We start from the raw sequence: 72,089 nt of genomic DNA, 5'->3' as shown, positions 1-72,089 counted from the left end.
TGCACAAAGGATAACAAGATGAATCCAGAGGGGAGTGCAGTTCCCATGATTCTCTTAGTTACTGCCTGCACCAAAGCATCAGCAGTTGTGTGCGTGTGTGCAAACGTGTGTGTTTATATGCATGAGTGTGCATGTGTGTGTGTGCGTGTGTGTGTGTGTGTGTGCATATGTGTGTATTCGTGGGCTCCCCACTTCAGCTTTCAGGAAAGCCTGATACTCGTGGGCTGGAGAACAACAGGACCATAGGAGCTGTCCTTGTGGAACCAGAGCGCCAGCCACATGTCATTTAAATATTTTGATGTTTAAAATAAAAGAGGAAAAAATGACCTTGGTGAAATAATTTGATGACCTGTTTGATTTAACCCAATGTATCCAAAACACTCCAACATGTCATAAATGTAAGAACCATCAGAGACAGCTGACATCTTGTTGAATAGTGAGTCTTCAGAACCGTGTGCCAAAGCGCACGGTAGGATTCAGACCTGCCGTGTTACAGTCAGCAGCCTTGGGGCCGGGCCCCGTTCTGTGTGGTGTGGGATGCTGACAGCCAATTCTGTGCATTGCCAGGAGCCCCTGGGGCCACCAGCATGTGAGGGGAATCGCATTCCTTTCCTGTTTGGATTTGCATCTGTGTCCTCCCAAGATGGGCTTTCTCGTGGCTCTGGCGTCCTTTCTTTTTAGCTGTGTGTTAGGAACAGAGAATCCCAGCCTGGATCAAAGCTGTCTTGCTAACCTGTTTCTTTTCTTCAGTTGAAATGACGCAGGATCTGAATTTCAGCCAGTGGATGTCACTGTTCACTCACGGAGGTCCTAGAGGAGCATCTAGTTTGGGGACAATGCAGAAAAATGGCAGTCAGTGCTCCGCTTCCCCACTTACCTGTGGGAGTGGATGATTTTCCCTGCCGGCTGGGAGGAGTGTCCGATTTTTACACTAGGAGCTAAAGTGCCAGCTCACCGATGCCTCTAGCGCGCTTGCTGGCCTTAGGAGGCTAAGGTCTGTTTACTAAAAGGCGTCGTACAGAATTAGGCCAAGTGCAGTAAAGAATAAAATCCCTGAGCTGCCTCTTTTGAAAGAGGAAGCTGGGCACGGCCCTGTAGCACAGGGGCGGAGCGCTTGCTGGTGTGCCTTCACCAACACTTGCACAAGAGGGATAGACAAAAGGAGAAAGCTCTTTATTTTATAAAGCAGAGGTGACAGCCTGCAGCTGCATGTGGCCCACCGCTGGGTGACACACACATAAATTTTTATAGTGCACGATGACTTTGATGATTGCTATGAAATCCCTGGGAGCAGCGGGCTCCGTGAGTCTCCTCCTTTCCACGGAGCTTTAGCAAGAGGCCTCTCCGATAACATGCTTCTGTCTCCTGGGTGATTCTGTGGAAATTCGATGCTGCGTGGTCACTATGGGTCACACTGCTGCCCCTTACTCAGGGTGACCCTCTGCAGAGCTGTGCTCTGCCTCCTCCATTTTTCCCTAATTTCATCTGAAGCAAAGGAGGCCTCCGCCTTTTCCTCCTCCTCTCCAGGATCTCCTGCTGTTGGGAGATGATCTCCCATCCTCTTGGAGAGAGAGGACCGCTGGCTCTGCTCTGGCCATGTGATGTTCAGAATCACAGGCCACTCCTACTGCAAGGCACCGGGCACCCATCGGGTTAACGGGTGTTACAAATGTTTCCCCATCATGTGGAACACGGGCGCAAGCTCCTTGCACCCAAGGATTTGCTATTTTTATGTTTTCTCATGAACTCAGCGTTATAAAGATGGACCCAAAAAACATGAAAACATTTGGGAAAGAGTTATAATATAAAACCAAAGGACCAACTGAACATTTTATATCCAAATAGATGTAAAAAAAACTCAAATAGTGGTGAATGATAAATATTGTTATGCACTGAGTCAGTCTTATATAAAATATATAACCCAGTTTGGATTCCATGATATGAAGGCAAAAATAACAATCACTCAATACAGAAGGTCATTTATTTCATGTAAAGCAATTGGCCATCATTTTTATTAACAAAATTAAAAAGAAATTATATGGAGCAGCAGCACAGAGGGGAGATACAAAAGTTCCAACAATCTTTTCTGAAGGTTGGGAGGGGAATAGAAATTATAAGTAGCATAAATTTCTTATATATATATATATTTAAAAATTTAATTAAGCTTCTTGGTACAAGCCAGGTATATGCAATGATCGCATGCGTCGTAGGGAATTTGCACCTGCACCTGATAGAGTTCAATTTGTCTCTCTTGGCCCTCCGTCCCTTCAACCTCTCTTTTTCTCCTAATTTATAAAGCTTTATTTTTGTTTTTCCTTCTATTCTCTTTTTTCCTTTTTCTTTCTTCCTTTCCCCTTCCCTCTCACTATTTCTTCCCATGTGAACATTTTCTCTCCATTTAACAATATCTCTTGTACAACCTTGTCCTTATGTACACTTTTGACTTTTCACACCAGAGAGACCATGAGATATTTACACATGCGTCTGATTTATTTTACTTAAGAGTGTGGTCTCAAGGTGCATCCATTTCTGTAGAAATGTCTCAGTTTATTCTTCTTAATGACTAGGACACCACTGTGTGAAAGAATCACATCTTTATCCCTTCTTTAGATGACGGGCATCTGGGCTGCTCCTGAGATTTGGCTATTACAAAATGTGCCACTATAACATGAGTGTGCATATACGCTGTGTTATGATGCTTTTTATTTTAGGGTGAAGGTATCAGGAAGGGGAGCAGCTGGGTCAAGATGGAACTTCTAGTTTTAGTTTTTTGAGGAACTTCTACACTGATTCCCCAGTGGTTGCACCAGTCTACACTCCACCAACCGTGGAGAAGGGATCCTTTTCCTCCACAGCCCCTCCAGCATTTGTCATTGGTTGATTTCTTGATGACAGCCATTCTTTCCAGGGGAGGCAGATTTCAGCAATGATTTAATTTGCATCTCTTGATGTTGATGCAAATGATGTTGAACGTTGTTTCATGTTTTTATTTGCAATTTGTATTGCTTCATCTGAGAAGTGTGTGTTCATCTCACATGCCCATCTTTGGATTGAGCCTTTGAATTTAGGAGATCTGATTTTTTCCTGTTCTTTATATGTTCTAGATAGAAGCCTGTAGTTTAAGAAGCAACTGGCTAAAGCTTTTCCCCTCTCTGAGGGCAAGTTTCATTCTCTTGGTGATTTCTTTTGATGAGACCCAGTTGGTTGTAGCATTTCGCATGTGATATGCTTTTGTTCATAAAGCATTTGTTTATACCCATGCATCCAGAGCTCTACCTACTCTATTTTACAGCAGACTTAGTGTGTCTGCTTTAATATGTCGGTTTTTGATCTATTTTGATTTTAGTTTAGTGCATGGTGATAGAGATGGGTCTAGTTTTAGTCTTTGGCAGTTGGAGAGTCAGTCTTTCCAACACCATTCATTAAAGAGTCTGTCTTTCTTCTAGTGAACATGTCTGGCCCCTTTGTCAAAGATAAAGTAACTGGGGCCATGGATTTAGCTCATCTGCATAAGCACCTGCCTGGCAAGTGTGAGGTCATGAGTTTGATCCCCTATACAAAGAACAACCAAAAAAAAGATAAAGTAACTGAGTGTGTCTGGAATTGTTTCTGCATGTTTTATTCTGTTCCGTTGATCCTCTGGTCTTTTTTCCATACCATGCTGATTTTAATATAGTAGGCCTGTAGTATAATTTCAAGTCTGGGATTATGATGTCCCCTGTCTTGCCTTTATTTCTCATAGTTGCTTTCGTTATTCTAGGTCTTTTCTTTTCCACAAGAATTTTAGGATTGTTTTCTGTGACTCTGTGAGGTATGTGGAATGCATTTTGATCAGGATTGCATTAAATTTGTATAACAGTTTTGAGAGTATGGCCATTTTCACTATGTTGCTTCTTCCTACTCAAGATCAAGGGTTACCTTTCCACCTTCTGATTCCCTCTTTGGTCTCCTTTTTCAAGTACTGCAGTCTTCAATGCAGAAGACTTTTACTTTCTTTTACTTTCTTTGTTAGGTTGATTTCTAAGCATTTCATTTTTCCAGTGCTATCGTGAAAGGACACATACCACTTCTGATAAACAGTTGAGCTAATATTTACTTTGCGGAAGGTTTCATGCAAACATTTAGATTTCTGGTTTTACCTGAAATGTGAACATCTGGAGACATTGGCTCGCACCTTGCAGAGCCACAGCCTGATGTCCCCCAGTTGTGTGATGTAAGTTGTTTCATCTTTTCTCCCTGCAGGCTCTCCACTCTCCCCTCCTCTCCGAGCCAGGTCACTCATCCACTGATGTGGCCGCTGAGCTCTGTTGGCAATACATTTGCAGTTTTGATCTCTGTGTCTTGGAGAAAAAACACATAAACAAGCATGAACCACTGTGCAGAGATCTGAAGGATGAGATGATTTGGAAACAAAGACCACGAGAGATTGCTTTGATGAGCTGTAGTTTCAACTTTAGTTTTGAGGCCTGAGTACCTTGGCTCAAGGTGGCTTGTTTCTCGGGTTTATCTCCAGTTATAGATGTCCCTGGCGGTCAGAAGCTCTCCAAATACCCAAGACATGGCAGGTGGGGAGAAAAAGAGTTAGAAAGTCAGATCTTTGACATCATTCAGCTGATCAGGCCCACAATCTCCTACAGGAGTGAACAGTGACTGCCTTAAATAAAAGAGACCCTCTGGGGACTGAGCTTCTCTGGCAGTTAAGACAAAGCTTCTCTGGGCAGCCTGTATATATTTGGTTTTCAAACGAAGGGATGCTGAGACGCAGTGGGAACTTAGCAGGACCTCGAGAAGTCTTCTCCAAGTAGTAAACTTTGCCTGTTAAGAGAACCATCTTATCCCTAAGGTTGGCAGCTTTGTTGCTGAGGAATGGGGGTGTCAGCAGCCCGTGTCCTCGGCCGCCACAGCTGCAGTGTCACCTTGACTTTAGAGCACCGGGCACATGCTCTTCCTGACACAGCTGCAGCTTCCTGTGCTCAGCAGCTGAACCCGCACAGCCTGGTCTCCAGCAGCCGCGGTGGCACATGGAGAAAATCAGGCCTAGTGACTTCTGCTGACTTTCCCTCTGGTGAGCGGCGGCTGAGGCACCTTTCTTTTGATGTGAGGTGGTTTGTCTCACCCAGGCATGAGCCAGAGAAGCAGAGCAGTGGGAGAGCTTGTAAGCAGCAAGCTGGGGTGACTCCCAGAATTCCTGGTTCCATAGGTCTGGGGCTGGGGTTGGGGGCTCAGGTCCTGATAGACCCTCCAGGGACTCTGCGCATGACCCTGTGACCTCACTGTGAAATCCTGATCTTGGTTTCAAGGCCAAAATAATATTGTTTCAAAAGAAAGGAGATGTATGCTTGCGTGCATGAGCAGAGGTGTGCAGTGTGTGTGTGTGTGTGTGTGTGTGTGTGTGTGTGAGTACGTGTGTGAACATGCTCACAAGTTCTGCTCCACAGTCACCTAGTGGCACAAGGGTCAAGACACAACCAAAGGCCAAAAAGAATAATTTCACACACAAGTAGGCTGTGGGAGGCTCTGCTTGTCTCCTCACCAAGGTGTAAGAGACACTTCTCAAGAGAAAAGGCCGAACACCACCAGGTGGCCCTAACTGGGGCCGTCCCCTGACAGCACATGCCTGACAGTTTTCTTAGAAGGAAACCAAGACGGCTACCATGGACTGCCCTCTGCTACCGTGGACAGCAGTGCCCAGGGGACAGCTGACACTTACTGAGCACTGGCTGTCTCCCAGGGCTTATAGGCTTACTTACCCTCCCTCATTTAACCTTCTGATCGCTTTGGGAGGCCTGTGCCGTACACATCTGTGTTCTACACTTAAGGGTCCCCCCTCGGGTTCGGTAACTTCCCTACAAACCCAAGCTGGCGAGTAGTGGCCAGAATCTGAGCTGGACCTGTCTGACTCTGTATTGGAGTAACCACTGCTTCTCAAGTCAAGGGGGTTTCAAGTGTGGGAATGTCCCTGGAAAGCTACAGCAAAGGAGAAATATTTGTTTGTCTGGAGATTCCATTGCAAAATGAAAACAAGGGCACCATTCCACCAAGTGTGGGGTGCATGTCTGTAATGCCAGCACTCAGGAGGCTGAGGCAGAAGGACTGCTATGAGTTCGAGCCCATTCTGGCCTACAAAGTGAGTTCAAGGCCAGCCTGGACTATCTCAAAAAGACTTTAAAAATTTTCATGGATTCTTGCAAAACTTAAATGAGGTCTGTGCCTCCTTGGAAGCACCGTTGTCTCAAGATTATGTTAACATACTTCTTCTTCTCACCCAGTGTGTCTCCTGTTCTCTGTCTTATACCTCAAAGCCCACACTCCTTGGCTGTCTTTTGGGTACGTGTATGGTACAGCGTGAACGAGCCAGATGTGGCCCTCGTAGCGTGGTTGCAGGAGGGATCTGCAGAGCGGTGAACCAGCCCCCGAGTCCACATCTCCAGACCATGTCTCCTGTCTCTGCAGATGTAGCTTCTCTGGTGTTTTATCCAATGTCACCCACCATCCTTGTGTCACGTGGCTCCTCTTTGGAGCCAACAGCCTGCCTGTCCTTCTGCATACTGTCTTTCAGATGTCGCCGTCCTTGGTTAAGCAAATCCTGTGTTCCCAGAGTTCCGCCTGCAGGGTCTTTGCACCCTCCTGACTCTGGTCTAACTCAGGCTGTCACTTTTCCCTGACTCGCAGCCTTGCAGGGTCCACAGTCTCAGCCCTTTCAATACGTTCTCCAGATGGAGACCTCCAGATGCCACCCTAGCTCAGGGTCAGCAGCCCCAGGTTCTGCACGGCTCCCCTGTCTTCAGGCTCGGGCTTTGTCTCCAAGGTGGCTGCCCAGGTGCTGTGCTGTCTGGTGTCATCTTCTCAGGCTCTGCAAACCTGCCCCTCATGGCCCCTGTCTGCTCACTCTCAGGCCAGGCCTCCGTGACTTTGCTCAGGACACACACAGCTCAGCTGAGCTTGCTGTGGGCCTCCTCCTTCCCCACCCAGCTCAGGCAGCTGCTCTTGCCTGAGGCTTTTCTGCTCCCTAGAATGGGAGCAGCGGGTCTCCTGTGCTCCACTGCAACTTGAAAGTAACCAGCCCTGGCCAGCGAACCTAAAAGCCGGAAGCCAGGAGGTGGGCTAGGCAGCTGTGTGGGGCAGGTGGTGGTCTCGGGTGTGGGAGGGGTTCGGTCATCCCCTCCCTACCCGAGAACACAGGGCTCGGCAGGCAGGGCCTCCGGGTGGCCTTTGGGGCTGCAGGGCTCAGCGTTTAAATAGCTGCAGAGGCAGTCAGCATCTTTATTTCAAGACCTTTCTCTCTGACATTTCTCCTCTGAAATGCCACTTCCACTGAGCCATATGGAGACACACGTCCAGGGGGCCTGACCCATTCAGAGGCCTGATGATCCATCAGCAGAACTCAAGCTGATCTTGATCCCCAGCCAGGGGCCTCGGGACAGGCAGCAGCAGACACATGTGGAGCAGGTGCCACCCTGCCTTTCTGGCCTGCTTGTTGGCCTTCTTCTTTCTCAGCTTCCTCCGCTGTGCAGAAATATGTCGTTAATTAAATCAGGCTCTGAGCTTCCTGAGCCCCCCTGTCTAACACTTTCTTCTCCACCAGGTATCGAAAGTGTCCCTTTGTGTCTCAAAGGTGACAGCACAGGAAGAGGGTATAATGTGATCCACCGCGGGGGCTTCTGATCTCTCATCTCCGTGGCTGGTTCCAGGAGCTCTGAGAAAAGGCTGGTGGGTGTCCAAGTTTCAGAGGTCACGGGAAATGCTGGTGTACTCATCTGATGGGCATTTCAGACTCACAGGCCTGGCAACAATGGCCCCAGGGTTCCTGGGAGGGAGCCAGGAAAGGTCAGGGGAAACAGCTCTCTCTTTCTATAAAGGACATTTTATTTCTTCCTCCTGAAAGTAGCTGTTGCTGATTTATGCCATGTTAACAGACCCGAGGACAATGCCTATTGTAGTGAATCGGCTCCCAGACTCACTCTCCAATCTCTCATTAATTTGGCATTTTGGTTGACACCGTGATATATGGAGCAATGATGGGCAATGCATTCCTTTCTTACGGAAGAAGAAACTGAGGCACAGAGTGGGTGGAGTGCCATTTAGGAGATAATCGTCTTTTATATTTTCCAATCACTTGTGTTTCGGTGGTTGCATTTGATTCTTCTAACGTGACTGACAGGCACATAATGGCAGGTGCAAATGACAATGTCCTCAAACAAAATTATTATTTGACTGTGTATGATGGGCTGTATTCTTTGTGATAATGAAATTTCACTGGATGATAACTCCGTGGCAGGTGATAGGCTCCCAGTTTGTTGTGGATTTAACGGAGTCACAGGCAACCGAAATAAACACTCTCTGAAACCCAGAGTCGATGCTGCAAGTGAGACAAAAACTTTGACTTCTAGGTCTTTATCATAAATCCCTCTCTGCTACTGGCCTAAGTTCACACCCTGTCCCTTTGAAACACTCTCTGGCATGGGCTTAGTCTTTGCTCACGGGCAGGGCCTCCAGCTGTTGCAGGAGGAAGAGCCCCATTTCTGCAGGCTCGCTGGGGATGCCGATTGCTGACCAGGGCAGGAGACTTTGTGTGTGAAAGGAAATAGAGTATCCACATGTGAAGAGCATAAAGTCTGGACAGGCTCCCCATGGTGTAGCATGGTGTTCCCACTGGGGAGATCTGTCTGCCCCAGAAAATGCTTCGGTTTCCTCCCAGGTTTGTTCCTCTCTCATTTGTTTCCTGGAATTAACAATTTGTGAAGCACCTGGGCCAACTGCATTACACTGACAATTTCCTTTTTAACTCAGATGTCTAGGTGTCTGGTGAGACGCGGGAATGTTGGTGCAATATTATCCTAACATTATAAATGAGGATTCTGAGATGAGGAGAAGCTAAAGATCTCCCTCCAGCCACCCAGCATGTCAAGTCTGTGAGCGGCATAGCAGGCACTCGAGTCTCAGCCTGGCTGACCCAGAAGTCCTTCAATCCATCTACTGGAATGTGCCGTGGAGAAGGTGACTAGCCCAAAGGCTATGCTGTACACTTCCTTCGAATGAACAGGGAAAGAGAGCCTTCCTTGTGCATAAGAAATTAGAAAAAGGCACGGTTTCAGGCACAATCCCGGGAGCACGTGACTGAGTAAAGCCCATCCCGAACCAGGACACAAAGCAGCAGGAGAAGAGAGGGGATCCCCTTGGGCCCAAGGACCTCCCACTCGGTGACACTTATGAATGAACCACAGCACCTGCCAATGGTGCCACACTGGCACCAGGCCTGTGACACACGTGCATTTGGGAAAGACTCCTGCAAACCGTAGTACCGCCCAACGCTTTGTGCCTCAGTTTCTCTCCAAAGATGGTTATGAGGATTCAGTGAGATATCACAGGTGTGCGCAGTGCGGCCCCTCCACTCAGCATTGCCTGGGGACTCCTGTCACATCGATGCCTGCCTCCTGGACTCTGTTTGTCGGCTGCTTCCGTGTGCTTGTCAGAGCCCACAAGGGTCTAATTAGAGACGGACAACACACCTGGAAAAGAACAAGGCACTCGGTTCTGGCCAGAGCACCGAAGGTACAATTATCATGAATCTCCCTTGCAGGTACAAAGCCGAGGTATAAGTGTCCAAGAAGTGAGCTTTTCTGCTTCTTCCCCAGGTGGAAACTCCTATGCATCCTTCCAAGCCCCCGTTTAGATGTCGTATCCTCCATGGAGTGTTCCCTGATCCCTTAGATACACTAAATTTCTGACTCTACTTTGGGCCATTTTGCACATATAACAGACACCTCCTTTCTTCTTGTTTAGTTCACTAACTGTTTATGCAGGCAGCACTCAAAGATGAGCACCTACCCCGTGGCTCAGGTGAGGGACGGTCATGGATGAGGGCTTTGGAGCCACTGTGCCCTCAGAAACTTTGGTCCCCGGCTGTCTCGGGCAGGAAGATCATTGTGTTTCCCTCTACTCAGCCCTGATCCTGGCCCTGGCTGCCTCCTACCCTGCCTCCTTCCCCTACATAATTCCCTCATCTAACCTCCACCGGAGAAAGACCCCAGGAGCTGTGCCCTTGGGAGTGGCCACATTCGTGGACTGGAAGGGGCAGACATGTGCAGAGCCACATAGGGACGGCAGGGGCGGGACAGGGCACCCTGGGCTGGTGAGCTTGTGCTGGGGCACAGAGGACAATTCACCACTGCCTCCACTGTGTCCTGGCTGCAGGGGCTTGCACGCGGCTGCTCACATCACTTTGCCCATGGGTGTTTGTACAGTGAGGAAATAAATGCAGGTGGAGAACAGAAACAGCGGGCAAAGGATCCAACTCAGCAGTCAGGGCCTCGAGGAAGCATTGATATAGCCTTGGCCTCCCGGGAATGTAAACCATCTTGACAGTGACTGCTTTGTGTTGTGAAGTACAGAGGGACCCTGGAGAAAAGCCTGAGCCAGGAGAGGCTTGGAGATTGGTGGGCAAGGGGTTCCCGAGCACATCAGGATTTTTATTAGCAATCATCTTGCAGGGCAGAGGACCAAGGATGGAGGCAGATGAAGAAAGACCGTGTGGGAAAGCTGGGCAGATGGCAACAGGAGGTGGCAATAACCAGCCTTGGAGGACGTCTCGTCCAGTGGTGTGGACAGGTTTCTGAGGAACTGAGCTCTTTGTGGTCCTAGCTTCATTCCTGTTCACAGTAGAACATACTTGGTTTGAATTTCATCTCTGGACTCACTATCAGCAGGATCCTGAGTCAGTTAGTTGCCCTGGTAATGGAGGGGATTGGTTCCAAGATCCTAGTGGATACCCAAGACCGTCAATGCTCAGACCCCTCAAATGGTGTAGATTTGCATGTAACCTCTGCACACCCTCCTGTGGAGTCTACATTGACTGTATGTGACCTCGAGTCCCCAATATAATCTCAAGGTTAGTGGGAGGTTGTAACACTATAGAAGTTAGGGAATAATGGCAAGGAAAAGAGTCTTTGCATATTCAATAGAGATAAATTACAAAAATACTTTCAGCATGGCTTGTTGTATTTGTGGTTGGCTGAATTTAAGAAGGTGCAAATCATGATATGGAAGGTTGACTTAATCTGATCTCTCTGGGACTCTGGTGTTTGACCACTGACGTGAGGCTCATGATAACCATGGGAGCTTAGAGATAATGCAAACAAAATATTTTGCAAAAGTGGCTCACCTGGCAAGGAGCAACCATGACTAAGTGAAACATAGCTACTCTAATGTTGGGTAGCGATATTAGGCAGCATACCATCAGTTGCTAGAACAAAGAAATCTCAGTTTCAGTTGCAAAAAAACATTCGAAATCTGTCTCTTGCTCTTCCAACTGTCCGATGCGGGATGGAAGGTCTCGGGGTGGGTTTTGCCATATGCTGACTTAGAGACCCATGCTCTTCCCATCTGTTCCACCGTTGTTGGGATCTCAGAGTCCACAGCCAGGGAAAACAGTGGAGGTTTCAGCACTTCCAAAAAGTCCTGGCCTGGCTATGATCTGTGGTGTTTCTGTCCAACAGATGGAGGGCTGTGTGTGACCACAACTGGGAGATGAATCCAGAGGTGGCAGGGTGGGAACGTGCGGTGATGACTGAGTGCATGCTCCCTTCCAGGAATGTCCGCACACACGGTTACAGCAGGGGCACACGCTGTGGTGGGCAGCTAGCTGGCTCTGCTCTGGCGTGTTGGGTGAGTGACAGCTTGATTTGGAACAGATGCTTTGGAACACAGCTAATTCTGGCCAGGCTGTTTCTCGGAGTGGGTGGGTGAGGTAATTGATCACTAATCAATTACATAAAGCCTGGCTGCTCAGGGGTGCTCTGTGACCTGACAGCAGCCACAGCGCTCAGGCCCTCGTTGCTGTGTCTCATCCTGGGCCCTGCCTCTGGGATTCTGCACCAGTTCTGACAACCTTTCACAGGGCTTGGATGCCTCACATCACACTCTGAGTAGCAGGCATGTGGAGAATACTGATGACAGAGACCTCGCCTCTCCCTGGAAGAAAGGACATGCCCCGGGGACTCTGGGGAGGAGGACATGGTTTCTCTTCTCCCCCAGGAACTCATAGTTTTCTGCTTTGTGGAGGTGGGTACATTTCAGACCAAAGAGAAGCAGGTTTCTGAGCTCTTATTGGGTGGGAGGAAAGAAGAGACCCAGAGACCCCCCCCCCGGGAGTTCCCTGCCGTGTGTTTACTGACAGCAGGTGGTGGAGCAGAAATACACCCGTGCTTTTCAGATGTGTAGTGAGCTTCCACCCCCAGGGGGCACACATCTCTGTCCAGCTGAGACCTGTGAGTGTCTGCAGCCAGTGGAATTAAAGATGTCCGTGGTAGAGTCTCTCAAGCACTCCGCTTCTTTTTATGGACTCATGGATGCAACAACTGAATGTGACTTAGGAGTGGGACCTGGTCTCAAGAGACCCAGAAAGGTCTGTCTGTCTGTCTCCCTCTCTGGCTCCTGCCTTGCCTCTTTGCTTCCTGGTGGCCATGGTGTGGGCAGTTTTTCTCCTCACCACGCTGTTCTCCCATGCCACTTCAGCCAACCAACCATGGACTAAATCCTCCAAGCCAACATTAAACTTCTCCTCCTTCGGGCTGTGACAGAAAGGTGGCTCACACAGCAGCCTCTTGGGGACTTCTGACTCTGTTTGCATTGTCTAGGCAGATTGAGCTAGGCGTCTCTTTGTATCCATCTGTCTCTTGTTTCTTTAGAGATAATTGCTGTTATTTTTCATTAAAGAAGAATTTTCTTGGAGAAAGTTACTGTCTCAACCCTTTGCCATTTTCATGTCCTGAAAGTTACAGAGACATTGTGGAGTCAGGGCCTTGTCTTTCTGTTTTAGGGTCTGAGGGGAGAGACCCAGAGGATGAACAAGGACGGCAGGCTAGAATCTGCGAAGCCCAGGGCTCACTGACTTAGGATCCTCTTCTACGATCATGTGGCCAGTCCTGGGGTTGCTATTTCCTTCTGTATCTACTAGGATATATTAACATGGTCAAAGCACTTCAGAACCCTGCTACAAGAGCACATTGCAATCTCCTAAGCTTCTAAAGTGTCTCTGTTTAGACTCAGCACCGTAATAAAGAGCTTGGAGTTGGATTTCTAAATTGTACCTTTCTTTTTTTTTTTTTTTTTTTGATACTGGGAATTGAACTCAGGACCTTGCACTTGCCAGGAAAGTGCTATATCTCCTGGAAAATTGAACCTTTCACCAACTCTGTGACATTTAGTAAGCATTCTGTCCTCCTCATGTCTCATTTTTCTCATTTGTAACATGAGGATCTATTGGGTCTGTGGTAAGTGATAATCATGTCAATTCAGTGACAAGATGTGCTAAAGACACAACTCTTTCTGCCCTGAGGTAAGTTCTCCGCCACCATTTAGCTCCTATCAATCCTGTTGGGAACATTGTAAGTCCAGCTCTGAGGAGTTTGTATTTTTGATGAAAAATTGTTCGATACACTACTGAGTTGCACTTCTGAGGCTTTGGATAAGAGAGGGTGCCACCACCCTGTCCCCTCAGCCCTGTGAAAGCCACAGCCTTGTTTTCCCTACCTGTGTGGCTTTGGCTGCAAAAGCCAAGCTCAGTTACAGTGACCCAGTTAGTACACACAGCCAGTGCTTTGCCCTTTCCCCCACCTGGGTGTTCCCGGTTTATTTTCCATTAACCTTTGTTTAGGAGAAGCACACAGACCTGTAGCTAACATTTACCGAGCAGTTGCTGTGAATCAGCCTTGGGCTAGGTGTGCTCTGGGCTGTATCTCATTTCATTATCGCCAGAGCACTGTAAGACAGGAATCAGGATCACCCTGCTTTCCAAACACAGAAGCTGAAGCTTGGAGAAATTAGGTATCTGACTATCTGCATCTTGGTCCAAGGCAAAACTCACGTTTTGGTTTCGTTCCGTGTTCCCACGTGAAGGTGTGCATCTGTCTTCTGTGTACATTCCACCCCTTTGCACCCACGTAGCTAAGCTCGGTCATTTGATTCTATCGCCCTGTTCTACTCCCCATGTGTTTTACTTCTTTGTCTGCCGCTCATCTTTATCCACCTTTTCTCCTGCTCTCTGTCCCTTGGAGAAAGGTCTCCACTGCCGCCCAGTCCAGCTGGGCTGGAGCACGCTCGCACACTTCTCCTTCCCTTCTGTCCCAGGCAGTGCCCAACCTCCTGGGAACACAGCCATGTCCTCCTCCCTCCTGCTTTCTACAGAATGCTCAGCCAGTGTCTAGGAACTGTCCTAGTCGTCCAGGAGATCCAGGAAATTTATTTTTATTTATTTAGTCTTTTTCCTTTTTTTTTTTTTTTTTTTGTCTTCTTCCTTTTTATTGGTACTGGGGATCGAACTCATGACTGCCTGCTTCCAAGGCAGGCGCTTATGCCGCTGAGCTAAACCTCCAGCCCCGATCCAGGAAATTTATAAGGGAGAGCGTGGGAAGAGCCAAAGACCACAGAGAGCTGTGAAAGTGGAATTATAGTTTTGCAGAGTTGGGATCTCAGCTGGCAGTCACAGGGGCCAAAGCTGAGACCATCCCTTTTCCAGTGCCCAGGTCTGTACCCAGAGTCTTCATGTGAGCAATGGGGATGACCGTGACTTCGAGAGATGCCAGTGAGATGATGACCCAAAGAGCCTGACACCTGGCCTAGCATTTGTAACGTGAATAACATACGTTATTCCCTCTACAACCTTACCTCGCTGGGAGCATATTCTGGGAGCAGCAAACTCCATTTTCCTTTTTATGATGAAGATATTAACCAAGTGGCCGGACTAAGCACATACTGGCATTGCAGTTGTATGAGCCTGGTCAGAGGCTCATGTACTGAGCTTTTGCTTCTTCATCTGTGGATATCTAAAATAAAACAAACACTGCACCACAGACGTGCGTGAGGGATTCTGAGAGCCCTTTGGATGTGGTGTACAAAGCGTTTGTCTAACCCTACCTGCCCCCACCCTTTCTCTCAGATCCCTGACTGTGTGTGTGCCAGGCAGACGGGTGGCTTGTCTAAGTCACTGCCTACAAGGGAAGGCTCCGGAATGGGGAGAAGATCTCTGTCTTCACATAACTTGAGCATGAAACAAACTTTTGTTGTGCAGAAGCTTTTCAGCTTGATGTAGTCGCTCTTGTTTATTTTTGCTTTGGTTGCTTGTGCTTTTAGTGTCATTGCCAAGAAATCATTGCCAAAGACCAATGCAAAGAAAACCATCAACAGAGTGAAAAGGAGGCCCACACCGTTGGAGGAAGTAGTTCATGCCATATGTCTGATGTGCAAACTACACAGTGAATGAACTCCTGTAAGTCCAAACAACCTCATTTAAAAATGGGCCAGGAAATTGAATAGCCAGTTCTCCAAAGATACACAAATGGCTGGTATGCATATTTAAAGGCTCTGAGCATCACCAATCAGCAGAAAATGTAAAATTAAAACCGCAGCGAGATGTCACCTCAGCCACCTTTACTTGTTTGGGTGGCGTGTATTATCTCCAGGCAAGGGTGTGGGGAAAGTGAAAGCTTTGTGTACAACTGCATTGAAACTATTGGGAGGTTCCTCAAAAAACAAAAAAATTAGAACTGCTGTATGACTCAGAAATCACACTTCTGTGTACTTATACGAAGGAAATAGAACCAGGTCTTGGAGAGGTGTTTGTACTTCTACGGTACTGCGACATTACTCATAATAGCTGAGGAATAAGAGCAAACTAAATGTCCAAGGTGGATGGAAAATACAATCATGTATCAATATACAATGGATTTCACTCAGCCTTAAAAAAGAAGGAAGCTCTGTCACTGGTAAGAACGCGGATAATCTGCGGGCACAGCACCGAGTGAGGTGAGATGCACTCGGAGCCACCCCACATCGGTCCACTTACGGGAGGACTCTGCGGTCCTTAAGCTCATAGAGACACAGGAAAATAGTGGTTTCCAGCGCTGAGGGAAGAGAAATGGAGTCGCTCAGTGACTGTTAAGTTTAGCGATGAAGGATGAATAAGCACCAGTGTCTGTTCGTACAATGTGGTGTCTACACTAACAATGCTGTATTACACACTTAGGAATTTGCTAACGAGGAAGGATTTCATGTTATGTGAAATTCTCACCACAATGAAAAGAGAAAAAAGCTTAAAGTAATATTGATTTATCTCCAATGCATTTAAACATGTATTTCATAAAATCGCAGCATCCCAGAGAGTGCACCGAAGTGAGCTTCATAAAAAGCGTGTCCATGCATCCACGCTATATGATGAGGTATAGAGCTAAAGCAAGGCCACTTACAGGGCAAAGTTTTGCCTAAGATCTTGCTGCAAGTCAGCTAATTATGACTTTGCTTGAAAATTATGTCCTTTGAGATCTCATGAAAACTCCTAACCAGTCCGGGGTGGCTGGTAGATTGTACAGGCGGCATGGCAGTGCCTGGGGGACTGAGTAGAGGGTGCACCTCTCAGCCACAGCTGGGGGGAGGTCCTGACCCAGCTCTCCTAGGAGGTGATCTGTGTGACCCTCAGGGCCAAGCGCGTGGAGAGCTCTCAGGACCAGCGGTGGGACCCTGCAGTCACTAGCAGGGCCCTGGTACGCCATCCATGCATCCCCTCCTGCTGGCAGGGGCGCCTCTTTCTTGCTTTTTGTGAGAGAATATGAATGAATTCTATCAGTTCAGCTACACGGGAAGAGTCTTCTCCCTTGACCCACTCCTGAGCCATCAGTAGGCAACTGGGGTGTTTGGAGCAGATGGGCAGGCAGCTGCTCCTCCTCCACCGGGCTCCACCTTCAGAGCTGAAGGAGACCCCTGCGTGAATGTCAGCCCTGCCACACCCACAGGGAAAGAGCAGCGCTTTCTCATTCATTATTTTTTTAGGACTCTCACACTATCATGCTTCGTAAGCACCCTAGATTTCATCAAGTAAATCATTAATACCCAATGTGGGAGTCAGTGGGATGGAACCGCAGCACTGCCCAAGTAAATGGGGAGTGTAGTGCTGCGGGCAGGGTGTTAGTTAGCCCGTGTTGTGGACAGAAGGCAGGCAAGGGTTCACGGGTACCCGCCAGCCAGCTGCCCTGGGCACTCACCTAAGCGCGGGGACCTCTCCCTGCTCCTGAAGGGCAGCCCTCACACCCAAACAATATTCTTGGTGTGTGTGTGTGAATTGAACAGAAATAGACGCTCTACTGGTAATTTCAGGTGACGAGTGCCTTAGAGAGCCCTATGCTTCCCCCAAGCCCAGGCAGGTTTTGTTAAACAAACAGAATATTCTGTTCTCTCTCAAGTACACAGGTAAAGGAAAAGACAACAGATGATGCCTTGTGGAATTCCACGCAGATCTGAGGAGGGCGTCTCCCCACTTACAGGAGGGTGCATCAATCTGTGCTCAATACAGGATGAAACCTCAATCTGCTTTCTTTCACTGGGATCCTTGGCAATTTTCATCCTCAATTCAAGCAACCATTTCTGCTGCTAATGAGGTGTTGTGCCTACCGCTATGTGATGTTATTGTGTAGAAAGCTCTGGTCCTCCGAAGCAGGGGTAAGGGCAGGCCAGATCCCGCTACTGTGCTGTGAGTCTTGGCCCCAGAAGTGGAGCCGTGATGACATTCTGGGCTGACACTGAGGGCAGAGCTTGCCCCTGGCCCTGGGAAGGTCTGGCTCACCTCTGTGTGGGTTGACACTGGTCAGCTTGCTGTAAGAGACGATGCTGCTGCTGTCCTAGGGGAGCTACTTGCGGGACTGGAGCGTTTTAGGGGGAGCCTGCTGCCTTTTCGGTAATGCTGCCTGCGACTGCAAACGAATTCCGATTTAGCCGATACTCGGGTGGCCATCTTGACTTGGGCGTGTATCAGGTCACTGCTTTTCTGTCAGTGCAGCCTATCCAGTGGGTCCCTGCACTGCATCCCTCCCCTACTCTACCCTCCCCATCCCCACCACCCACAGCCACTCCCTGCGTGGAACAGGACCCCCCCCCCCCCAAGTCCCAGACCAGGAATTCCATTCCTGTGGGCAGCCCTGAGTATTTACGGAAAATACTCAGCAGCCCTGAGTATTTACGGAAACAAGAAGGGAAGACTTTGCTCCGTAAGTAGCATGTGTATTCCTAGAAGGAGGCCCACAGCCTTAAGAGAAACAACACTGCAAATACGCATATGTGAAAACACACATCCTGCTTCTTTATCAACTTCCAGAATGAGGAGATAGTTTATGGCTTCAGTGACACAGGATGAAAAGTTTAAAATGAGTTTATACTTTCCTTCTTACATTTCCTGCAAGACCCTCCCTGCACCACCACATTCCCTCGAATGAATTTGTTCTTACAGTTTGGGACTTTAGCTTGAGATTACGAAGACCTTTATTTTATTATTTTTCTTTTTATTGTACCGGGGATCAAACTCACATCTGTGCACTTGCAAGGCAGGTGCTTATGCCATTGAGCTAAAACCCCAGCTCCTGACCTTTAGTTTTTGTAATAATTGTCAACTGTACCCCAGACTCAGGCCTAAGCATTTTGTGTGTACTGCTCAAAGCAATGTTTATTTTTGACACTTTGCTTTGCTTTATGGCTGTTTTCACAATCATTCTTTGGAAGACTTGCTTTGCTGGTTTTGCTGTTCTTGTGCGCTCTGCCTTGTCAGGTCTGTCTCTGTTCTCATCTGTCCTCTGGCACTGAGCCGCGTGCCCTGTCTGGAAAGCCTGACACCCGTGGCGTGCAGGCTGGGTGCAGGTCTGAGAGCCTCGTTACCCTCGTATGTCAGGGCGAGGCTGGAGGGCACACGGCTCACTTGAAAAATCACCTAGGTTTCATTCTGTGTGGTAGAATTTTAGAGCTCACCATCCATTCTGGAGTCTGTTCCTTTGAAGTGGTGTATTCAATCTTGTAGGATGCTGACAATTAATTTCTTTAGCTTTGAAATTAAAACAAAAAACTAAATGGAAGGTCACAAATCATCTGATGTGGCCATCCCTTATTATCCTGGCTTTTCACTCTGGAATCCCTTTGGATAAGTGGGCCTCAGCTGGCAGGAGCAGGTAGTGTTGGGGTTCAGCAGGGCAAGCCGAGGGGTGCGTGGGTTCTAATTATGGGGCCAAGCAGAAGGTGGAAGCAGAGCGGTACCGTGGTGGAGGAGGGAGTCATTGACTGTCCTGATGAGGACAATCGGTGGGGCCATTGGAGTTGCTAAAGCCAACTAACTCGGAGCAGGGAGGGCCCACAGGAATGGAATTCCTGGTCTGGGACTTCGGGGGGTCCTGTTCCGTGCAGGGAGTGGCTGGGGATGGGGAGGGTAGAGTAGGGGAGGGATGCAGTGCAGGGACCCACTGGATAGGCTGCACTGACGGGGACTGTTTGGAAGCACAGGGAGATGGACAGTGAGGGCTCCAATCGATCGCCACCTCAGGGGAGAGGCCCCCGCCTGGTAAAGCTTCAGGTCCCACAGAGGTCTTGGGGAAGAGCTTGGTGAAGACGGAACAGTGCAGCACACTGGCATGGGGATGTGGAGATCCTTTCGGAGGGGCTTGAGGTCAGGGTGGGCCAGAGAGGAAGCAGCCTGGGTAATTCGAGGGCGAAGACCTGCTTGGTGCTTGATGACCGAGAAGGTGGAAACTGAGTGATCACAAAGCCAGTAGGTATGCAGAGGAGGCAGGGCCGGAGGCAGCGGGTGTGACCACGCAATCACATAACGCCCAGGTTGAGGAGGACACCAGGCTTGGCATGACGGTCTGCAGTTGCCATCCCAAAACTCTGAATATGTGTTACGTTTTGAATGCAGCGCCTTACATGTTCATCTTGCTCTGAACCCCAGGAGTCACACAGGTGATTTGGGGGTGGAGGTTAGGTGTGAGCTCGTCTGGGGGACAGTGCTGGAGCTTACCATCAGCACTGATGCCATCTCTGTGTGTCAATGGACTGTGCCAACACCCAGCCTGCTTTTCACACCTGTCCCAAAATTTGGAATTGGAGGGGTTCTGGATTTTTTAAAAACTCTAACTTTGTAAATAGCTAGCAGGAACAAGTGGACCATATCAGCCTGTTTTTCCAATCTAAACCATTCTATAAAAACATCTTATAGATGTTTCTAAAAGTCTCTAACTGAGAATGTCCTCATTTCTTTGTTTCTTGCACTACGAATAGATTTTCCTCTAATTTTACAGACTTTGACCATTAAATGAGAAGTGGGTTAAAACAAGCAGGGAAAATACATGTGTTCAGATGGACATCAGAAGGGCACATTTTTCTTTCACTGTTCATATATTCTCTTAATGCTTTTTAAAGGACCAGGGCACATATTTTGTTTTCCAAGACCTCTTTGCCCTCAGAGACACTTGTGTTATTAGGCATCACTGATGGCTGAGTGCATAGTTTAATTTTGGTAAGTTTCCAATTGTCACTGTTCCCCAGCCATTACTATAAGGAGAAAAGAACTGTTGATTACATGGAAATCACTTCACAGTTGACCTAGTAGCAACTGATTTAGTACCTTCTACTGAGAAGAAATTACTTTTTGCCTTTTATAGCATCTGGCCTCTATTGACCACACACACTCCCAAACACCAACATCATCAATTTACCACTGTGTTTCACATTCCGTGTGTAAGAACAGAAAACCTCTACCCAGAAGAAATTAGTTTCCTGTGCACTGAAAATGAGATCTAAATAAGCAAGATCTACCAGGGAAATGATCTTATTTATCTTGTGCAATCTTCACATTTTATCTCACTTAAGGAGGATGAGCATCAAATTCTTTTTGCCTTCTGACATAAGATGTAGCCTGCACAAATGGTGATGGTCACACCAGTGAGCAGGAAGGTGTGTGGGGCTTCTGAACCTCATCAGCTCAGCCACATGCGGAGGCTTTCTGTTCAACGGAGAGTGTGGGTGCCTCATAGAGAAGCTAACAAAACATGAAATGTACGAGCCTCCCGTTAGAAGATGGAGGACTGGGACTTACTACACTTTACCTGTGGTAGCCGTCAGTGTGTTATGTCCATTTGTCATCTCAGCTGACGAAATGACAACCCCAGTGGGTCATTTCCTATTTCCCATGGAGCAACTCTGAGACCTAAGGATGAAGGACATTGGTCCAGAATTACAAGTCTTGGACAGAACCAAAGCAGGCAGGAAATAAAGTGCGTGCTTTTTATTTTTCGGGTTCTCTTATGTCCTAGATTGTGATGGGCAGGAATGTAAACATCTAATTCTACACTGAAAATAGATGTTGAAGCATCAGGTCTTGACCTAGAGCTCCAATCTCCCAAATGAGTGTACAGCGAAGGCTTAAATAAATGAGAAAAGAGGTGATTTTAGGGCTCCAGGAGGGTCAAAATCCTTTAGCTGAGTTCGAGACTCTCAGGACTAAGACAAAGACTTCTGTGGGCCGCCCATTTTTATTAGGACCAAAACAAAGGCTGGGGAAACTGAGGAAATGAGCAAGACCTTGGGAGTCACTTTAAGGCTGTCCCCAAGTAATAAATCATGCTAAGTTGGGAGAACCATCTTAGCATGAAGACATGGTAGGAGTGAGACTGGAGGAGTAATTCCTGCAGCTGCAGTCTTTCTCTAATTAATTGATGTTTGAGCCAAGTGTCCACAGCTGTGGCCTTATCTTGCCCTTTGAGGTATCTCTGTATCTCACTGCAGGCCTCAGCCAGGACCTGTGATTCATAGAGGTTCACTTACTATGAATCAGCTCCCATCGCCAGGCAAAGGGCCGAGGCCTAGGACAGACTCACAGATAAACATAGAAAGCCAATTAGTAAAATTTAAATCCTGCTCAGAGCCTCTTCGTAGTGGTCTCCAACAGTGAAGTCAGTTTTTGTTCCAGATCTCTGGCCGTTTGGAGGGAGGCGAATGCTTAGACACCAGGGTGGAGACGAGGTTTATGCAGGACTTCTCGCTCTGTCAGCCTCCTCCACAGCTCACTCCAGCCCAATTCCCAAGTGAGTTCTGATGCTTTAGTTCATCTCCATCTTTACTGTTGAGAGTGATGTGTGTGCCTGTGTTTGGATTAAGACATTTAGCATCTGGCACACTAACACTTGGACATTACAAGTTTCATTCTCCAGCAAAGAGCGAACATCAATCCCTGTCTTAACAATGTCATAGCTTCTATTTGTGAAGAAATGAGCTGGCAGATTGAAGGTAAAAAATACCACCACCACCACCACCAGCTCCACCAGCACCAAAGCCATGTGTAGCGTGGTTTCTTCCAGCAGATTTCCTGCTCGTTTCCTGGCGTCTCCAGCAGTCTGGGGGACTTGTCGCTCTCTGCTTCGTATTTTTTTCCTGCGGGGAGTTTTGGCTATGGTTGGATTTCTGGGGTTGTGTCTCTTTTGCAGGAGGCAGCCTGCCTCTGACCCAGGGGCACAGAGTGTCTCAGCATGGCAGGAAGAGAATATTCCGCCAGTGCCTTTTACCCCTCTTAGGTCTGGTGCTGTTTGGAGATCTTAGCTTTGTAGAGTTTAATGAAATATCTGGCTTTAACATATATGAGACAATTGTCCAATTTGTAGGAAATTCTTTTTGCCTCCCAAAGAAAAGTTATGGTTCCACAATACCCATTTCCCCAAAGAGCTGGGCTTGCTGTTCTTTCTAGCAGTGTGAGATACTGTCCCACTTAAAGAGTGTAAAACATACAGCCAGTTGGGTTAGCCCTATAGGGCTGTGGCAAAATCCTTGAGAGAAATCAACTTAAAGGAGGCGAGGTTTATTCTGGCTCATGGTTTCTGAGAATTCAGATCACAAATAGCCAGCACCATGGCTCTGGGCCTGTTCAGGCAGAGATCTCATGGTGGTACTGAGGGGCTGGCAAAATCTTGGTGATTGAAAGAGACAGAGAGAGAGAGAGAGAGACAGACAGAGGAAGAGAGAAAGAAGAAGAGAGAGAGAGACAGAGACAGAGACAGAGACAGAGAGACAGAAACAGACACAGACAGACAGAGACAGGGTCAGAGAGAAGAGAGAGAGAGACAGAGAGAGTCTTCTTGGAGGCTGGGACCTGGGGTTGCCATGACCCAGTCCCTTTGACTAAGCCCACTTCTAAGTTTCCTTTGCCTCCCAATAATGCCACTGACTTATGATTTCATCAATATATTAATCCATTGATGAAGTTGAAGCCACCTAATCACCACCCCAGGCCTCCTCTGAGTGTCTTTTGTATTTTAGACCTAAACCATAGAACTGTGCTTTCTCTGTAGTCTCTTTCCAAATTGCTAATAAACTCTTTTCCTTCCCACCTTTCCTCTCTTTTCTAACAATTAGTGAGTAAAGTCTCAAGTTTCACTCTGAAGTTGCACGAGCTACATTCATTTTACAACGCCCTGTCATGCTAACTCATCCAGTCCCCAGAGACCTGACTTTCTCAAGAGACCTCCAAGTCCACGAGGGTGCCCCTTCTGTGTCCCGACCACTTCTCAGAGATCTCACCGCTGAACAGTGCTGTGCTGGGGGATTAAACCTCCTCTGCCTGGGTTTCACTGGGGACAAGATGTCCTCAAACCACCACAAGTGTCAAGGGCTCGAAGATTCCCATGTGGCTGAGGAGGGACCGGAGGCCTGGGTACAGTCAGAGCTATTTTATGGGTCTTGCTGAGTAAGGAGTTAGGTGCCTGTGACAGGAACATGGAGGAGCAATGCATCCAGGTGACACGGTGGGTGCTGTGTGGGTCACGGGTTACTGGCTGGGGTCTGGGTTTATGTGATAGGGGAAGGCATTGAGATTGGCCTCTGCTCCTTGCTTGGCCAGTGGAGGGATGGTAGTGGCTCTTACTGAGGTCAGAAGTATAGAGAAAGGAAGGATGGGGGGAGGGGAAGGGCATGCTGCTTCTGGCCACGGCCTTTTAAGCCCTGGATAAAAATCATTTTGCTCCAGGATGATGCTCAGAGAATTCTTTCTTCTTTCACAGATATTCCAGGCTCTCCAGGACGTGAGCATGTGGAAAACCATGGTATCCTGGGTGCTCATCCTCACAGGTGCAGGCAAAGCTAATCAGTAGTGCCAGAGATCCACAGAAGACGGCGACAGGTACCTGAAGCTCAGGCTGAATGACCGGGCAGGCTGGAGCCTTCTCTAATGCAGTGTGACACGGTACCAGGCCAAAGCGTACTGTTAATAAATCTCAGCATTGTCCCTAAGTCACAGGCTCTCAGCATTCAGAAAAAGCGACCTAGCACAGTTTATAAGTCCAAGCCAAATGCCCAGAGTCATTATGCAGACTCGGCTCTGATGGTGATCGCATTCCTCAGCGCCTGGCATCGCCCCTGGTGATGAGACTGCTCGCTCACACTGTTCCGGCCAACTCGTTCTCTTGGGGAATCACTCTGCACCTGTCCGGGAGAATGGATGTGGTGAGTGAGGCAGACAGATATGGGCTGCCTGGCCAAAAGCTGCCTGAGCTTGGCGTGAAGGGGAAACACATTGCCTGCTAATGACTGGCTCCTGTTTCATGAAGCCAGTCTGGTGGAAAGTACTCTGCTGGAGGGTTTATCCAAGAATCCTTACGGCACTTGCACAAGGCAAAGTCCTAGGGTAGGAGAGATGTCCTCATCTTCAGCGTCAGCTGAGGGTCCAGGCATGGAACAGAACACGGTGCTCCTGTGTCCCCATCAGGAATCATTAAACAGGAGGAGCATGCCTGGCTTGGCAGGGCCTGCGGTCTCCCAGAGACAAAACCCAGGGAGAGGCTAAAAAGGAAGCTGTAGAAATGATGGGCTAGGCAGGTCCTGTTACCACTTCCTGAAACGTAGCACCCCTGGTGCCCCTTGACTGGTGACTTTGGTCACTTTCTGTCCTCTCTGCTTGTCATCAAAATGATGGAAGCTTCGCAGTGCTCCGGCCCAGGGTCAGAACATCCCATCCAATTTTATCTGTATTCTCAGTATAAGGAGAAAATTACCAAGCACAAATTCAATCGAAGGCAGGAGCAATTAATGAGGAACATGCACAGCTAAATAAGCTATTTAAATGTATGGCTACAAATCCCCAGGTCTGCCCATTTGGAGGGGGGCCAGTAGCAGAGCCCCAACAAATGTTCCAGAACTGGCTGCCAAGCAGAGAGCTAAGTGAGAAACCCCAGAGGGGCTGTCAGGAGAGGCTGATGAAATATCTTCATGAAGAGTTTGTGAGGCTCAGTGGTGGAGGTCGGCAGGGATGTTCTGGCTGGACAGAACTCTGGAACTTCGGGCAAAGAATTCAGCATTCTTCGATTTCCCAGCTGGAGTTGACCTTGCCCAGAAACCTGCAACACTTGGTAAACCCAATGTGATGTTAGCAGGCTTGGATTCCTGGCTTTTGTTTGGCTGGGTGATCTCTGAATACAACAGCTACACCTCCTTCTAAAGTCAGGGGAAGGCAGAACAAGCTGGTTCAGAGATATAACATTTGTCCTTGGAAACATTTTAGGTCATGTTTTCTGGCATGACTCATGTGTTTGTGAGATATTCAACCTCAAACAAAAGCTGGGAAGAGAACAAGAAATCAGGCTGCCTGGACCAGCCGAGACCAAGACTGTACCTGATGGCTCAGGAATGGTCCTAGGTTCACAGAGCCGAAGTAAATACCATGGTTAATTTCTATCAAGGAATTCCAAGGAGTCCACGAATTTTGCTTCTTTTTTTCCCCCCAGATTAAGGCTCTGTCATACCTTATTAGAGGGCACAAATTGTTCAGCAGTGGCTTTTCAGATTATTCAAGGTCAAGGAATCTTTGTGTTCAAAGTTAGCCAAAACACAGGCAATGTGATCATCCCTTGTGAAGCTGATCTCTTTGCTTCATGGCAAGGTCCTAGACTCAACTGGGGTAGAAACGCAGTGTTCTAGGATTACTATGAAATGACCATTCTCACAAGAAAGGATCCCGACTTAAAAAGAGCCTTCATGATCTCTATAGATGAAAATGGAATTTGTCAAGACACGCACCCCTTCTCCCCCAGGGGGAAAAAACCAAACCCTCCAGCTTTCACTTACCTTCCTTTGGGGATCCTCTGCAGAGGTAAAATATGTTGCAATCAGAGGGGGAGGAGGGAGGCTTAATTCTTAACATACAGTCTCGGGCACCCCACTGCCTGAGCCTTCTTGCCTTTCCCTTCTCTTTGGTGCACTGCAGGCAGGGGTGGCTTCTATGACCTGCCCGTTCCTACCCCACTGGAACTTCTGAAGACCTGGAACCACGCTCCTCAGGTGCTTGGATATCCGAGGACAGCAGTGCCTGCATGCTTCCCCCACCCTGGCGCTTGTGAGAAACAGTATCTCAGCCGCACCCCACTTCTAGCCAATCAGCGTCTACCCATGAAATACCCATGTGCGTGGTGACCCGTACTCATACGGGCATTTGAGAAGCACTGGTCCACAGGGCGCAGACTCCTTCCCTTTGCACTCAGAGACCTTGCTTGGTTCTACCAGCCTCTCTGACCTCCGCTGCAACACCTTGCTGAAAGATTCACCACTTCCCTCTGTACCCTGACTGCTCTGCCATGTATATTGTGAGCTCTCCCCACAGACAGAGCTCCTAGGACAAGGTACCACTGTCTGGTGGTTGTTTGGTGTTGTAGTCAGGGGTTGTAGACAGAGAACAATTAGGATTAGACATGGAATTTATAATATTTTTATAATGGTCACCAAAAGTTAACACAGGAAAATGCAGGAAATCTATCCACAACACCAAAGACATAGATTATTTAGACAAGAGCCTAAACCTCATGGCAATGTCCCACATGAGTCCAGATAACAACCCAGAGCTCAGGACAATGCCTCCCATGAGTCCAACTGGAGGTCCAGAGCCCACAAGAAGGACTCACGCCAGTCTCTTTTACGGATCCGTGCCGGGAAGACCCAAGGGTCAGCGGTGGAAGCCAGAAAGTCTATGCCAGCAGGATGAAGGAACTGTGCTGGTGGGATGAGGGTTCTACACTGGAGCCGAGAAGTCACACTCACAACAAAGACCAGGGTTATCCTGAAAGGCACCACAACCGTCCTCAGCGACATGGAGGCCCTGAGCTACACAAGCACAGTCAGGTACATGCCAGGAAGCAGTGTAACGAGTTCATTCTGGAGACCAAGCAGCACATGTCTTCCCCTCCGGAGCCAGGAAGCAATGCTCAATATGAGGACCAAAGCTTCTCCAGGAGAACCAACAGCTCAGACAGCAACTCATAGGAGAACCCACAATGCCTCCTTAACGCCTCAACCCTCCACACCTCCCTTCTTCTCCACCTGTTTATCCTGGCAACCCTCCTCAGGTGGAGCATCTTCTCTCAATGTATGCTGATGTAATCCAGCTGGCGTTAAGTTGACCACCAGTTCTCAACCCATAACATTTGGTTTTCTACTTGTATGTAACTCAAGTCTTTTAGGTAAGTGACAATATATGTTGTCCCTAGACAGCTTTTCAAGATTTTGCCACATAACCAATTATTGGCTTGGATTCTAAACAGTCATGGTCTTTGGTATGCTGGAGGGATTTGATTTAGTGTTCTTCTCCCCTTGAGAACAGCAAAATCTGTGGATGCTCAAGTCCTTTACAAAACGGTGCCATGTTTTTATATAACAGATGCTTCACCTCCCGTATATTTAATACCCAGCACAGTGTAAATGGATGCAAATGGCCATTACAGTGCATTGTTTAGGGAATAATTCCAGGAAAAAAATCTGTTTATATTCAGTATAGGCGCATTTTTTACTCCTGATATTTTCAGTTTACAATTGGTTGGATCCATTGGAAGAGGATTCAAAAAGAAAAGAAAAACAAATGCTCCAGCTTTCACTACCTTCATTTGGGGATCCTTTGCAATGAGAGGGGGAGGAGGGAGGCTTAATTCTTAACAGACAGCCTCGGGCACCCCAGTGCATGAGCCTCCATGCCTTCCCTTTCCTCTTCGGTGCACCGCAGGGGTGGCTTCTATGACCTGCCCATTCCTGAGGATATAAACAGCCAGTTGTGCTTATTAGGCTGATGTATTTGGAGTCCACTATTCAGAACAGACAGAGTTCCCATCTAAATTCCAGCTCAGCAGCAGAACAGATATCAGGAAATGTTGCATATAACAAATGCACCTGGAAGCACATATATGCTTTCCTTCTCTGTAAACCTTCTATGACCTGAGTACAACAGACACTTTTATAACGTGTAATATCTTCACTCCGAGGTGACTAAGCAACACCTGGTTGCTGCATCTGAGTTGTTCCATGAGGTTGAGACTAATTACTATATGAATTCCCGCTCTAAGAACACATTCTAGTATTCTAACAGCAAGGACAGACGTTGTCAGACAATTATGCTATGATTATATGGTATATTATGGTACGACTTAAAGTTTTCAATAAAATAAATATAGTGCAAACACAGCATAGGTGTTTTAAATGCTTTTGTTTCCTACTGAAAGAGAAAATACTTCTCTTCTGTGCTTGCTGAGCCAGCTCTCTGTGCAAACGCCTCCCCCACCTTCAAGGGACCTGGCTAAAAATGTGGAGGTGGCAGCTCAGCCATAACCTGTGTGGCTGCCATCAGAAAAGGGGGCAACTGTTAGTCTGAGGACAGCACCCTTCTACTGATGCATTCGCAATGAGAGGGTGATGCATTTTTCTTCCGTGGGAAAGAAGAGAAGGCTTGAGAACACCTTTCTTGACCATTCACAGTGAGAGGTGTGGTACCCAGACCTCCCAGGAGGTCAGCTGTAAGGTTCGTGAGGCATCTCTTCCATCTCATAGCAGGGGTCTGCACACTGCTGCCCGGTTCCTGCTTTTATAAATAAAGTTTTATTAGATCACAGCCATCTTCCCTCGTTTATGTATAGTCAGTGGCAGAGCCTATGAGTCCTGAAATCTTTACTCTTTGTCCTTTACAGGAAAAGTTCGCTGACTCTGGCCCTTATCCACTCGCACCTTTAAGCTTTCAGTGTCACGCAGGGAGGGACATAGCAGGATTTCAGTTAAGACTGGAATCTCCAAGGGAACCTCATCCTGAGGTAACGTAATCTTTGTCCCTGAGTAACAGCTGACATTTATGATCTCTTGGATATTTTAATAAAGTGACCTGGCTGTGTTGGGTGCAATACCAGGGATGCATTCTCCTAGCGATCAGAGCCACCTGGGAGCTTGATTCTTTGGAAATCACACACCAGTAGCCATTGTGTTTCCCCAGCATCCCTTCTCACGTCCATCACTGGTTCCAGAATCCCAGTTTCATCCTGTTAGCTTGCTTCAGTTTGGTGCTAGTCTAACTCAGGATTTCTGGGCTCTAGGCATTGTATGTGGCAGGAGCAGGAGGTCCCGGGGCATACACTCAGCACCACTGGGTGCTATGACCTCACTGTTTGTTTCACCCCAAAAGTCATGTTGGAATCCTAACCCATAAAGTGATGGCATTTAGCGGTGTGGCCTTTGGGAGATGGCTGAAATGCTTGCTCTTGTGAAAGAGGTCTCTGGGAAATTCTTGGCCTCTTTTATCATTGAGGATATAGCGAGAAGTCCTTGTGTCTGAGAGATGGGTCTATCAGATCTGGAATCTGCCAGGACTCAGATCCTGGACTTCTCAGTTTCTACAGCTGTGGAATAAAACTGGTTCTGAGCCACCAGTCATGGTACCTCAGCTGTCCAAGTGGATTAAGACCCTAGTGAATTCTGGAAAAGTGTGTTGGCTTCTGTCTTTCCAAGACACTTTGCAGTGTGCAGGCTCCTCAGCTCAGGACACAGACCTCTTGTGAATTCTTCAGGCCTAACAGCAGACAGTTTGTACCAATAAAGTCCTGTTTTCTCCTCAGCCTGCAAGAAACATTCAATATTTTAAGGAAAGAAAGAGCATTAAGCTATCGCTAAATTTAGGGAGCTATAAAATCCCAGTTTCCATTTTTTTTTAAGGTGAAATGTACAGTGGGTCTTTGAACTTTTAATTGTCAAAATTACAAGGGATATTACCTCATTATGTTTTTGTTAACTGAAAGTCAATGAAGACAGAAATTCTGTTACAGAGGCTTCTCACTTTTCAGTGCAGGCATTTTGTGTAGCATCACAGAGAAGGAAGAGAGGTTTTCTTTGTTCTTTACAGAGGTCTATAGTGCAAGGCATGCAGGGGAGGAAACTATTAAAAAGGTGTCCCGAAGGAGATTCCGGCCAGCAGGAATTATTTTCAACATTTCACCTTGATGACTGCAGAGTCTTCATTAATATGCCACTGCCACCGCGTGGGGCTGTTCAGAGTAGAAAGCCAGCCTTCAATCATGGCCAGTGGAAATCCAGCTTGTGCTGCCGCGTAAGGTAGTTAAGTGCTAGTAATTCTATCATAAGCCTCCAGATTCAGACTCCTCAGCAAGAACAACCAAACGCTAAGTGTCTGGGGCAAAGTCAACCCAAGGGAAAGTTTGCTTTTTGTTTTGCTGTTTTTGTTCTCCCATAAGATCTAGACTACCTCAGATATAACAGAAAAATTGGGTAACTGCACAGAATTCAGGAAGAGATTTATAGTCATGACGGGCTTTGGTTCCTGACTCCAAGCATGCATTAGCAGCATGCTCTTGTTCATTGTGCTGAGCTCTAGTTCTTCATTTGTCAGACAAGTTCAGCAGTAACAGCCTCATGCATTAATGTACAAATGAACAAAATTACCATAGTTTCAGTGACCTGCAGTCAGCCATATTACATGGAAAATTCCAGAAGTAAGTGATTCATAGGTAAGCTTTATCATGGATGTGTATGCAGAGGAACTGAACAGACCTCTGAAAAACATGGGTGACATATCTTGATGTTGTGCTCTGGCTGCCTGGGACACAGATTATTCCTTTGTTCAGTGTATCCATGCTGTATATGTTACCCAACTGTTAGTCACTTGGTGACTGTCTCAGTTATCAGAGAAACTATCCCAGCATAGCAGAGATTGTTGACTTAATAATAAATCAAAGTGCAAATGTAATCATGTTGGTGAGTTTATTACCATGTGTTCTTATAACTATTTTATTACTGGTTGTTAATCTCTTTCTGTGTCTAATTTGCAAATTAAACTTTATCGTAGGTATGTATGTGTAGTATATATGAGGTTTGGTAGCATTAGTGGTTTCAGGCATTGATCAGAGGTCTTAGAACATCCCTCACAGCTAGTGGGGGACTTCTGAAATGTCCACCATTTCAAGCATTGTCCCACAGGTTAGTATGTTAGAAAATGGGTAAGTAAGCTAATAAATTAGTGAACAGCTTAGTGAGTTTTAAAAACGTATCCATTCTAGTAATAAAGGAAGATTGTTTCAAATGCTACTTTTTCTTCTGGGTCCAAGTGGCAGAACCGGCTACTACTTTATCTGAAAGACTCATTATTAGGGCTGGATGGATGTTTTCAGAACTGAATCACTGAAGATCAGGATGGTGAGAAGCTAGACCATGCTGTGATTGCTCTCTCCCAGACCTGCTTCATTCGCGCCACAGATCGGACGCACTGCCTACCTCCTGGGTCCAGGCTGAGGTCCTAAAAACTTTAGGCAACATCTTTAGCTCTTTGTTCCCTGATTCCCCAGGTGTCCCTGGAGAACAGACCTCCCACATGGGATTTTGAGGTCGAATTTCCTGGCTATCCCTAGTCCCTGTGAACAGCCCACTGAGGGACTCCTAACACCTGGTATGTGGTGGTGCCACAGGAGCTGCTGGAATGAGGGGCCGTGTTGGGGGAAAGGTAGCCAGTAAACTTGAATATTGGGGGGCAGTGATAATTACAAGTACTTTTGTGTTTGTTGGCTCTTCATGGCAACATCAAAGGCCTCGAGAAAAGCAAATTAACTTTATAAACCTTCCGGTTAAAATCCAATGTCACGGGATGTTTGGCGGTGAGTTAAAGGCACATGCTGGCAGCTGGAGGGTCCCCAGGGCAGTCTGATAGGACCATGGAGAAGTCTAGTGATGAGGGGGGCAGAGGTGCAAAGGAACCTGACTCTGTGACCTGACAAAGACGGGGTTTAGACAAGCGAAGGTCAGATGTCTGAGATCCAGGCTTACCATCTGGATAAACTTAGTGCTTTAAACTGCCAGTATTCCAGAGCCTTCTTGTTGTCAGACGCAGCCCCTCCCTTTGTCCTGAAGGGAAACAGCCTCTCTTTGTGTGGAGATGCTCAGTTATGCCTCCTGGGAGGCAGGTCTCTCCTACAGTGATGCTTGTTCTGCTTAAGACCTGGCCTCAGCACTACACGTTGTGTCCAGGCTGACAGCATGGGGCAGGCATTGACAGGACTTCAACGAAGAGGCACAGGCTCCTCTACACCAATGAAGAGGACAGCCACACAACGAAGGAAGTGCAGGAGGTTGCTCATGACACCAGCTCGAACCAGAAGAACACACGTGGAAGCACATCCTTCCTGGGATAGAGCATGGTATGGGCAGAGAAAGGAGCATATGTGGGTGTGAATTCTTCACCCTGTTCTGCCAAGGACTCTGGGGCTGACTCACCATTTTTCTGGATTCCTTGTTGAGCATTGGTCATAACACAGCTGGAGGTACATACACAAAGCTTTGGCCTGTTAAGGAAGGAACTGACAGACCAAAGAATTCAGACTTTAGCTTGACTCTACTAAGGAAGACTTGAGCGTCTACTGCTTATCTTCTAGGAAGACCCCAGGAAAGGAGAGAGCAGGAAATACCCTACTGAGCATGCAGCTAGGATTTTTGAGAAGCTTAACAGCTGCTAATGGCCAGTTTTGATAGCAGGGAAATCTGCCCTGCTCCTGGGATGCTCAGGGCACCGGGAATGTTTCTATAGAGCAAAATTACAGAACAGGAAGTGGGCGTCCTAAGGAACAAACTTCAGGTAGTGCCTGGTGCATCCGTCAGCTTTCTGCCTTTCTAACCAAAGGTCCAAGACAGCCCACTTGCAAAGAGAAAGAGTTCGTTTTTGGCCTACAGTTTCGGAAGGTTCCAGTTTATGGTCTGCTGACCCTGTGCTTTGGGGGCTGCAGTGATGCAGCACATCGTGGTGGGAATAGAACAAAACTGCTCAGATGGAGAGCCAGGGGGACAGGAGACAGAGGGAGGTCCACAGCCCACTGCACGAGCAGGTGCCCAGTAACCTAAATGCCTCCCATGGGCTCCTGCCTCCCTGGGACTGAGAGGCATTTCAGAGCCAGACCAGATCACCTGGGAGGAGGAAAGGGTAGTGCCCACGGGGAGAGAGTTTCCAGTTCACAGTGAGGTTTAACTTTTTACACCTCATGACACATTCACAAGTTCACATGTTCACAAGCTCACAAGCCCACGTGCGGTGCAGCATCCTTTACAAATCCATTTATAGGTATAAAACCCCTTCTATTGTAAAAAAGAGCTGTGAAGATGATTTTAACACTAGTTAGCGAGAAAAAGCAAACATTTTACTTGATGATGAAGAAGTTCGGGGTGAGAAAGAAAGTGAAGCAGAATCAGTCAGCCTCGAGGGGCGGGGCAGGCTTGTGCTCACCTCCTACCCAGCCTGGGTTCTCCATTGCAGGGCAGTGGGGCTTCCAGCCTGCAGCCCTCACAGGACGGGAGGCAGGAGATGAAGGCTGGGGCAAACCAGACAACAAATAGGGCTGAATGTGTCCAAGTCACAAAACCCCAGAGGACACGAACAGAGCCCAAGAAATGACCCCACGGAGGCTCCTGAGCACTGTGCATGGAAAAGTGTTACTGGTAACTCCTGGTTTGCATCTGTCAGGGAGCCAGCAGAGTCTTTCAGCACTCGGAATCCAGCACAGGGCGGCTGAGTTTTTACTTGGACAATTCTCCTGATACCCTACTCGCTTGAAGGGGAAGCTGGTCCAGGAATTGCGAACAAAAAGACCGTACCCTTTCACCCTCAGGCCCTTGTGAGCCTGGTCACGGCCTGTGCTTGCCTTTCCCACTGCCAGTAAAGGTAAACTTTTTCTGCCTCTCCTGTGTGTCTTGTTTACTTTTCATTCAGGAAAGGAAGACCCTGGAGAGAATCCCCACAGGACCCCCCATCTGCTAACAGACATGCATCATGACATGGCGCTCTGCAAAGCAAGGGCTGGCTTTTTATTTTCCTGGAAGAGGTCAAGTGGTAAATATGTGTGATTCTGTAGACCATGCGGTCAACTCTGTCATTTCCAGAGGCTGCACAGAAAGGAACAGCCGTGAGCCCCATTGCTAGGCAGTTACGGAGACTTTCAAAAAACAAGGACAGTACAGTGTATGAGAACGAAAGCAGGCGTCCCTCGTGTGGGGCCTCCTGGACAGCGAGGTTTGCATGTCCCTGCAGCCAATCCCGACTTTACTCCAATTAAAAAATTACCTTTTCCAAACGAAAGTGCTGGGACGGGTTGGCTGAGAGACTTCTGTGCCGCCCCTGCTAGTGAGGATCAGAGTGTACCTTTGGCCACCTGAGCTGCTGATTCTCCTGCTCAGCATCCTCTCTTTTCTCCTGTTCATCTGCCTTGTTCTTGACCTAGAAGCACATCTCAGGGATGGGCCACCCTCACCCAAGAGAGGGACAGAGGGCAGCAATGGGCTCTGCACCAAGCATGGCCCAGGCTGCCCCTCCCTGGTTTCCTCTGGGAAGACAAAAGACACCTTTTGTTTCTGTTCTTTTTCTCTCTGGGTAACTTTGTGTTGACTTCCCCAGAAGTGTCCTTGACTTCTAAAACACCTTCAAAGACCACTTTTGAAATAAACACGCAGTGATCCTTTCAGAAGCCTGTCAGCCTTTGATTAGCTCTTGCTGACTTTCTAAGAAGATGTCTTGTCACTTGAGTTTTTGGGGAGCCTTTGTAGTGTCTGAAATTTTTAAAAAATTTTTACTTCCCTGAAATCAGAACTGCCAGCAAGTCCCTGGTTTGGGCCTGCCGGGTTCCACCTCCACCTACCTGGATCACGTCTGCAGGCCTAATGATCCTCAGCTCTTTCTGGCGCTGGTCTTTTTTGAGGTGGCTGCAGAATTAAAAAAAAAATAATGGTGACATTAAAAAGACCTAGAGAATGGATCTGCTCCATGGATGAGGATTTGGTTCTTATTTCCAATGCATTACAGGATTCGTTTTTGTGTTTGAGGCAAGGGACAGAGTCATGAGATGGATTCAGTGCAACAAAGAACATTGAACAGAACCGTGTATTCATGGGACATTCCAAAGTCCTGTCTTCCCGCATGCATAGCTGTATGTAGAATCCTCCCCAGCGTGGGTCGCTCCTCATCTTCCTAGGAGAATGACCCCTGAGCTTGCATCCTCTCAGCCCAACTCTTAGAAATGATGGCGCCAGGATAGGTGTGCAGGTTGCACAGGCCCTGGCCTGGCCCTGACCTGGCAGAGATGCGGGTTGACACGCAGGTCCCAGGCCCACGTGACTGGAAAGGTTGTGAGCCATTGAGGCTCCGTGGAGGTGATGCCCACACGGCTCGGCGTGTGTCCAGGGCAGCAGTCCCCATGCTATGGAAGAGAGAAGGGAAAAGTGGCTTCCGGGCTCCCAGAGAATCAGGAACCAGTGGCCTTGGCTTCATAGTGTCCTGTATAAGCCTACAGCAGCCTACATGGCATGGACGTCTTTCGTGTCCCTGTCGTGAATGGGCAGCCTGCACAAGGTGGTGGCTGCCCAGGGAGATTCCACACTGTCTCCTTTGGGTGCAGCGTAGTGCCAGTGCTGAGTGCGTGGACTCTGAGTCTGACGACCTGGACTCAAAGCCCAGGCACACCACTTACTTGATAACTCTACTGGGGAAGTATATGAACTTCTCGGTGCCCAGGTTCCTCATCTGTAAACGTGGGGCAGCGGGATGGGTTCACACAGGATGAGTTCCAGAGCAGTGACCAGGGCTACACAGAAAGAGCTGTGCAGTGGTCATCAGCACTGTGATTGTGCAGAGATCGGTCTCTCCACGGCATGAATGTCTTTGTTACCATCACAGGCTCCTGAAAGCTGGGCTTCGAGCAGTAAGCTTGATTTATTACTTTTCTGCTGATAAAGAAGGATCTGCTGGGGTGTGGTGCCTTACACCTCTAATCCCAGCTACTCCGGAGGCAGAAGCAGGAGGGTCAGATGTTCAAGGCTAGCCTGGGAACTTAGCAAGGTCCTACCTAAAGGCATGTAAATAAAGAAAAAAGAATTGAGGGCTCTAAGTCAGTGGTAGGCACTTTCCTGGCATGCGGAAGGCCTTAGGCTCGATTCCTGGCACACACACACACACACACACACACAGTGAGAACGATCTAATAATTGTGCTCTATAACATATTATGATGCTGGTTTCTGCATTGTGATTTTTCTACAGCTCAGGAAACCACCTCAGATTTTCTTTTCCCTCAAGATTTATTAAGGTGCAACTAAAATGTATATTTAAGATATATCATGTGCTGGTTCACTTTACTTTTCAATATTCTTCCTTAATTTCTGAAAATTTTCTTCTAATTGTGCCTCTTCATAATGATTCTACTCTAACTACCCTAAGTGATAATTAAAACATTCAAGAATCCTGAAATTCCTCTGAATATGTGCTTTTTCTCATTTTCTTTATGTTCACACAACTTATTTATTATTTTAATTGGTAATCAATTTTCTTCTTCTTTGTTATCATTCTTAATTCTTATTTATTTTTCCATGGAAATACTTTTCCATTTTTTTTTGTGTGTGTGGGTGAAAAATCTCCTTTTGTTAATTGATAAGGTATTGCTTTATATGACACATACGTATATTTTAAATCTTGAAATTTGTGGGAAGTCCTTTCAAGTGTTAGGTTCATCTCACAGGTGTTCCCTTTTTGTTTGATCATAGTTATTTCAAAATAAAATTTTCTGAGCTTGCCCGCTGTCTTATTCAGTCCCCTTGTTGCTGAACTCAGAGGAGGAGAGGTTTGCGTGAGCTCCTGTTTTGGTATGTAGCTGGCTGCTCCAAGGCAGAAAGCCATGGTGGACAAGAGCTGCCCACAGCATGGACAGCAGGAAGCAGAGCGTCAGGGGACGTGGGGATCGGAGCTTCAGTAGGTGGCCACCTGGGCACAGAGACCTGCTGCTCTGGACCAGATCCCACCCCTAAGAGCAAGTGGGTGACACTGACCCGTAGCCCAGTCACCTTTCAAAAGCTTCACCTACCTCTGAGTACAGGAGGCTCTGGAGGCCAGATGTAAACCGTAACACTCATCTTTTTGCGTGTGATGACTTCTGTTTTTTGGTGTTTTTTACATTGTCAAAGAAAGATTGTTATAGACACTGGGGCAAAGGCCATTCCTCCTACTTAATTAATGCGTAGTGGGTGTCTCCATTTCAATAGTGTAATTCCAGCCACCTGGGGACAAGGAATTAGCAGGAGGTTGTTCACTGGGTGCTTCTCCTGGGCTCGAGGCTGAGAAACACACCACACGGAGGTTGTTTTAGAGCTTGTAGGAACTACTCAGAGCCCTCATTGGAAGCAGATTTCCCTCTGTATAGCTGACAGTGAGAGAGTCCAATTGTGTCCCGCCCCAGCCATGCAGGCTCTGGCCTAGGGAGCCAGAGGCTGGGCATCCGGCAGGATTGGGGGTGTCCATTCATGCAGGGACTGTTTGTTGTTTGGCTCTCAGGATGTGTCTATAATTAACCCCAGTGGCTGCAGGCTGTTTTTCTAGATGTTGAAGCAGTGATCCTACTGTAGTCTCTTGGGTCTGGTGGAGAATCCAGGGGAATAGAGCCAGTATCCGAGAGCCAACACTCAGCAGAACACAAGAAACAGCTCCAAATTCCAGAGGGGAGCAGCGGGGCCTTGACAAGGTACAGTTGCAAGTCAGTCTGTGAGCTGGGATAGGAACGCTGTTACTACATTTGTGTCCTGAGACAGTGGGAGACAGATGAGGCAAATGCCTTCTGGCTGCTACTCAGTAGCTCTGGGTGTTTCTGAGTGGGCTTTTTGCTCTTGGAGGTTTTTAAAATTTGTGTGCAGACTGGCCTAAGGCTAGAGACAGAACTCACTGAGGATAACATATGGACTTTGGGCTGATTTCATTTACTTGCATATGTAGGACTGTGTCCTGAGGCCAGGCTCTGCATATTGGTCCTTCTGTCCTAGGTATGTGAGGAAGGCAGGCATTTAAGTCACTTGCAGGGAACAGGTTCATTTGAATGTGAAAATCAGGCTTGCTGAGCAGGTTTTTCAGCCTTCTCTTCAGGGACAGGCATTATCATCCATGCTCCCCATCCCTGTGCCACTGGAGAGCAGGGAGTCGGGCTCTATCAGACACTTGGCACACTGGAGGGTAGCACAGATGGTAACCAGGTGGCCGCTCAGTCACCCAGGTGAAAGGCTGGCTGTTGGGATAATAGGACGTGTGTGTGATTGAGGGAAGGTCCTGGGGAGCTTTGTGGGCATCAGTGCTCAGCGTGTCTTTGAGAAGAGGTCAGGGGATGCAAAGATGTTCTGAAAGGATGTTCAGCCTTTCAGGGGACCACACGGAAGAGGAAGGTCAGGGCTATGCAGCTGCTCATAGCATTGTGTGCTATGGAAGATGCCCCTTTAGGGCCACCAGGCAGTGGGGACAGCAAGAGCGGCCTTTCTAAGTCCTGGGCCCTCCCCTCCCCTCTTCTCACTGCTCTGAGCTGAAGGTTGCAAAGATTCATTGTCACCATTATGACAAGAACAGTGGTGTCAAACACCTTGCATGTTTCTGCATGTGTGACAAACAGGGTTTGAGCGATGAAGATTTTAGACAATGAAAATAAAACAGATTAGTTTTCTTCCTTAGCTTTCTTGGCTTTGCTTTATGTAGCAAAAAACTGATTAAGAAATGGAACCAGAAATGCTTCGTTAACAAAACGAAGATGGTATCAATAATTTGGGCTGAAGCAGACACACTCACAAACACATGCGTACACCTGTATTTCTTATCATGGGTGGTGTGGTGTTCTACATTTTCTTCATGTAGTAACTCAATCCTCACAACAACCAGGGATGTGTAGACATTGGTGCAAATGCCATTCCCTCTACTTAATGCTAAAGGGCTTCTCCATGTTGGTGGTGAAATTCCAGCCCCCTGAGGAATTCCTGTTTTATATTTGTTTTGTGTCTGGTGCCCAGAAATGTTCAGGCTCCTGTGGATTCTGGAGATGTGGGATTTGAACCCGGGCAGTCTTCCTTGAGAGACTGCTCTGGCCACTGCATGGTGCTGTCTCCCGCTCCTGCTCAGGGCTGTCACCTCATGTTGGGCAAGTGACCTTAGTCAGGACAGCTTCTGTAGTGTGAGGACCCTGAAATGGACCCCACTGGGGTGTGAATGTGAGGTGCAGCTGGTCCACCCAGCACCTGCCTTACAGGAAGAGAGGTCTCCTCTCACCTCTGGTTGTATCCTTTCTCTAGAAGACAGGGTAGGATTTGTACTTAGTGGTGGGTAGGGGAAGGCACTAACCCTTATCAAAATGCTTGGGACCAGAGTGACATAAACCTTGATGTTTCTCATATTTTAGAATATTTGCATGTGCATGATGATGAACTATTCTTTGGATAAAGTGCCAATGCATAAACACAAAATGTGTTTATGCTTAAGATACTAGATATTCATGTACCCTAATGGAACTTTATAATATATTTCTGATGCATCTGGTTTTTGGTTGAGAGCCATCATATAAAGTCACACTGAGACTTGCCACTCGTGGTATTGATCAGAGATAGGTATGAGATGGATTTGCAGAGCTAAGGGGCTTTTGGAACCACCCTGCCTAACCCTTCTGGAATGCATGGTTAGTAAAGAGAGCCTACTGGGACACAGGTGCAAGCAGGATCAAAACGCATTGCCTAAGGCACTCGTTCCTTATCATAAATGACTTGTCATTTAGATTAGTCCCAAGTCAGCATTTGATAGCCTTCCGGCCCCTCTCTCCTACATGGGTTCCTGCCCAGATGCTCTTAGCTCAGGGCTGTCTTTATGAGCCTGTCACATTGAGGGGTCTGGGTTAAGCGAGCCCCTTGGGCCTTCTTGGAGTTTGGATCAGACATTGACTGAGTAATCTTTCATCCTTTGCACCATGCATGGTCAAGAACTGCAACATGTGATGCCTTGAAAAGTTTCAAATTATGGAAAATTTCTCGGTACGCAATATTTCTGATGAAAAATTTAACGGCAGTCTCATTGTATGCCACCTGGAGTGACTTTTTTAAGATTTATGTTTTTGGGGAGAGGTTTTCCTTATTACCCTATACTTACCTTTTTTCTGAGATATGACCGTTGTGTTCTAGGAAGACCCAGGCGTGTGTCTTTTCTCTCCAACCGTCTTAGCGCTTGGGGAGCTCCGCAATCTGAGTATAGTCTTCCTCCAAACCTGAGCAACTTTCCTTTGATTTCTTAGATCACTGCATCTCCTCTTCTAGAACTCCTGTTGGACTAATGCTGGAGCTTCCAAGAAGACACTCTGCATTTCCGTTCCATGTGATTCCCTGTTTTATATTTCTCTCTTAGTTACAATTGCCACATTGCGAGTCATGGCAAAATGGAGTGTCTCGCAAAGACATTCAGGATCCTGATTCTAAGGCTGCCTGGTCCCACAGTGGCTGTGTTTCTCTGAAATCTCCAGGGCTCGGAGGCTCTTTTGCTTCTTTCCTCACAATTCATCCCCACAGCCTCCTTGGCAACTATGGTTCAAGAGGAGGAGCTCAAGATGTCAAACTCTGCTTGCCTCAAGCTGCCAGTGTTCCTTAAGGCAGAGGCAGAGCAAGCCGAATGCTCATACCTGAGCCAGTTTAGGGGATTATTTTATGTATTATTCTGTTTTTCTGTTGCTGTGACAAATAAAAAAGGTAAACAACTAAAAAGGAAAGATTTATTTTGGCTCCTGGTTTCGAGTGAGTTAGTTCATGGCTTCCTTGTCGCCTAGGATGCCATAGTCCATAATGGCAGCAGAGATACATCCTCTCTAAGGCCTTATAACCAGTGACCTCTGTTTCTCCCATTAGGCTGCATCTTGTGACAGTTTAACACCTTCCAGTAACCACAGTCATCAAGCCTTGAAAACGTGGCTTTTGGGGAACATTTGATACCCAAGCCCATCATGTTCTAGAAAGACCCAAGGATTAACAGGGATGGTTGTTCTGGTGGTGTTGATATAATAATAGTAAACCAAAATTGGGGTGCTTAGAGCTTTTGGATGCAAGACTTTGAGTATCCCTTCTGAGGTTTAATGCCCACCTGAGCCATGCTCGGCTTTCTTTACTGCTCATCTTCTGCGGTCTGCTCCAAGAGGAGCAAGTCACTGCCGGGATTTGGGGGAGTGGCAGATGGGAAGGACCTGCTTCCTTAGCTGCCTGGAGCTCGAGCTCCTCAGTTAAACCTGTGAGTGCTTCGAAGCTCCCCTGCTCATCTGCTGTCTTTCGTTTCATGGTCACACAGAGTTCCAGTCCATGCCTGCTTTGCTGTAAGAGGCAGTGTCCTTGCTTTCCTTGGCTGACCCTCTCCAAACCTCCCTCCTTCTCTCCCCCACTGGAGATGCAAAGCCGCCCTTTGAGAGCTACAAATTGGGTTTCTGCCATAAACGGGTTTACCTTTATTTTTTTTCTCCCAAAAGATGTTGCACTAGGTCTTTGTGATTTAAATTATCACATTTTAATTATGTTTAGCAAATATTTTTTGAATGGCTGAATTAACAGGTAAGAATTTATTGGTTGAGGTTAATGAAGTATGTTACTGAAGGCATCAGTGCAGAGTGCCCTGGAGGTCACCGAGACTGATGATTCTCAGCCTGTTTGCAGCTAGCACTGGTTTCTCGGGGCACCTGAGGTGAAGCCTAGCTTTCTTCACATTTCACATATAAATTTGGGGGTACATGTAGTGCTCGATTCTATGGCTCCATCCTGCCCCATTGGCTATTTCCTCTTCTATGTTAGAACCAATTCCTGCTTAGGGGATCCAAGTGCCACTTCTTCATGGTGCTGAACAGGTGGGCCTTTCTACCGGGCAAAGTCCCCTTTCTCCAAAAGCTGTTTTAGTGCATGCTTCAAGTCCAATTTTTCTGGAACACCAGCCACAACTCCTCCATATGACCAATGAAGTTAAAAACTTCTCAGATGTGTTTTCAGATCCTTCCATCGGATCTCTTATTAAGCTGCTCTATAATCCCTGGCATCCTATTTTTGGCTGGATCACACAACTGTAAGGGCAGGAACAGTTGCAGATACCCAGCTGGTACCCTGTTATTGGCCACAGTGCCTGGCACATTGTGTTTACCTGGCCACTATATTCTGCGCAAGTGACTATGTATTGTGCTTCATAAGACATCTATAAACTTCGGAGGCTATGCTGGGTCTGGAAGGAACTGACCAAGAAACCAGCTATAAAGCCTTTCTGGTAAGAATCGCACTGCTTCCAGGAAGAGAAGAGTCAGATAGCTCCTCCCGTGAGCCTACCAGCACGTGAGCTGAGAATCAAACAACCTCCCTGCCCCCTGTAAACAAACAGCTGGTTCGGAGGATGGTTTGGGTTGATAGCGATTAAGGTACAAGAAGCAAGTAAATGCTTGTAGTGTTTGGTTGATTTTGCAGGCCTGGGGCCAGCGGTCTGAGCATCTATTGGGAGGATGGCCATATTCAGCATAGCAAATATGGAGGATTTCCTTCTGTCTTGTCTTTGAAATCCAGTATTGTTCCCACTGTTTTGTTTGGCTCTGATTGTTTTGCTTTATTCAACATTCTGTTTTGATTGGTTTTATTCTGTTTTGTTTTTGATTTGATTTTGCTATACCTGATGGAATGGACAACTATTGTGAAGATAACAAGGTATTATGGTAGCTATTGTTGTTTTCCTAGTATCCTGCTCTGAAGTTCTGTACCAATTTTGTTGCTTTGTTTTAATTGGCTTTGTTCTGTCTTGTTTTGTTCGATTTCTCTATCTTTACAATAAAAAAAAAAAGCTTCAGAGGCTATTTTCCATCACTAAGCACTCAAACATTGCATTTTGAAAAGTGGATTCACTGACATATACCAGCATTTGAAAAAGAAACTGCAGTTGGATAAAGAGTTCTTCTATTAAAAAGTCTGTAAATGGTGGCCTGGGACAGGGTCTTCATTTCAGTTGCAGAATGGGTTCCAGCATGGGCAGTGATTTGTGAAGTGTCAGATCTTCATGAATGACAGTTGGAACCAAGTCATCACTTTGACTTCCATGGTGCAGCCTCTATGCCACCGATGCCCTTCCTTCCCCATCCCTGAAATACTGTTCCCTGTGTTCTGCCTACAGCCCTCAAGATGATGCCTGCTGAGCTCTGAATACCTCCTTCCCAGCCAGGGTGGAGACTGTCTCTAGCCAAGCTCTCTCAGTGGTCTTGTGTCCTAGTATGCTTGATCATTAACTTCAGTGGGATCTGTCCAGAGAAGGCTCAGTAACTCTACCCACATCATATTGGTCCTTTGAAGCCAGTCTGCTCTTTCTGTAGCAGGTTCCAAAGCTGCTTTGAGTGTATCAGGTGTTTCGTGAGTTTCTCACCACAGTTAAGAGCGGTCAGAAGGTGGGTTTTTGTCTTCCTGTTTTATAGCTACAACAATAAGCCTGAAGAAGTGTTGGAAGATGTTTGTCTTAGTTACTTTTCTCATTGCTGATACACAATACCTGACACTGTAGGTTAAAGGAGGAAAGGTTTATTTTGGCTCACAGTTTGTAGAGGTTTCAGTCCATCGCTGGCTGGCTCCCAGGCAGGGTGGCATGGCGTAGGGTGATGCGGAGGAGAAATGGTCCATGGCAGGCTGAAGACAGCAAACGCAGCAAGTAACAAGCAAGCACAGTAGCACCCTTTCTGCCTCTTACATTCTACGCAGGCTACACGCCTTTAGGGTGGGCAGCACTTGCACTCAGGGTGGGCCTTCCCATTATCCACACCCAGCATAATGCCAAACCAATCAGTGGACTGACTTAGTAATCACACACCCTGCATCCCAGCATCACACACTCTAGATCTAGCCACCTCTGGAAAAGCCTCGCTTATGAGTGCATGACACTTTGGGGTGGGGAACACCTAGAAACAGCCATAATGATGTCCAGAGTGGGATGCAGTCAGTGAGGGCAGAGCTAAGGAGAAGCAGGACTCCTCAGCTCTCTCGTGGGGATCACACTGCTGCTTGCTGAGCAGTTTAACTGGGGCCAGTGTTGCTTTGGCAACGGACAAACTTCAGTGCAAAACGAATCAGTGTGAAGCAAGAGGAGCTCCTGTTTGGAGCAGGATGTGAAGTAGGGCCTGGTGGGTCTTAGCACTCCAGGAGAGGAGGCAGCCTGCTGGCAAGGCAGTGGTGCAGCTGCCCTGGGGAGGCTGCCCTCTGTGGGGTGTCTTTGGGAGGCCTTCCTGCTCCCATAGGTCCTCGCAGGCCCAGGAATTCTGCCACCCTCCATCCTGGAGTCCATGCGCTTTTTCTAGGACCCTGTGCACCAATCTCAGTGCATCTTCCCAGACCTGATTCTCCTCTTGGAATCAGCTCTCTTGGTCTTGCAGTACTGGCTTTCACTGTAACGCTAATATAGCACAACAAACATGGCTTGGGATGTCTCACAGTTCTGAGACGGGGTGCAGGACCCTCAAGAACCAGGCGAGGTTTAGAAGGGTCACTTGGAAAGCAGGCCGTGGGTGAGAGCTGCAGCATCTGTCGACTGGATGTGGAGTTGGCAGAGAAAAATGCACTTTAGGAAAATTTGTTTCAATTTACTGTTTTCTCAATCCGATGCACTAACTTTTCCCTTGCCATAGAAATCCTGTCACTTTATAATAAACTCTCACCTGTGGAAGGGAAATGGGAGTGCGGGGCACACGGCGTGCTGCTGTGCTTGTGGCTATTTGGGAAAATGCTGTGGGAAGCTTGGGGTCCCTGCATTCTGTGGTCACGTCTCTCAGCAGAGCCCGTGCCTGCACCTCCCTCTGCCAATGCAGAGTGTCCCACCTCCCTCTCACGGAGCCCTGATGTGATATAAGAGGGGTTAAAAGCTCCCTGGGCTTCTGCACAGAAGGTGAGAGCGCCACACTGAAAGCGGCATCCGTTCGCCCCAGAGATCCCTGCTACACAGAGCAGCGAAGGTCGTGACCTGGAGTTCTGTGTTCCACTGCATTGTCATGGATGTGTGAAGCCATAAAAAAAGACCCTTTCAGAAATGCAATGGCTTGGAAAGTGTGTCTCTTTTACATTTCCCGGAAGCTGCTCTAAGATATATTTTAGCTAAAAGATAAATCAAATCAAGGACTCAAAAGCTGGTGATACAGAATACTGCAAAGAAATTCTGAGTGTGCTCCAAAGAGTATATAAATACACAAGCCATGTTTTCTGACTGGAAATGACAGAATAGGGAAGGGTACCCTAACTCACAATAAATGAAATAAAAATAATTTTCATAAATGACTGCTGGAAGAAAATAAAGAAGTAAAAATGCAATTATAGCCTATTTCTAGGTCTGCTGGACCTTCCTGGGCCTCCTATTTGAGGCGATCAGCAGGGTGGAACCGTAGCCTGGACTTCGTGGGCCACTTTGGACCCCTAAATGTCTAGGGAAGGAAGCCCAGAAAGGGAGTGAGGCCAGGGGGGATCTGCCAGTTCTCTCCTGGCTGCTGTCTGTAGCGCTGCCTGCTCTGGCCAGCATCTCTTCCAAAGGCCACCTTGTTTCCCATTGTGTCTTTATGCCCCTCGCCCACCAGTAGGTGCCTGCTCATATGGTGGCTGTTTCTATCCCCGAGCCTGGCAGTCACCCATGGGTGAGCCTTACAAGAGGAACTCAGAGCTCTGTTTGCACGCAAGGCAGACACACTCAATACCTAGGCCATAAGTGCTCAGCATGTGGCCATGTCCCTCCAAGCAGCACTGCTGTCCCAGGGAAGGGAACGCCCTGGCGTCCTGAGCCTCACTGAGGGCAGGGCTCCCTGCTGGGTTACCCTGACTCTCCACCTGCACAGGCAGGGTGCTCTGAGCAGGTGTCCTTGGAGAATCCTGGCCCCACCCTGTCCTGTATTGTAATTCCGATATTGAATATTGTAATTTGAATATTTCCTAGTCTGCCTCACAATCTGGAAAATTATATTTGTAATCCCACAGAAACGTTATTGGAATCCCAGCAAGTTAATTCCAATCTGCCACCTCCAATGCAACCCACAGTGAGAGTAAAGACACCAAGATATACTCAAAGGTATGGGCAGCCGAGGGGTCCTAAACACAATCCAATGAGGATGTGGAGACAAAGGCTCTGATCCAAGGTCTCTCCTGGGATTTTTAAAAATTTTCTTTAAAGAAAGACTAAACAAAACAGAAAATAGGTAGAAATAATGCATACATTCAGAGAAAAAAATAAACAGAAGAAATCACTAGTTGATGTTTACATATTGTTGTTTTACAAATAGTTGTTCAAGATACAAAATGGAACATGTAAAGTGGGAATTCAAATGGCGAGACTGCAAGTAGTTCTGTTCAGCTGTCCAACAAAAACTTAGTAACATGGTTGTCAATCCTATACACCTAAACATACATGCAGGTATCCATATCTTCATTTATGTTTAGATTAAACAAACTAAAGCAGGTTAAAATCATTCTGAACAAAGAATAATAGTATTTCTGGATTTCACATCATGATACTCCATGATCAGCACTGGGTACTCTACTGTCTTTTTAAAAAAATTTAATTTAAAGAAAGACTAAACAAAACAGAAAATGGGTAGAAATAATACATAATTTCAAAGAAAAAATAAACAGTAAGAAATCAATAGTTGATGATTACAGATTGTCTTCTTACAAATAGTTATTCAAGATACTAAAGTGGAGCATATAAAATGGGGATTCAAACTGTGAGATTGCCACCAGCTCTGTTTAACTATTCAACAAAAACTTAGAAATATGGTTATCAATCCTATACACTTAAACATACATGCAGTTATCCATATCTTCAATTATCTTGAGATCTGAATAAACCCAAGCAGGCTAATATCACTCTGAACAAAGAATAATACTATTGCTGGGTTTCACATTATGATACTCCAGGATCAGCACTGGATATTTTAGTGTCTCTTTTTCTTCAGAGTATCTGTTCATTTCATCATGTGTCATAAGATCAGTTCTCATAAACTGTTTATAGATTCTACACATGCATGAGTCTTAACATGTATTTTTATCCTTTCTATATTAGAGGGAGAAACAAAACAAAGCAAGGCAAAGCAAAACATATTCCTATAAACACATGAAATGAAATAAACATATAAGACCATTGTACAAATTGTTCTACCATGGTTACTGTGTTGTCTCTTGTTATCTCCAATAGAATTGGCTATATCATCAGACATAGTATAATTGAATATATCAGTACATAATAGTATTAATAAAAACACAACTTTGTATATAGTATAGAACTTCAAAAACTGGCAGTTATCAAACCAGAATGTGTATCATAGAGTCTTGTCATCTTCAGTGTAGTTGCCTATACTCTCACACTTGATACTATCAATCACATCAGTTTTGAATAAAATCTTCTCTGCCTCATTTCTGTTATGCTCTTGTTTACCATCAGTTGTCTGCTTGTCTTCTTCATTCTGTTTTCTGCTCTATTATTGAGGCCTCTCTGCCACTGTTCCTAGAATCCTAGTACTTTTCTCTCTCTCTAGAATGCCCTGCAGTATTCTCTGTAGAGTTGGGTTGGTGGTCGCGAATTTCCAAGTTCCTCTTTGTCTTGGAAGCATCTTGTTTCTCCATTAATTTCTAGAGACAGTTTAGCAGGGTATATCAATCTGGGATGGAGGTTATTTTCTTTCAGGGCTTGGAATATTTCATTCCAGGCTCTTCTTGACTTGATGGTTTGTGCTGAGAAGTCTGCCATTATTCTGATGGGCCTTCCTTTATAGGTTATCTGTTTCTTGTCTCTAACAGCTTTTAATAGTCTCTTCTTACATTGAATTTCTCAAATCTTGATTATTATATGCCTGGGTGTAACTCTGTTTTGGTTGTAGGTGGCTGGAGTTCTGTATGCCTCATAAATCAGAATATCACTTCCTTTTCCTACATTTGGGAAGTTTTCCTTAATTATTTCTGTGACTAGCCTTTGCAGTTCCTTTGTTTATACCCCAACTTCTTCATTCAGATTCTTTATTGTCAAGTTATAGATCCTCTTGTCATCTTCTAGCCTTTGTATTGTTACTGCTTGTTTCCTTGTTATTTTGAAAAAGTTTTACCTTTATACTCTCACACTGCAAAATTGTCCTCCAGTTTGGATAATCTATCCTTAGTTTCTTTCAAGCTGATTTGCCATCTTTCCATAGAGCTTTTAATTTCCTGCTGATCTCTTTGAATCTGCTTCATGTATTCTACATTTTTAATATTCTCCATTAAATTGTTCTCTCCTCTGTTTGAATTCCTCTGTTCATCTATCTGTGTCTGCTTAAGGGGTTCTTAATATCTCTTTTATTAATTTTCTTATATCTTGCTTTATTTGGCTAAATATTTCACTTTTGAACTCATCTATGAGGTGCTGAATATATCTCTTTATGTCCACTGGTGCTGTATCTGATATTGCATGTTTGCTGTTTTCATTTTCCTTTGTATTTACCTGTCCTGGGTCAATGTTCTCAGGGTTGGGACCTGGGGACTTTTTGTTGTTGCTTCCTCTTCCCATCTTTTTGCTTCTTCCAGGGGGCCCCAGTTTCTTTTTGTTGGTTACAATTCTTCTGAAGTGTGCTGTCTAGATGCCCCTTCACACTGCCGCGTGCTAGTGAGTTGCAAACAGGGACAGCTTATGCTGGCCCCTCCCCTCTGGATCAGTCAAGCACTGTGGCCTGAACTGTATTACTTTGCATCACTTCCCCTCTGTGTGGCAGTGGCTGTAGCATGCTGGCAGTGGTGGCGGCAGACTTTGCACTGCCTCCCCTCCGGGTCAGCAGCAATGGTGGGAGCAAGGGTGAGGGCAGCTGGTGGGTGCCGAGTTGCTTCTGGGCAGGTCTCTGATGGGGATTAGTCAAGTTGCTGTGGTGTGCACTGTATTTGTTTGTACCACATGCCCTCCGGGTCAGTGAAGCTACTGTGGCCTACACTGTCAGTCATACTTCTGAGGTTTCACTGAATTAGTGTGGTCAGTGTGTGCCACCCCTGCAGGGACTTGACCTCGGATAACCTATTGGGTCTCAGCCAGGTCACGTGACCCAGGTCTAGCTCACTCCACCAATCCCATTTGGGAAGGGAACAACTGACTGAGGTCACTGCTGCCCCTTGTACCCAGTCCTGCCTGCTCCCAGAGTGTCATCTGCTGGAGCCCCCCTATTTATGGCTCCACTCTCATCACTCACAGGTTGATGTAGGGACCCTGGCAACTCAGCTCTCTGTTCGGCTCACTGACCAACCCCTGGTCTCACTGTAATTGTGCCTCCAGTGAGTTGGCAGGACCTTGGATGGCTTGGCAAATCACGGTGGGACCTTGGCAAGTCATGGTGGGACCTCGGATGGTGGGTAAGTCGCCTTAATTTCTTCTTGGAATGAGAGAATTCATCTCCCTCTGTTTGGGCCTCTTCACTCTGTATTATGTTGACTTCTAAGTTGACTATCTCAGGGAGCCTCTGTAGCCAGCTGTTATCTATCTGCCATCTTTGTCCCCCCCCCCCCCCAGGCTATTTTCTAAATAGCTGTTTTACCAGAGAAGAAAAGACTTTCTCTGATTTGGACATTATGAAGCATTTCCAATACTGAATACTTGGAAAGAAAAGGTAAAAATGCATCAGAATAACCCATGATTCTCTGACTACGGAATGGCAGCTATACAACAAATGTGCTTCTTCTCATTTCTCAGGCCTAGTTTCTGGGGGTTTCAGTCCATATTCAGTTGGCTCCAAGGTAGGGTGGCGTAGCAGAGCTGCAGTTCATGGTGGCTGCAAACAGCAAGCAGGAACTGGCAAAGAGCCCTCTCCTGGGATTTATTATCTCGTGAAGAAGGGAGTGGCTCAAGGATGAGTGACAGTGAGGATGGCTGGAATTCCCTGAGCAAGGTGAGCTGAGCTAGCTGGACAGAGAGCGAGCAGGGAAAAAGATGCACAGAAGGACAGGGCTGCATAACTTGATTGGGATGGCATACAAATGCATTTAGGAGGCTGTTACTTCAGTCTCAGTGTAAACTTCTGTACCCTGGGAAGTTACAGCCTCTTATTTTGAGGCTCTACCCAGTTGACATTCCTGGAAATATTTGGCAGTGCCGTCCTGCTGTGTCCAACAATTTCACGGGGAACACGATTCAAAGAAACAGGAAATTGTCCATTGGCTTTAAAGGTTACACCTCAGTACCACAGTCAGCCTTATTTGCATTGCTTAGAGCTGATTGAAGGGAAGGGGAACATTACAGCCAGCTCTGCACAAATCAGTGCACAGAGACAGGGCCTGGTTTAAATAATGTGAAGGTGATAGTTCTGCCTTCAAGGAGAGCCACTCACTTGGTTTCCTGCAATCCTGCAGCAGCTGGGTCCTCGGGGTCCTGCAGGAGTGCGACCTGCGGTGTGGAAGGGCGCTCCTGTGCCTGCAGTGTGTCGCCCTCTCTAGCGCCCCAGGATGCCTCCTCCTCACTCTGCTTGCCTTCAACTGCACCATCTCACTTGATTTCCTGTTGCCCAAATCCATCTTCCTCCAACAACAAGGTGACTGAGTCTCCATCTTGTAAATTCCTCAGTTCTTGCTCGTTTTTCCTCTGGACAGCATTCACCTGCCTCCCGGAGACTGTGAGATTCTGTGGTTTTGCCAGGATCATCTCACTGCTCTTTTGTTTTTAACTCCAGTCTCCAGGGTTGCTGAATGACTTGGTCTTTCTTGCTGTGGACTCGCAGGCATGCTTTCCTACCCGTTCTCAGGTGGTGAGCAGCTGCTTGGCACGCCACAGTCTCTGCCCAGGCATTGCTTCCCTCAAGGCCTTCCCTAGTTCCTGAGGCCTGGCTCAGGCTCCCTGCTGAGCTCTGCACACCTGATCTTCCTCCTGCCTCACAGCGGGTATCACATCAAACCACAGTGCCTGTTTTCTGATTTGCTCCTTTGCTTTGTCCAAAAGAACCACACACCCTGTTAGGGCAGAAGCTTCCTGGTGATTGCCTTTCATTTGTGTATGTCCTGCTACCTCCTCACGTGCCTGGCATGTGCCTGGTGTGAGACAGATGCTTGCAGAATCTCAGGACTGATGGTAGGTGCTGCTCTCACTGCAGAGAAGTGGCAGCATGTTGGAGGTTGGCCACCTCCCTGGCAGCTCATGAGAGAGATGATCACATTCACCAGGCAGCACTGTGACCCTCCAGCTTTGTCCAAGGACCACAGGAGACATGCACGGAGAGGGGAGGCTGTGCGAGAGGCAGCAGTGTGCCCCAGAGGAACCCCACTTTGCAGATTGCTCATGATCTTGTCTTTATGCAAACATCATTGGCATAGAATTGGAACCCACAGCCAGGCCAGTTTCAGAATCACAATCACTTTATGTTCTTGAACTTGACAATGTCCAGAGCAGCTGAGCAGGACACTGGAACATTCACCTCCTTTGGTTTCTGCTTGTGTCAGGACTCTGCAGGGTCAGGTGGTTAGGGCTGTGCTGCAACCAGGTAGGGGACCGTAGTTCTGGCCACCTTTTAAACTGCACATGGCCACCAAATACCCAAAGCAATGGACATGGTAGTAGGGAACTTTAGAATCTACCAGATTCCATTTCTCATCCCGTGCCTCAAGTACCCAGGAGTTTTAGAAAGCAGGATGTGGATGGAAGAGACGTATGTCACTTCCGGAACTGGGCCCAAGTGCCTCCTCTGATCTCCCTGCCACCCCAGTATTGCCTCGTTAGCCAAGAAGAAGGAGCAGATGCAGCACAGAGCTCAGAAGGCCTGAGGCTCCTGGCATCCTGCAGATGCAGGAGCAGCCAGAGGGAAGGTGCAGGGGCCTTGGAGCACCATGTGGAGCACAGCAGCTCATGCTCCTGTCACCTCTCTGCCAAGTTCTGTGTGGTCTGTGACATGAACAAGGAATAAGCCTTTGCATTGTGAAGCTGCTGAGGCTTGGGGGTTATCTGTGAGGACGTCAAGCCTGCTCCAACACAGCGGCCTTCTAGCTTCTGTCATCCCCAGGTGACACTCCAGATCCAGCTTGCTGATGGAGTCAAGAGCACACAGAAGGCTGGGTGCTCCTGAGTCACGGCAGATTCTGGCCAGTCAAAGAAACCCCGGGGCCCTGGGTGACATCATTCCTTAGTCCTTGTGATGTGCCGGGGTCTGCAGGAAGTCGTCTCCTGAGCCTGGCCATCACTTGCAGCAGTGTGGCTGGCATGACACCTGATATTTCCAGATGAACTGGTGCTCAAGAGGAATGAGGGTTTGCAGCGGCTGGCCCCTCGAATTCCTGCAGAAGTCTGTGACCCGCACATCTGAGCCCTGGAGACATGAGCAGGGGACGCATCTGCTTGTGTCCTGGGACACAGCTGCTGTGCAAGCGGGAAAATCATCAGGTCTTCTGCATGGTGGTGAGAGTTCAGCTCAGCAGTCAGACAGACGGGGGCTTGCAGCCCTGCCATGATATTCAATAACTTTGGGCAATTTTAATAACGGACCACCACGTGTCACTTCTCAATTTTTATCTATGTGGAAAAATGAAAACTGAAAATAATTATTCATTAATCTATCTATCTATCTATCTATCTATCTAAATATCTTTATAGATAAAGATCTATCTAGAGTGTAACAGGTATGTTTCCCCCGCCCTCTGTACAGTGCCTAATAATGTAATGAATGTCCTAAAGACATGTTTGCTATAACCATGGCAATGTCCCCTCATTGAGTGCTCCTGCTGGGCTCATTCCCATTTTAGAGGAGGAAATGAGGCAGAGTAAGGGGCTTCCTGGGGTTCATGCAGTGTTAGTGTTGGAAGTGGGGTTTGAGCTCACACCACCAGGGGTCCCTGATGCTAAAGGGTCAAGAGGTCAAGGAGAAGGAGGAAGAAGAGGAGGAGGAGAGAAACAATGGGGACACCATCTTTCTGAGGTCTCAGCTCACAGGAAAACTGCACTGTGGCTCTGCTTGTTCTTTTCTGGACCTTAGTCAGTGGAAGGGTCCTCAGATCCAGCAAGGGGCCTCACCAGGCAGCCCTGCGAGGAGCATCAGCTGCTGGACGCCCTGGTCACGGCTGCCCTAGGGACTATCCGGCACTTGTGACAGTAGAGAGGAGCCCAGTGGTACCTTGCTGGTCCTGGCCCACTGGAAGGGCCACTTTGTATGGAGATCTGGTGCTGGACACATGAAAGCCAACCACAGTAGGCCCTGCCCATCCCAGGACTGTAGTGTCCATCTGGAATGGTGGTGACTGTCTCTGTCTCAGGGTCACTCAACAGGCAACATGGGACAGCCATCTCCTGGGCTTGGCATTTGCCTTCCCTTGGTGCCATGAGTCCAGCTCCGATCTATTGTTGGAGTAGGGCATGCCGTAGGTGCTAGATATCACAGCCACTGCTGGGGAAAGCATTGTGTCCGCCCAATGTCTGTTCAGCTTGAAGCTTTAAGTCATAATGTGGCTGTATTTAGTGTGTGTGCTGTTGAGGTAAGCAAACATGGCTGTATTTAAAGATAAGGTTTTATGGATGCATTTAAGGTTAAATGAGGTCATGGAGTAGGGCTCTGATCCAATAGGATCAGTGTCCCGGCAGAGACCAGAGCTCAGTCTCTCTCCATGCACATGCACTGAGGAAGGGTGCAGAGAGAAAGTGGCCATTCAGGAAGAGAACCTTCCCCACTGCCTGACTGTGCAGTTCCTGGATCTTGGACTTCCGGTCTCCAGAACTGTGGGCAATGAATGTCTGTTCCTTAAGACCCCAACTTGTGGCACTGTATTATGACAGCCTGGGAGGAGTATGGCAGTCACCTTTAGTTGCACCAGAGATTTGAAATTTTGATGTGTGGGCTTTGTGACCAGTGCTTTGCTCTGCTACTGTTATTTATCTTCTTGACCACAGGCTCATCTGCCATTACCCCAGGCCTCTCCTGTGTGTCTGTCTCAGTGCAGAAGCACGGTCCGTGCTTTCTGTGGCACAGCCATCTTCACGCTCACAGTGTAGTTGAACCCTCAGTGCTTAGAGCCCTACGACCAAAGGCAGAAGCAGAAATCCCCCAGTGCCAAGACCTCGTGAGCTCATTCCCCATGGAATGACCAAGAACTACCTATTTGTGTGGGCACCATGATTGGTCCCAGTGACACAGTTGTGACTGAGTCAGGTCAAGTCTCAGTTTTCAGACACCTGAGGTCCTGGTGGTAGACAGGTCAGACATACGTGCAAACGGATGAGCAGAATGACTTGGACAGTGATAAACACTGGGAAGAGAAGCCAGAGGAGGACATGCGACTGTCACTGAGGGTCTGGTGCTTCAGGTAGTAAGAGAAGCTTTGAGTGATAAACTGAACCAAAAGGAGCCAGCTGAATCAGAGTCTGGAAGCTGGTCCAGGGAGAGGGAAGAGCAGACACACACCCTCCGAGGTGTGGACAGACTGGAAAGCGGAAGCCTGACCTCAGCTGAGCTGTGCTCGGCCATGCTCCTGTGGGATCCGGGTTGAAGCATTCATCTCCTGGTCCCATGAGGGATGCTGAGGGGTGGCGGTGTCCTCCAAGCCCAGCACCCAGGGGGCTGTGACTCAAGAGCGGGCATGAGATCTAAGGCGGTGCCAGGCCCTGGGCGTGAGTATGTGGCACCGTGGATGTATGTGCTCCTCCTAGGATGGGGACAGAAGGGCAAGGGCTCAAAAGAGATGACGAGGTGAGAATTAACTTGCCAAAAAAAAGAGGATGAAGAACCACCTGGTCTGCTGTCTATCATGACAGTTAATGAATTAGGCTAATTTTGTCTTTGGTATCGACCCAGTCAGTCAAGGTGAGAGCAGTGACCATGTCTTTGCGGAGTTTCCCCAGACATCTGAATTTTCCAAAGCGCGGTGTGAGTGGATCTCTAGTCCCTACCCTTGGCCCCAGCCAGCACTGTGTACCAGAGGCTGTTTCCGGGAGACTCGCCCTGGGGAGGGGCCCATGAGCTGGTGTTCTAGAAGGTCAGGGGGCAGCTGGAGATACTTAGCCCCCACTCTGTTATCTGTGGTGCTGGGCTGAGGTAGGCTGGACTGTCGCCCCCAACTGGAAGCCGCCCCCAGGTTTCCCATAGCCTGCTCCCTGCCTCCTGTGGCCAAGCCCATCTCCACGATGGGGGTCTTGGGGCAGGCAGGTGGGAAGGTCATCATCTGCCTTAAGTGATGAGATGAGACTGATACAGACACTTACATGAACCAAAGGCTTTGGGGGTTTAGAGACCCAGGTTTGTGTTCTAATGCTGTGCAGACCCTTGAGCCTGTCACTGAGCCTGGTGTCTTTCTCTGTCAAATGGGCTGCTGAGAGGATTCTAAGTCATTGAGCTATGGTGACCATTAAGCATGATATGTCAGCTTGACTGGGGTAAGAAACACCTAGCAGATTAGCGAGGCACAGTTCTTGGGGTGTCTGTGGGTGATGGACAGGGAGCCCAGCAAACTGAGGGAGGAAAACCCACTAGACACAGCGGCACCAGCCAGTAGGCTCATAGCCTGGGCCCACCTCCTTGACCGTCCTCCAGCTGAGGCTCCCGTCTTGGGCTGAGTAGTTGCTGAATCCTGGGTTCTCCAGTGCATAGACACCAGGGCTGATCCTCTCATCTCTGATCCGGTAGGTTTGCTTAATAAATCTTCAGAATAACTAGACCTTCTTTCCTATCAGTTCTGTTCCCCAGTGAACCCAAATACAGCTCCCTGCTGATCACAGGCTCCTTGGGTCCATGCCCAGCACAGAGGGCAGCACTTGACTTCAGCTGACCCTTGTGCTCTGCCTGCACTGCTGTGGGCGGGCCATTGCCACCACCATGAACCACCCGAGACAGGCTGAGACTGCTTCATCTCCCACCAAGGAGCCACTGGCCTCATCGGAACATGTGTTTCCCCTCCCATGGTTCTGAGGCTCCATGTCCAAGCTGGCCATAGTGTTGGCCTCTCCTCCTGCCCGTCCACTCAGCTAGTGACTGGTGCCAAGCATCAGGGGAGAGTTTTGCTGTGAGGTCAGGTGGCTTCCCTGCCAGGTCAGGTCTGTGACCAGGGATCGGGAACACCTGGGTTCTACCTTTTAAATGAGATGAGGCTGGGGCTGATAGTGGACAGGCCCAGAACCCAGCATCCCTCTTCCGAGGCCCATCGCTGTCACTGGGCCTGGAGCTTCCTAAGGAGTGGGAGCTGGCCTCTGCCCACTGTCAAGGAGAGCAAGCCCGTTGCCCATGGTGACACTCGGCACTGGCAATTACCTGACACAGTGCTCATCCACCCTCAAATTTAAAATAGAGATCAGGTGTGCTGCAAACGGGCCTGAGAAGCCTTTAATTTTCCTGCTGTCTCAGACTCCATGCTGACTGAAGTGTCCTCGGTACAAAAGCTCTGTCCATCACGGGCTCCGGTGAAGGCAGCACTTAGCCCAGCTGGGTAATCTTCCCAGCTGCTGCACAATGGGGCTCAGTCAAAGCTCAGATTCTCTCCCAGCACCCCAAACCTGCCCTGCTCCCTTCCTTCTAGGAAACAGAAGGAGCCTGCCATTGGGTGTTCCTTCGATGCTTATCTTTAGCTGACTGGAAGTGACCGCTGCTACCTGGGGACCGGGGGTCCTGCCCCTTCACTTCGCAAGCCTTGCATCTGCCTTGGCAGAGGTGTCCATAGCTTGTCACTTTCTCTGGCTCTGTTCTCCCTCTTAGCAACTAAAGTCACAAAGCCATTCCTTCGGCAGATTCGGAAATTACAGCATGAACGGCCAGCCTGCGAGACTCTGAGGTCCATTAAGTCTTTCCTGTAGTCCCAGAGCTCAGGGAGCTGCACTCAGCTCCACAGGTAGTAACTGGTCATCTGGACTCAGATGCCCACTTAGACAACAGCTCACACTGCAAGCAGCCGGGAGGAAGTCAAGGGAGAACAACGTCTTCAGTCTTCGGTCTTCTTCAGTGGTGTTTGGGGAATCACTAAAGGAAGTGCTTAAAAGAAAAGAGGCTTTCTGTGGATCCAGGTGGGCGATGCCACTCTATTGCTGGAATACTGGCTTTCAATGAGAGTTGTCACAGCACAGGTCGATTTGCCGCCAGGCTTGCTGGGACACTGAAGAGCTGGAGCACTCTGGTACTGCGCTAGCGGGACAAATTGAGCAGAAGGGCGGCTCTTCCTGATGGGGTAGCGAGCTATCTTCTTTGCAGACATTGCAAGGAGCCAGGACTCTGGCTAAACTCTGGAAACACCTGGGGTGGGTGATATGGCAGGTGCTTCTGAGACGGCAGCCAGGAGCTGGCATGGGGCAGAGAGCAGCCCTGGCAGAGAGCGTGCCAGGTCTCAGCATAGCATTGATGTCCAAGACACGAGGGCATTCGTCCAAGCTGCAGTGCTGGACACCCTGTCAGACGGACTGAGCATCGGGTATGGAGAGCTTCGGGGTGTGGAGGGCTCACCAGGACCCTAGCCCCAAGGCTGGTGGATGCCAGCCTCCTGCTAACTGGTATCTCAGCGAGCACTGTGCAAGAGGCCTTCTGAGGCCAGTGCTGCGGGCTGAAAGGTGGCATGGTCGGTTAAATCCAGCAAAAGAGAAAACAGTCTCTGTTGCATAGGAAAAGGATAAAATGAAAAGGACACGGCATATCGCTGGCGAATTGCCTCATGCTGATTAATGTGATTATAATGATTAATGTGATTATACCAGTTTATATGTATCGCTGGCACCCAGAGCTGAGTTTACAGCACAGACTAATAGTCCTTAGAAGCTAATGTGGTCGCGACTATTGATTTCCTTTATGCATTTTGGCTGTATTCTTGGGTGCTGCCTACATCTGCTTCTTGCAGTCTCTATGCTAAATGTGTCGCTTTCTCTTTCATTTTGCCTGGTGTTTCATGCTCTTTTCTGCTTCCTGATGCATAGCAAACCAAATCTCAGTGGCATAAAGTGACAATCGTTTAAATATGTACACTGTTCTAAGAGGTGTCTCGTGGCTATGAGATTAATGGTAACTTTAAGGCCATTAAAGGCCATTTAAGGAAGCCTCTTTAGGGCCAGCACTGGCTGTCACTAATCAGGAGAAAGCCAGCTGGCCTGCGGCTTTCCAGAAGAGGAGACCATCTTTGCACAGATGCAACTGTCAGATGCCTTGTGTCAAAACTCAGCCTTACAGGAATGGCTTGATACCACACACACGTGGTATCTGACTTGCCCTGAGTGCAGGGGAAGGGAAGAATCCTGACAGAGACCCTCCTGGCGAAGAGTGCACCTGACCCCTGACTGTACCTATGTCCTATCCTGGGCCCCAGATCCTGTGGTCCACCTCAAGGGGTCCTGCCAGACAGACAACCTGACCACCACGCAGTGTCTCAACTCATTGTTGTCATGAGTGAGGTCGACAGGGAAAAGTTCCTGGGGACGCTGGCTCCCGAGGACCACCTGGGGCTCATTTAGAGGGGGAGAGCCTACGTGGGCAGTGGTTTTTTTCTGTTTCATTTCTCTGTCTTAGGCATCAGCAGGGAAGACTCGAGAGGTTAAGATGTCCTGGAGGCTGGAATTATACAGAAGCTTGGTCACTTGCATATCTGACAGCAAGGTGGACAGCTGCAAACCTGGCTCAGGGGGACTTGGCTGGACTATACACATGAGGCCACTCAGTGTGTGAGAGCCTGGCCACAATGATCTAGGCTTGGGAGACACAGCACCACTGCAGTCAGAGCTGATGACTGGAAAGGCCCCTGCCTGGTGACCTCAGGGGAAGTGAATACAGGAGGGGTCCAGGGTCCATGGCCATGGTTCAAAAGCACAGTGCCCCTGAGCTGCATGCTTCCTGGCTTGCTTTTGCTTCTGACTTTTTACCTGCTTCTTTTCCTCGCATGGAGCTCTGGAAGCTCCTCCCTGCTGGGGCAGGACACTGTCTTTGTCCTTCTGAGGCTGTCTGCTCCTTCTTAGTTTGTCCCTGTTGCATGATTGCCTGGATGGGGTTATCCTTTACCTGTCCCCCAGGAAAGCCTGTTGCCTGGTGGGGTTTGTAGCAATAACACCAAGAAGACCAGGCACGGGCAGCGAGCACTGTTGATGTATTTCCCAGGTGCTCTGGCTCCCTCTCCACCCAGTAGTTTTGTCAAAGGTCAGGCTTTATAGGCAGTAGAAACTGTGGAATAAATCATCGAGTCCTAAGTGTCTCACTGTTACCTGCACAGAGATAGCTCTTCTCCATGCAAATCCTTTCAACCAAGATTTTTACCATGTACAGTAAAATTCTCTCTTTCTCTCTCTTTCATTTTTTTCTTCTCATTTAAAGTGTGCTGGTCTTGTCTCCTAGGCCAGATTTAGGTTTAAACTCAGGAGGGGTGGGAAGACACATGTTGTAATTTATTGGTACCCACACCACCAACCTTAGTGACAGTAAAGCCACCTGCCTCTAGCTGAACAGAGCCTAACTGACTGCAAAGGGCATGTCCTGAGCTTCCTCCGAGAGATTTGAGGTTGTGACTGTGGCTTTATTGATGGTGCATCTCTGCAGTTTTGTCTGCAGGATGACTAAAGAGCCCCAGATGTGGTGACAAAAGACGAGGGTTGAATCCCAACCCAGCCGCTCAGCAGCCTGGTGACCTTGGTGACTCTCATCCTCATTCTGAGGCTTCGTCTCCTGGACTGTAGCATGGCAGTAACAGAACCAAGCATTTAGAGTCAGGATTAAATGACATCGGCTTTTTGTGGCGAGGATCCAGTGAGAGACTTTTATGGGAAAGTCATAGTATAGAGAGAGTTTATTTATAGAATGTGGTGATTCACGTCGGTGACTGTTCGCCGTGGGCCAGGTCAAGGTCTGTTAATGCAAGAGCTGGACCTCTGATTTTCATGGCCACAGAAGCTGGGTCCGCGGAAAAGGAGAGTGTGACCTGCGCTGGTGTGGTGGTGGAGGGGGATGGGGCGCTGTCCCTCATCTCCTGCCCACTGGTGCCAGTTTAGGCCCTCGAGCCCAGATTTGATTTCCTCGAAGAACCCAGAGATTCCTTCTGAGCTATGCAATGTTTCTTATGCATTAGCAATAAAGACATACATATACATATACATAAAAATATAGTGTAGGACAAAAAAATAATCTGCAACTCATCTCTGTCCGCTGCAATGGCCACTTAAGGTCTGGTTCAAAGATGATGCTAAGGGCATGGAGATGACATCTGTGATTTCACACTGTCCCCCTGCGGCGTGTGACCTCAACCCCAGAGATCCCACAAGAAGGAACCAAAAGAATGGACAGAAGCAGGGGGACCCAGGGGCAGGAGGAACAGCAGAGTGGAGGACACCTTACTACCTTCCACCTAGCGGCATAAAGAGATCCTGGCCACCATCCCTGGCCCCAAGCTAATGGCAGAAATCTTTCCTCCTTTTCCATTGATCTGTCTCAGGTGTCTGTGATAGCAACAGAAAGCAGGTATTTGTTGATGTAACTATTTGTTTTCCTTACCATGCTGGTGGTACATGGACCAATATTTTATAAAATTTTATTTAATGAAATAAATACTTTGGGAAAATCAGAATAAAACCAGCTGTGCATGGTAACCCTTTCCTATAATCTCAGAACTCTGGAAGCTGAGGCAGGAGGACTGAGAGTCTGAGTTAAGCTTGGGCAAATTAGTGGCTTAGTGAGACCCTGTTGTAGTCAGGGGTTGTGCAGAGAACAATTAGAATCAGGACATGGAGTTTATAATACTGTTTTTATAATGGTCACCAGGAGTTAACCCAAGAAAATGCAGACATAGAATATTTAGCCAAGGGCCTGGATCCCACAGCAATGTCCCACATGAGTCCAGAGGAAGACCTAGAGCCCATGACAATGCCTCCCACAAGTCCAGCTGGAGGTCCAGAGCCCATAAGAAGGACACACACCAGTCTCTTTTATGGATCCATGCTGGGAAGGCACAAAGGTCAGCGGTGGAAGCCAGAAAGTCCTTGCCAGTGGGGTGAAGGAGTTGTGCTGATGGGATGAGGGTTCCACACTAGAGCTGAGAAGTCACACTCACAACAAAGACTGGGGCGGTCCTGAAAGGCACCACAGCCGTCCTCAGTGACACAGAGACACCGAGCTCCTCCGATGATAAGCACAGTCGGGTACCTGCCAGGAAGCCAGCATGAAGAGTTCATCCTGGAGACCAAGCAGCACATGTCTTCCCCTCCGGAGTCAGGAAGCGATGCTCAATGTGAAGACCAAAGCTTCTCCAGGAGAACCAACAGCTCAGACAGCAAATCATAGGAGAACCCACAATGCCTCCTTAACGCCTCAACCCTCCACACCTCCCTTCTTCTCCTCCTATTTATGCTGACAACTTTCCTCAGATGGAGCATCTTCGCTCAGTGCCATGCTGATGTAATCCAGCTGGTGTTAAGTTGACCACCAGTTCTCAATCCATAACAGACCCTGTCTTAAATTAGTGAAATTAGTGAGTCCAGCTTGGGCAAATTAGTAGCTTAGTGACACCCTGTCTGATAATAGAAATAAAAAGGGGGTGGAGACGTGGCTCAAGGCCCTGGCTTCAATTTTCAGTACCATAAAAAGTCAGTAAATCTTGCTAATATGAATATATTGGTTGTGATATGCACTATAGTTTTGCAGCACTGAGGAAAACTGAACAAATAAGTCTATTTGTATTACTTCTTACCAATGTGTATGAAATTATCATTATTTCAAAATAAAAAGTTTAACAGAAAAATGGTTGCTGAGTTGGAAGTTATAGAGCGTTTCATTTTTTTTTCTAGCATTTCTGCGAATATAAACAGACCAAGCATCAAACTGTACAAAGGCAGTCAATTAGAGTCATTTAAAACAGTCCCTTTGCAAGAAGGCTGAACTTGGACTGAGCTCAGCTTTAGTAATACTTTGCAGATTTTGTTTTGTGATATTGGGAGGTTGGAAAGATTTTATTTTTCTGCTCTCTCTGTTTGTTTTGACTCCTCTCAAGTCAGTTCAGCAATCCCCATGTCAGAAGTTGTGAGACAGTACTCTAGTTTTGAAAAGCAAATTGTGCATTGGCTGTCATCTAGGATACCTTGCTTTAGACAAATTATAGGCATGAGTCTTCTCCCTGCCCGAAGGCTGAAAACTACTTCATACAGAAGGAGGAAGCAACAAAACTGTGTCCTACCAATTCTTCCTTACAGAAATAGCTTTCCCATCTCTGCCCCTAAAGCGATACCAAGGCACAATAACTCTGGAAACCTGTAGCTCTGAGGAACCAAGAATTGAAAGAATCTCATGGGTTCGTGCAGGAAACTGGTTTGAGGGAGGTCCAACCATTGCAGCACACGGATATCTTATTTCACCTGTGTTTTATAGCAAATGCAGCTCTGTTAGCTCTCCTACTTAAGAGCAACCGTGCACACAGTCTCCATCGCTTCGCGGGCCACATTCACTGGCCATAAAGTAAATCTTTGTGAGGTGATGGGGGTGAATCAATAACAGAAATATCAAGAACTGGATTATGTGTGACTTCGTTAGAAGTGGCCGTGGTTGTACGGAAGAGACTTTCTGTATTTATTGACTGTGCCCGGTGGTATTTGCTAAGGAGTCCAGGAGTATTAGAAGCAAATCCTCTGGTGTGATGATTTACAGATTATATTTCAACATGTTTTGAACTGCATCATTTCACTTAGTTCTCCCAAAACCCATGTCAGGCAAGAATTATTACTGGTCATTTGAGAGGAGAGCAAGTGGAATCCTGATGAGTTAAGAGGATGCCCTGTATTAAGGCTGTTGTCAAGCACAGAGCTTGAGCTTTTTGCACCTTACAATGGTTTTCCAGCCTGACCTCCAAAGTGCTGAGCCCTGCATATACTGTTTTCTTGTATATAAACACCTCGTTTGTAAATTAGGCACAGCAAGAGATTAATAAGAGCTACATTAACATACTTTCAATAACTTCATATCTTTGATCTTCCATATTTTTGGTTAAATTTTTGTTGCAGTTACTTTTCTCATTGCTGAGATAAAATACTCAACACCCAAAGTTAAGAGAGGACAGGGTTATTTGCTCACAGTTTGTAGATGTTTCCGTCCATAGTTGGCTGGCTGCAAGGCAGGGTGGCATGGCAGACAAGAATCACAGAGGAGAAACAGTTCATGGTGGGCAGGAGTAGCACAGCAAGAACGGGATGACCACAGCTCTTTCTACCCTTACATCCTATCCAGACTACTCAGGGTGGGTGGCTCTCATTCCTTATCCTAGTGCCCTTGAGCCTAGCACTGTACCATGAATCAACCCCAGCATCACACACTCTGAATCCAGCCATCTCTGAAAAAGCCAAACTATGATTGCATGAGGCTTTGGGGGGACATCTAGACACAAGCCACAACAACTTTGTAGCTTATAATTCTTAATATAGGTTCTGTTTAGTTCTGAAGTAATTTTTAGAATATATATATATATATATATATATATATATATATGATTTTATGGTATCTTTTGTTCATTTCATTAATTGATAAATTGCAGGCATACAGACACTTTTCTGTATATTTATTTTATAACTAACCACATAACTAACATTCTCTTAGTAATTCTTATTTAAAATTAAAATCAACCTTCTGCAAGTATCTATAATTTACCTTTCAGTGTACATGAGCTGATTTTATGTATTTATTATTTAGCTTAATTGCAAAGCTATCAATTCCAAAATGTTTTTAACTAATAAATGTAGTCATTATGCTGCTTTTAAAGTATAGTAAAATGGTTTCTTGGTTCTATGGACCATGATGTTGGCTGTTGATCTGAGAGATATTTTTATAATGGTATAAAAGGAATTTCATTATGCTCTTCCTAAAACATTTTGGAATAGAAGTAGATATTTACCTTATTAGAATAGTGGCTACTGAGATATTTATGTATAGCTTTTTGCATACATTAAAAATATAATTAATATTAATAGATCTATGGTAAGTGACTTATATTTTCATACTAAATATATTTGTTTTATTTTTAAAATTATGGCAAAATAAATACAACATAAAATATATCATTTTAACCACTTTAAGTGGAGAATTGTATGATATTCATTACATTCACAATGCTATATATTAAATCTAGTTTTGTCATACATGCACAGCATCCTTATTGGTTATTATTTGTATATACTGCTGAGTTCTATTTGTTAATAGTTTTATTTAGAATGCTTTTAAATCTTTTTTGTGTGTGTGCGCCAGGGATCGAACTCACGACCTCACGTTTGCCAAGCAGGCACTTATGTTGCTGAGCTAAACCCCCGGCCCTTAAATCTATTCTTAAATGCTATTCTCCTGAGTTAACTGGCTTTAAGGAGTTTATAATATTGGCATTTTGCTAGCTTTATGGAAAGGACGTTCAACATTTTCACTCTTTAATAGATAGAATCACAATTATTTTCTTATTGAAAAGTTAGAGTAAGATTATACTCAAATTACCAACACTCATAACAAACTTTGTAGCTGATTCTTTCTCCCGCGCTGTGTCCTGCATGCACTATGTGAGGGAGGAGAAGCACCTGACTCTCCCCTCTGCTGAGCAGGCAGAGAGGGCGAGGCTCTGCCTATATCCTCCTCGCACCCGTGCCTACTCTCTGGCGCGCGGATGTTTTACTGCTGCTCTCCAGGCCACTGGGCAGCAGGTGCAGCTGGAGGCCGCCTGCGATGCCGCCTCTGCTCCCCAGCTGCAGACACAGATGCTTGCGGTTTGAGGGGTAGAGCAGAGCACCGCGACGTGGCTAAGATCAAGGAGAACAGTGAAGATCTGGGCCCTTTGTTAACACCCCCGAGCTCCCTAAACCCCAATAAGCTAAAATGAGTGCAGCTGGCTCTCTGAAGAACCCTTGATTTTTAAAATTTTTTCTTCTTTTATTTTTATCCTTGAAAAAGAATGGATTTGGAAAAAAGAAAAAAAAAAAAGGAAAAAAGAAAAAAAAAAAACAAAGAAATAAGAAAAAAAGGAGGAAAAAGGGAAAAAAAAAAAGGACAAAGAAGATCTCTTGATTTTAGCCTGCCATTGTCCACAGAGACACAACAACTGTCCATCAAATAGCTCAAGATCAAACCCATTTCTTCCTGGGACTAGTTCCAGGACAGATGAGGCTGGTGTGTACTTCTTGAACCAATCACAAGCTTCGATTTAGACCAATCAGCAGGCCCAGCTTTGAATCAATCACAGGCATGCATTTAGGCCAATCGCAAGCCCAGATTTGAACCAATTACAGGCTTGAATTTAGGCCAATCAGCAGGTCCAGATTTGAACGAATCACAGGCCTGGATTTAGGCCAATCAGCAGGGCCAGATTTGAATCAATCACAGGCCTGGATTTAGGCCAATCAGGGGGCCCAGATTTGAACCAATCACAGGCCTGGATTCAGGCCAATCTGCAGACCCAGATTTGAACCGATGCAGGCCTTTGCTTGGACCAAGTGCGGGTCTGTAGCCATGCTATGAAAAGCGCTTCCCTCACACTGCTCCCTAGTCTCAGGGGGCATCAGCTCCTGCACAGGCGCGGTGAAAAAGTGGACTGGTCCCAGACACCCCATAAATCTGCGTGGAGCAGTATCTTGAGTCAACTCAGGGCCTCACGGCCTCTACCTGGCTCATGATTTCTATCAGAATCAAGCAGAAAAAGTTGACTGACTGGCTACACATGCAGGTTCTTCGTTTAGAAGGATAGTTTTAGCAAATCATATTTTCCCCAGGAAGGATTCCATTTTACAACATATTTCATATTTATATTCTACATTTTAACTTTCACACTTATATACTGTATTCATGCATATTCGTGGTAAATCTAAATTCTCCTCTTCCTCATCCCCAATATTAATAATTGTGTTCTGTGAACATTGGAATGGAATACTTTTTCTTCTTTAAGAATTTCATTATACGCTGCCTGAAGTGCTTTGTGCTTCCTGAACTCCTTGAGTGACTCCTCAGTCCCTCTTGACAAGGCCCTGCAGCGTCCAGCCCTGCTCCTCACTCCCTGCACTCCAGGAACCCTGCCTTCCCTTCAGCTGGAGTCTGCCTCCTTCCCAGGGCCCGGGGTTTTGCCCGGGCCAGCTCACTAGTGGCTGCAGTTTTGTTGATTCAGGTCTTTGAATAATAGACTCAGGAAGCCTTTGGTAATCTCAGCAGTTGGATCAGATCTTCCTGGGTACCACTGTACAGAAGCATGGCTTTCATGCAGGATGATCTTTTATCTCATGAGCACTTCTTTACTTATGTATCAGGTTAAATTCTGCTTCCCCAACCCAGGAGACTGTGCTGCAGACTGGTCTGGTCTGTGGGTATGGAGGACTGGACCACGTGGCAGGAATTGGACGGCAGGCGGGTGAGTGGAGATCTCTCCTCCACCCCCTTCTTCCTGTGCCCTGCCTCCTGTCAGACCAGTGGCATAACTGGATCCTCATAGGAGCTCGTGCCCTACTGTGACCTGCACAGGTGAGGGACAGGGTTTCCTGTTCCACATGAGAATCTCAAGCCTGGTGACCTGAAGTGGAGCTCAGGTGGTGATGCTAGCTAGTACTGGGGAGCAGCTGCAAATCCAGATTAACATCAGTAGAAAGGTTTAGGTGCAGAGAGACCACAGTAAACTAATTGCTTGTAGACTCAGTCATATCAGTGAGTGCCAAGTGACGAGCTGCATCCTGTGGCAGGTTTCCTAGTGGCAGATGAGGGATTGATGCCTTTCGGTTGCACAGCTGCATCTGTGGCATGCTTTAGGACAGAATCTGATATTTGTTTTATGGCCTGACCATCATTTTCTTTATTGTTTCTCTTTTCTGCTCTCTCCTACACTATGTACTTGTCTCTCTCACAGTTTTGGTAAGCAAAAAAGCTAAGCCAGGCCAAAATGAGGAAAAAGCAAATATCACTGTAGTTTATTTGAACCCTGCTTTGTGTAATATATGGCAACTGGCTATCTAACAAAGCCACAAAATGTTCAGAACTGCTTTGATACAAGGAGAACAAACACCTCGCATTGAAAGACAAGCCCATAGAATTTTTCAAAGCAAAATGTGAAGAAGAACAAGCAATTTTTGAAGGCCACTGTTGTAGTCAGGGGTTGTACACAGAGAACAATTAGGATCAGACATGGAGTTTGTAATATTTTTATAATGGCCACGGAAAGTTAACACAGGAAAATGCAGGAAATCTATCCACAACACCACAGACATAGATTATTTAGTCAAGAGCCTAAACCCCACAGCAATGTCCCACATAAGTCCAGATAAAACCCCAGAGCTCAGGACAGTGCCTCCCACGAATCCTACTGGAGGTCCAGAGCCCACAAGAAGGACTCATGCCAGTCTCTTTTATGAATCCGTGCCAGGAAGACCCAAGGGTTAGTGGTGGAAGCCAGAAAGTCTATGCCAGCAGAATGAAGGAGCTGTGCTAGTGGGATGAGGGTTCTACACTGGAGCCGAGAAGTCACACTCACAACAAAGACCAGGGCTATCCTGAAGGCACCACAGCTGTCCTCAGAAACACGGAGGCCCCGAGCTCCTCCGATGACAAGCACAGTCCGGAACGTGCCAGGAAGCAGCATGACGAGTTCATCCTGGAGACCAACCAGCACATATCTTCCCCCCAGAGCCAGGAAGCAATGCTCGATGTGAGGACCAGAGCTTCTCCAGGAGAACCAACAGCTCAGACAGCAACTCATAGGAGAACCCACAATGCCTCCTTAACACCTCAACCCTCCACACCTCCCTTCTTCTCCACCTATTTATCCTGGCAACCCTCCTCAGGTGGAGCATCTTCGCTCAATGCCATGCTGATGTAATCCAGCTGGCATTAAGTTGACCACCAGTTCTTAAACCATAACAGCTACTACCCCCTCAAATGTGTCTGCAGTGAGAGCACCATTCCTTGAGGCTAATCACTTTGCTAAAACTAAAAGCCTCCTTCACTATCGGCAGAGTTGGCGGTGCCTGCTGCTAAGGATGTTTGTCACGAGCTGTTTGGAGAAGCTGCAGTTGCAAAGGTGGCACGTGTTTCTCTATTGGCCACCACAGCGTCCACATGAATTAATACAGTAACGGAAGATACTGAGGGGCAGTTCTTGGAGAGGATGAAGGAGCAGCCCAGCACGTGACCCCGGCTGACGAGCCTATTGATGCTGACAACAAGGAACGGTGCTCATTTTCATGCGATGCATTTTCCAGAAGGATGGGAACAAGGAAATGTTTTGCTTCCCAGCAACATCACGGGTGCAGAACTATTCAAGTTTTTGGATGATTATTATTCAGGGAAATTGAATGGATTGTTTTGGGTCAATATACACAAGGATGGAGCAGCCACCATGCCTGGAAGCCTTTCTGGTTTCACTACTTTTGCCAAAGAAGAGCTTCCAAATGTGAGTCAGTACACTGTCCTCCATAAAAGAAATGCCGGCTGGCTGAAGATGGATCTAACTAAATTATCAGCTACACTGAAGTGCATGCCCGTGACAGCTCTGTTCGTGCAGAGCTGTGAAGAGGTGGATATGATCATACCAGTTATCGTATGCACAGAAGTGAGATGGTTTCCTAAAGCTATGTCACCGGCCAGAGGTGGAGTTAGAACCACTTCAAAGATTTCTTTTAGAAAGAGCCACCCCAGAAGAATGTTTTCAGGGACAGCGAATGGGTTATGAAACTTTCTTAGTCATGTGACGTATTCAGCCTGCTCAGTGAACTCTATGGATCACTTCAGAGACGAATGATAAGTGTGTTCCAGTCGGCAGATAAAGTGGCTGCATTCAAAGCCAAACTGGAATTATGGAGCTGGAGAGTGAACATGGGGATTTTTGATGTTTCCATTATTACTCAAGTTCTTGAAAGAGCCTGAATCTGGGCCTTCTGTCTCCCATTTGGTGCAGCTAATGTAGCTCAATTTTCCAAATTGCCCAGTGTGGGCATGGCTTCCCCACCATAAAAGACCCCAAAGCAAGGAAACAGTGGATCTGTGACCAGTTCTTGAATAAGTCAAGAAATGGACTTCACCTGTGCAAGAAGAGCATCTGCTGCTTGAGACTGAAGATGGCACTGGCTTTAAAATGGTGCTGGAGACACCTTCAGGTCTCTGTGCATCCCAGATTAGAGGAAAGGCAGAGAATCCTGGTGTTGCCACAGAAGCACTGAACAGCCTCCTACCGTTGCGAAGCAGGGTTTTCCCTCAGTAACAGTAGAAACATGAGACTGTGCAACAGATGGACAAAAGCAACACATTTGAGGTGACCCTGTGTCCTACCCCTTCAGATGGGACCGTCTAGTCACAGGAAAATAAGCCCAGGGCTCCCACTAATTCTGGATGATGGTGAGTTGCATAGTTCTTTTGTTATACATTATAGTTTAATGACAACAGAAATAAAGTGCACAATACACGTAATGTGTTTGAATTATCCTGAAACCACCCCCTCCCACTCCTGTATGTGGAAAAATTGTCTTCCATGAAACAGTCTCTGGTGCCAAAAATGTGGGGGACCTTGCTTTATACTGTCTACAACATCTTAATTCAGCAGCTTCTTAACTCAGCTCCATGAAGCCTGCTCCTTTTTCTGGGAAATATGAAATGACAAATTGCATTCCTACCACAAAATATGCATTCCTTTTTACAATGGAACTGATTTTGAATGAACTCAGATCCCTAGACTAATTTAAAGGGGGTAACTAGACAACTTGTTGAAAGAAAATTACACGTTTGAATCTAGAAGTTTTCCTTACAGTGGTGGAGAAAAAGTGAATCACAGCAGACTTTCTGACTCCAACACTTTCTCTGAGGAATCAGGAGGCCCTCCTCTGTGTAGTCAGCAAATTTCACTGACGTCTTTATACGCAAAATGGGGGAAGGAGGGAGACTTTCTACACTTTCTCCATGCTCAGATCTTAGTGATTGAACAGCCTTTGTCAGATAATTAAGATGTTAAACCCTGGGTGCAGATGTTCAAAGGACTGGGTTGAAATCATGCTGCTTCCTAAGAATGGGCCCTGATGCTTTCCTCTGTCTAGGATAACCTAATAATACGCTTCTCTCAAAAAAAGGATTTAGCTCACAAACTGTTATAACACTTACTTTCATTTGGGAGCTAACTGAGAAAGAGGGAAACCAAAGCACGTTAGAGTGTACCTGAAGTCATGCTCTCCCTAACAAGAGTGGGGAAACAGTCCAGCCTCTCCTGCCCTGTTTATCACTCTGTTCACTGGCTCTTAATGCCAGCTACAAAGACTACATTAACCACCAGCTTCTGAGGTTTTCCTCCTTAGATTTTATCCACTGCATGAATAAAAATGCTAGTGATTTCCTCTGCAAGGTGGAAAATAGGCTTGGGATGGAGTCGAGCCAGTGTCAACTCACACTTAGGAGTGGGTCCGTTCTACCTTGGACGTGATGCCTGCTGGTTTATCGTGGTTGTTACGATCTCGGGCTTCTGTTGGAGGGGCATCCAGTCCCCGGTGATGCTGGATGGTGCGGCAGCTTCTGGAGGAGAGGCAGCCAGTTTAGTGTCAGCCTCTTCTAAGGCTCCCGTTGCACAGATGTGAGCAGGGTGTCTCCGGGGATAGTTATTTGGAAGGTGGCTTTGCTGGGTGTTGCGTTTCATGGTTTCACACGCTGAATAAACAGTCTTGCTTCATGTTAGAGCCCATGAACACAGCCCCCCCCACCACGGGTCTGGTGGCTCCTTCTTGTTCTCCTCCTGTGAGGCCGCTCCAGTTTCTTGAGGACTTTCTTTGCTTAGCTCTTTCCCATCACACAGCTGCCTCTAAAAGTTGCCTTCCATTCACCATTCACGATGTGAAGATCATTTACACTGAAGCCTGCATTTTTCCTGTCTTTCCAGCTCTGTGGAAATAACCCCACGTGTCCATCAAGCCTTGGCCACACATTTCTTTCCCAGTGAAGCCCTCAGAGTACTTCTGCAGGGGTCAGCTGCATTAGAAGCCAGTCTAGCCTTTGTCTTTAAGGAATTCCTCCCATGTGGAGTTTGAAGAGGCCATTGTTACAGTGCTAGAAATGCTGCACGAACCAGCTGGACATTCTTCTAGATGCAGAGCTAAGGCTACAGCAGAGCAAGGGTAACTGACAGGTGCTGAATGTGAAAAGGTTTCTGGAAAGCAGAGAGGACAGAATGGAGAGACTCCTTCAGCACTGCTGAGGCGGGGAGGAGAGTGTGGATTCTGGTGAACTTGCAGAAGGCACGTGAGATTCCTGGGCAGAAGGCAGCAGGCAGGCACTAAACATCCTGCACACAGCAGTGTCAGTGCAAGGTCGATGGGAAGGGGAGACCCAGAAAGAACGCACCGAGCAGGTGGGGCGCCCCGGAAGGCTGTGTTCCTGGCTGCCATGGGTGAGCAGCTCCTCTGCCAGCTCCTCCCACAACGCTGCCTCTTCTGCCTTGTAGACTCTGACCAGCAGTAAATCCAGAGCCTCTCCTCCTCCAGCGTGAGGGTTCAGGGTGTTGTGTTTCAGGATGTGTAAGTGGTTAACTAGGTTTGAGGTTCTAATTTTTACTCCTGCTTGACTGAGGGACCCTTACACAGAAGGGAATGCGGATCTTAAAACTCTATGTGAAGGGAATTATTAACAATTAATTTGAAAGATTTAATGCTTAAGAAGAGAATTCTAGAGAGCTGTAATGCAACAAAATGCATTATAAAGAAATAGCAAGTTCCTATAAAAAGAGATGAAGTAGTTAATAGAAATTTATCCAGTTGTCTTAAATACTAATGAAAAATGTATCCATATCATTTACTGACATCACCTTCCAAACCTGTGAGGAGTAGGTAATGCATATGCAAATATTTTCACAGAGCTAGAAAAGAAGGGGGAAAAATCCCAATCAATTTTATGAGATTTTTATAACTTTGATTTCAAGACAAGGCAAAGGCCACATGAAAAATAAAAATGCATATAGCTAATAGCAAAGGAATCAAAAATCTTAACTAAACTCAGTAAAGAACTTGGGAGAGGGAGGAAGAGAGAGAGAGGGAGAGAGACAGAGCAGAGATCAGAGATGTGGGAGGAAAGAAAATCCTTCAAACCACAGTCACATCAGGAGCATCCTCATACGATGAAGACTTCGTCCAAGAATGAAGGGGTAGTCTTATGTGAAAACAGTGTAACTGAAAACCTTTTAAGAGAAATGGTTGGGCATGTCTCTTACATAAAACTGGCCTCTACTAATTTCTGTTTCATGGTGACGTGCTAGAAAGATTACAAGTCAATTGGAAGTAAAAAATAT

The sequence above is a fragment of the Cavia porcellus genome, unplaced genomic scaffold (assembly GCF_034190915.1).
Source record: "Cavia porcellus strain 051 isolate PalLab524CR breed Dunkin Hartley unplaced genomic scaffold, mCavPor4.1 scaffold_23, whole genome shotgun sequence".
NCBI classification, from domain to species: Eukaryota; Metazoa; Chordata; class Mammalia; order Rodentia; family Caviidae; genus Cavia; species Cavia porcellus.
Note: the sequence above shows the minus strand (reverse complement) of the source record.